Genomic DNA, 60,261 nt, shown 5'->3' with positions numbered 1-60,261 from the left:
TTGATTCTGTTTAAATTGCTTTATTTATAGCTTCTAAAATTGTTTTAAAATTGTTCAGAGCAAAAACAGCAATACCATTTTTGGTAGCAAATTATGCCGCAATGAATTGGAAAATAGCTCTTAAATTTGTGTATTTTATTTCAATTTGCTCTTACATGTCTTACTTTATGCTGTATTATTTTCATACCGTAAATTTTGGTGAGTGTTTTAACAAGTTATTCAGCAGTTGTTTTGCATTCACTTTTGCTGATGTGTACTTAGTAAATGATATGTGTGTTTACAGTTTAACTGTTTTTTTGCCATCGTTTATGCAAACACCATCATTAATGTACCTCTCCATACATGGTGGAAATAAATGTTAACGTATCGTGTTGTCGAAATAACATCCTCGGCTTGTGCATTCAACCATTCCTGCTCTAAAGTCTCTTTCGAGTGTGAGCGTAACGGTAGCGGTTGCTCCATTAAAAGTTGATCCCTCATTAGGGAGTACTACTTTGTCACCGATTGCAACTTTATTTATCGCCATCGAACAGGGACGGTTGTCTCAGTGGAACATTACCGTAAAATCCGTCACCCAAGATGCCATACGGCGCGGTGTCAAGCGAGAAATAGAAGAAGAGAAAGAAACATTGCCGAGTTGTAGCAAATCGAACGCTTGGCGGTGCTGCGTTTCGGGACGCGAATCATTTTCGTCAGAAGTGAGAAAAAATAACAACCTGGCAACGGGCACATAAATTAAATCGCTGTCACGATCGGTACGAAAAATAAGGATGATTGGTCACGATCGATGGATTGCGACAGTGTGAATGCGACCTGGCTCGATGCGTCTCGAAGATCGTCTCAACCACGCTAGTCGACGACGGGGCAACGCTTCGCGCCTGCGCCAAAGGAAAGGGCTCTCTGAAACCATCCCAACATTCCGACCGCGGGGAAAGTTCGCGGCATGGGGAAAGATAAAAAGCTAGTGAGCATCGCTCGACTTTTTTTTCATCCCCTGAGGTAAAGTTTAGTGCAACCAGGCTCGTGCTCTCCAAATCGAACGCATTGTGTAACTGCAGGTTCAGGCTATCGGTCGAAACGCAAATGCTTGGGCCCAAAGTGGCGCCATCGATTGTCGGGGCAAAGATGGCTTACATCATACTTTTCGCGACCAAATCTGGTCCGAAAGAGGCGGTCGATCGTGCTGGACGGACGAGGAATGCAGCCGCGGGGCGCAGAAAAATGAATCGATAATTAATTACTTTTGTTTGTTTTGCCTCCGATCGCTCCGAACCGAACGCAACCGAACAAATGGGTCCCTAATTTGAAGTGATCAGTCCGCGGGGTGCCCTGAACCTTTCGAAAGCTCAATATATCATCGCAAAACGATAAACGACCGGTTGAGATGGGTGAGACAAACTATTGCACCTTCTGCTGCTGGGACCGATTGCCGATTGAAGTTGAAAACCATGCCTCCAAGAAGAGCTAGAAAAATCCTCGTTTGGTGCCAACTAAGGGAACTCCAAGAACGTCAGCTGAAGAAACGTCTCTCACAGTAATGATTTAGCTTCACGACGTTTGTTGAAACGATTTCTTATGCCAATTTTTCGCCATTAGGTGGTAGGGTAAACAACACGATAGAAGCGTGGCTATAGCTCAATCGAACCAACCACAAATGAAATTATCAGCTGTCAGTGTTTCGCTGCAGACAAACAACCCTTCGTTTGGAGTGTAAATTGAGATTTCCACTTAAACATGTTAAATACGTGCTGTAGCTACAAAACATGCAACAGTACTTTTACAGTAAAACACTAGCGATAGAGTTATACTGGCGCACAGTGATTGTCACAAAAATAACACTGCGTTAGAAAATTAGGTGCAATTGCTTAGTAACCATCTCAGTCTTCGGACGAACACTGATGTGTTGGATATGACGGTATCTTTGGATCGTTGGAAGTGCTCGGTAGTTTAGCGTATCGGCATCGGTCGTATTCACACGACTGGATCAGTTCCAGTTCCTCTGGTATATCTTTAAACAAAGACATTGATGTCTACGTCATCATGGAAAATATATTGTTCGAGAAGTTCTAATTAAATTGCGTTTGTGTTAGGTTTCAAAGAGTTGTTAATATATCTATAAAATAAAATAAAGTAATAAAGCGTAGATTTATCTAGAACAGTGGCCAGTCACATCTAGGGGCATGGAAACTTTTATAATAGTAAACTTTTATAATAGTAAAGAAACTTTTATTTGATACTTGAAATTTAATTATTTTGTGAAACTTCAGAGTGTGTATTACATTCGAAGAATTCCACCAAATCAGTAAACGAGATATCCGAACGCAACGGATATAGAAAGATTCCAAGTTCTTGTTGTTCTCAAGGAAAATTTTAGACAATGTCTAGAATTTATTCGAATATTGTTATGAACTATCAAATGGTACAAATGCAACTTTGTTTATTTTACAAAACTTTGCACTTTACTTTGCAAACTTTACTAAACGATATCTTGACATTTGCGTTTCGCATGAGGGATTTTTACTCCTTATGGCGTTTTATAACGTTTTGACTTTAATGAAGCCATGAAAAAATCATTTGCTTTGTGTCTGCATAATTTCAATGAGTGTTCCAATAAAAGTTAGTAAAGAGGGCCAGTTAGTGAAGAATATCCAACTCGAATAGTGTTTATTACCATAAACTATAATCTTACAAATCAACAATCAATGGCTACAGAATCAATCCTTCAAACGCCATCCACCATTGGCCGGAATTGATTCATAACTCATAAATGACAGTGCCACCGATTTCCGTTGGAATTGCCTGTGCCTGTGCTTGCCATTTCGCATAACAACCCGTAAATTAAGCTCTTTCCCTCTTTTGCACTTCCATCGGGGAGGGTTGGTTGTATGATTGCACGATGGCAGCATATATTTTCGCCCATTCGCCCATTCGTTCCATTTAATCTTTTGCAACTCACAATCACAGCTCACCGATTGTCGTGGGGCAGTATTTAAACGTCTATGCTCAGTTTACCACAGCAAACGCCACCGAAATGGTAGTAGCACCGCCAAGCAATAGATCCGTATGCATACATTACGAATGGTCGGGCTAACATTCACCAATTTGCTAACCAAATAGTTTATACACTTCCCATTGAGAAATATGAGCCTGTGGCCCCCGATGGTAACCGGGACTGTGCATTGTGAAACCAGTGTGTCAACGTTTGATGGGGAAACGTCGCGACCGTTAAGATTGTCGTTGCGAGTTACGATCTGACATTTCACCCCACGATCGGATTGACTGTTCCGATTCGTGCCGAAGGACATACGGCTTTTAATAGGGTATATTTTCCTCCCTGTAATGAAAATCTCCTTCCTCGAGAGTCCATCGGTGAGCAGAAGGCATACACCGTTGGAACAGGCAATTATTGGATGAATATCGTGTGTTTAAGTTTAAGGACTATTGCCCGCACGGGCATCGGGCCATTCTCTCTAATTCCGCAGTTGCACCGGAATTAATATTTCCAACTGCTGCTCGAATTCCGTTGCGTCGTTCGACCCAAACCGAATCATAAATCATTATCATTCCCATGAAACATCCAACGTCCAGTGAGCTGTCAGCGCTAGTGAACCGCAATGCGAGCTGCGCCCCAACACTGTTTTGAAGGTTAAGTGTCCGTGTGTCCGTTTGCCCGCCGCCGTTAAGAGGAACGTATTTTTTTATGTATAAATTTGTTGTTAGGGCTCTCGATCGGTAAAGTGATTGCTGTCGATGGTACTGCGTATGCGGAAATATGACCAGCACGTTCTCTAGCCACGTACCGCTACATACCAATAAGAAGAACACGATCGTTACCTACGCGATTGGAAGTTGTAGTCGTTGCGAGACGTACCGTAAAGTTAAGTTCTAGGTAGTCCGAGGTAGACGTTCGCGCTTAAAACTTGAGCTTATGAGCCATAATGTGTATGTATTGGCAGTTTGTAGCCGTAGGCAGTAAATAGGCACTTGAAGATTTATTACGATAAAACATCAACAATATGTTAGGAAGTATTATACAAAACCCGTATCGCTCCACTAACCAAATTAATTTTTCGGCATTTAACTTTGATATATTCGTAAATGAAAATCGATACCAAGTTCATCATTCTTCAAACATTCTTTACATGTTTACAATGTACCTTCTAACTTGTAAACAGCAATGGAAGATGATTACCTTCTCATAACTCACATACGCCCTTTATCTTAAATTCCTCATCCACCCCACCTGCAAATGAAGGAAATAATTAGCAATTGCGAGTGCATCGAGCGTAAACGAGTGCATAGAAAACAAGTATTTAATCAAACGACATAATGTGTGATGTGTACCTCACCAGGCCAGCTTAGGGCGAGCATGCTTATGGAGGAGTACTGCTTGCCAAAGCATCCGCCACGCTGGAAAGGGAAATGTCAATTAAAACCCTATGTTCTGTTGCTACACCCGGTGGGCAAGAGTTGCGTTTGCCTTGCTTTGCACCGAGTATTAGGTTCATTCAGTGGCAATGGTAACCGTCCTATACCACTAACACACTTGCTATTCTCGATGATCGAGGAAGCAACTGGAATAGAACCCACATATGATGCCGGTCTGTGCACTTAGTGTTTTAAGTCCCTCGCCCTTCGGAGGGCTGTTCCGTACGAAGATCAGCGTAGGGATAATTATGAACCTGTACAGTGCCGTACACCGCCACAAGTACTCTGGCTCAATCTGTCCGACAGCGTTCAGCAGTATCATCGTGTCGAATCGATGTGTGATTTAATATTACGTGACTGTCCTTCGCTGATTGCTGTCGTTTAGCGGCAGCTACTGTAATGCCTCAACACTAGTCACCCTGCAGCTGGAACACGTATGTGTATTTGTTTGGTTGTACTATGCATTGATAATGTTGATGACGATCGTGGCCCAGTCGAAGGTTGCTGGCTGGAGTTCAAGGTTTAAAGCTGAAACAAATGATATCATAGTTCAGTTGAGACTTTGTTTTAATAACTATTACTGTTAAGACTGCAGGAAGAGGTAACTATCATGGGGACTATCATGATCATTTAATTAATGTCTTCAATTGGGAAGACTACGTGCTACATATCACTTTTTTATTACTCTCACAAACTACATTAGCAAGAAATTTGAGGATATTCATGAAAAGTTACTTTCAAACACATAGTTTATCCTCGAATGCGTGACACACTACAACTATGGTAATTTAATGCAGAACACCCGACATATGCACGGACCGCATGAGTTCATTCTGCTTGTAGTGGTCGGATGTTTCACACCAGCTCGGTGCGTTATTTCCTGCTATCACTTCAACATTCAACCACCGGTATGTGGTTATCCTCGACGAATGTCAACGGCGCCGGTAGAGTCACATTCTTCTTTACCAATCTTCCCCACCGACCAAACAAACCTACTGCGGATGCAATTTGTGTCCTTTGCATCCGTATAAGGAACCGATCGTTAAGCGAATGGCAAAAACCGGACACCCCTGCGCACCGCAAAAAAAAAACCCGCAAATGCAAAACCCGTCGATGTCGGTGCAATGTGTGACACATGGTGGTGAGTTGTTTTCGACGAACGCAACTTGACAGAATGACCCGATGCCGCCTCGAGACGCACGTGTAAATATTCATAAATCCGGTCAACGCAATGGTGACGCATACACATCAGGGACATGATTATAGCGGACGGTACGCATCACGTACTGTACTGGATCAGCAACCCAGAAAACGATATCCATCGCTCAAACCCGTATCCATGTTGCGCGAGGGTCAATGACAGCGAGGTTACTTTTATACGCTTCTTTACTGTGGTGGGCAATTAACCATACATTCGTAGCACTGTACTACAAACAAATGAAACTTATCCTCGAGCAACAGCTTGTGGATTCGATGAACTTTATAATCACCAAAAACACAAAGCAAAAACAACATCTCCATCAAATTCAAAACCCTGTCAGATGTTCTCATGTTGTTATTGTGCTTTTTTTGTATTGTTACACACATAACTTATTACCATACCGAACGCGCAAAAAATAGTAAGCAAGAACGCTTCATCAACCCATCCATCGCGCAACCTTCGTTCTGGTGCCGATAAGTTGTGGATGACCTTGATAATGTTTTCAAAGTTTATGCTTCCATCATCAGCAATATTCAAAAACTGACGTCTCATTGAATCGGCAACATATGGAGGAAACGGTTTCATTTAACAGTGAATATAAGCGATAGATCACGCATCTACGCTAAGGGCTGTTGACTCAGCATAATTCTCTTGTTTTGAAATTTGATGGAAGTGAATAAGGAGTCATCCAAGAAAATGTATGACTATTATGTTTAGCAAAATCAGTTTAAATAATCAGATAATTTCGTTTATTATTTGTGTTGTATTTCATAACAATGCAGCACATTCGTAAAGTTGAACATTAAATCATGTTTCATGAAACAACAATAAAGTAATCTTCTGGGTACTGAAGCTGATTATCTGAATACATCTTGTAATCTCCTTTATTTATACAGTAATTGCATTTTCATAAAATAATTCTGCTCAATAAAAACTTCTGTACTTCTTCTTCTAAAGATAAAGATAAATAAAGTGTTAAACGAACTTGTAGTGTTTTGGGTATTATTTTTTATAATCAACTAGAGTCTGTTGCGGACACTCCATCGGCATATTGGATTCTCCATACCTCATTTCTATAAGTCTCATGTCTGTATAGCTCATTTCGCGGACCTCGACTCTGGTCATTTCGATTTCGAAGCTAAGTCTGATTAAACAAGACAAGCTAAATCATAAATGATGTGTCATATTCGATACTACGGCTATAATGGAATGTCTACTGCTTATTCTAATAACTGATTGTTTAATCTAACTCGTATTCAATTAACATTGTATAAAAATGCTTCATGTTTCATGTCAAGCTTACTCATCTACAAATTTACACACTTCGATCGTGTGCAATCATTCAACTCCTCGAGTATCTCACGATCATCTGTTAAGAACAGTTTGGCATCCTCCAATGCCATTTTGGCTGCATAAATTACAAGATATTGTCTGTGAGAAGAAGTATTAATCTTGCTTTTGCAACACGGTTGGATGCAACCCATGTTCACACAACAAATTCGTTTTTTGGCGCTGTCCGGCGGATGCATGTCTGCGTGGTGAGTCGCTTCTTTGCCACGAACTCACGAAGAAACTAAATGTCTACAAATTGTACCGTATAAGCACGGGATTGATCGTAGCTGGACGCTCATTTTCCACCTGTCTAATGCTTCATCATCGAGCGACGATCGCGCTCGAGCTACTTCCAATGATACTAAGGGAAGGAAATGAAGGGGTAGAGCCGTTCGATTACCTTTGCCGCAACTGTTGAAACGTAACCTTTACTCGAAAGTTCAACATCATGCTATGAATTGGGTTGGAAAAGTTATGTACGTCCGGCATTCTCATTTTTTATTTTCTTTCTGTAAGGGTTAAAATGTACATGTCATGCGAAGGAACATGATTAATATCATCGTAACACATGATATTCATTATTTTACAAGATTATGAAACATGCCCTCTTTTCTCGCTCCGCATTCGTCCATTAATCTGACCAAGTGCAATCGAGATGCTCAAATGGAATGCACAGGCATATTTCGGGTGTCCGAAATATTAAACGATTTCCATTTGTATGAATTAACTAATTAACTGGACGGTGGCAGGATCACACGCCATGGTACAAACAACTATCAATCAGTAAACGTAACAACGTTGAAGGTGCCAATGTGCGATCAACGTTCAGTGCAGAGCCATGACATATGAGATGCACCTATTTTGAGCGACTGTCGAAGGAGAATCGAAATTACATGATTGAAATAATAATACGACCGTTTGAAATTTCTTGCCCAATCGTAAGCGGTGTAATGATCAGTAACATATTATTAAGTTATTAATTATGTTGCAATGCATCAAACGCGTTTGTTGCATATTTTTTACGTTGGTCCTCTCCATGTTATTGGTGAATGGTAAACATAGATATAAAAAGAATCATCTTCTACACTCTATTTGAAAAACAAAGAAGTAGATTATTTGTAATATTTTGTACAGGTATTGCAATAATTGTAATCTTATCATTGCAACGAATTTTCATCGTAGCATTCGGACATAAATGGCCTCGGAGCTGCTAAGCAGAGTTACCGGTCTTTAACGTAACTAAACACGATCAGACTTTGTGGCTAAATCTAACCTCATATAGATACGGCAATAGTATGCAACCTCCTCTTAGGTCGAGAATGCATCTGTCGCAACATAACATGGACGCATGTACACATAACAACAGTAATGAAACAGCATCCAGCACTTCTCGGTAGGAAACCTGTGTCGCTTTTCGGTTACGGAATAGTTTTGCAACCTACACACCTTCAAATTAACCCACCGGCAACATATGCGTCACAAACATTGTGCACTAGCACACACACTCACGGGACGGTGTGCAATTGTAACGGATTCAATTGTGTGTGCGGACTAGCCGGAATTTGGCCACAACCGGATGGTGAGGTGCATTTTCGAATGCAAATACTCTCGGTCTTTAATGTTGCGGTTCAAAGCATTCATGGTAATACAATTGTGGCGGCATGTTCGTGGGTGAAACTTTGCGGTTGAGAGCGAATCACGCATAAGGGATGATTGTTTAAAATTGAAAAAAACACTTTAGAAACTGATAAATATTAACTTAAGAGAATTTACAACTCAACTGATTGCGCTTTGAGGTGTTCAAAGTTGTTCATGTCGATGGCCTCTATAGATTGTTTTCAAAATCCATAGCTCAAAGCCAAATTCATCTAAAAGAACTATATGTACATCTTCCTACACGCTACTATACCGTATTTATGATGCGAAATAATCGTTTCTTACACTTGAACGGATCACGTGCATAAGCCAGTGCCTCATGCCTTATAGCTTTGAGCCGTGGGTGTTTACCGCTTTTCCTCCTCAGAATGTAAAAATGAATAATGATTGTTGGGAATCAATCCATACAGATGCAAATGGCTTGACTTCAGCCCGTTAGTGTTGAGAGACGTTAGATGAGATAAGTGAACATCTAATAAATGACTAGCATTTCGTCGCAGTGTTTCGTGCTGCTTCTCAATTATCGCGATTTCTTTGGTGTTGCCATTTACGGTAACGCTGCTTCTTTATTTAAAAAAAAATAATCATCAGTCTACCGGTATCCTTCTTCTGCAGTTGAAAAGAAAATAAAAATCAATTACGTCGCAATAAAAAATATTCAAATTTATTTATTTTATTGCTTCATGTTACCATTTACAGTGCGTTATATAATTATGCAAACAATAAAGGTAAATTTTGAAAAAAATACCACAATTTTTACATCTACTTTCACGATGAAACAAATCCCATGAATTTAATACTACATTCAATTATGATTGACTAATGATAAAAGAATGTTTGTAAATACATTGTGAAATAGTTTTTTTAATCGTTTTAAGACTCTGTCATTAAATTGCAAGTGATTTGTTAAAAGAACATATTAATTTCGATTTTTGGTATTCTAAATATCACAGCCTACAATTAGAAAACTAAATAGCTATAAAGCTTATATAAAGATATTTTAAAACATATTTCAATCTGAAATATTTCGTGTATATGTATATTGCAAACTGTTCCAATAAATCTCACTGAAATATCAATCCCTTTAAATTTTTGTTTTAATCAAATGGTCGTGAACTAATGGTATGCACTGTAATAACTTTTTTCCCTTAGATCAATGCATACAAAAATTTCATTTTTTCATACTTGTTCAAAATTGTTCAAATGTGGTCACATAACGCAACCCGTTAAGCAAAGATTGCTCCGTTCCAGGTCGGTCTTTGAACGACATTTTTGTCTTTTACTGGTAGGACCAAACAAAACCAAAATCCGCTTGACAGCCTCATTATTCAAAACGACCAATTATATTCGCCTCTGTTTAACTGTCCTCACATTGCCGGCCCAAGTTGGTCACGTGTATCTTTGCTGCTCGTTTTTATTCCAGGTGTGAAGCGTTCGGGCCACCGGTTGAGTAGTTCTTCCGGGTTATTGTTTCACGGCTGGTGTCATAATATGTTAGCACTAGGCTCCGTTATCTAACACGCCACCACGCGGCGGCTGTTACAATTGTGGCGGCGTTGTTGCTTTGTTTCTTGATTGCTGCGGTCGTGCTTATGCAGATTTTTAGTAAGCGTTCTCTGTTGTCATCTTCTCGTTCAACAGGTTTCCACCGACACGACATTCAAAATAGGACCTTTTGAACAATGAAGGGTTGGTTTGACGCGTTCCGCGATGACGGAGCGCCAACCCTGTACTCGTTCTCGAACCGGACCCCCGTCACTGGCGATGTCTCCATTGTGGCAGTTTGTGTACTGTTCGCCACCGTTTATTTGGCGTTTCTGGTCATATTTCCCGGTGTAAGGAAGCAGGTATGTAGATTGTGGTGCTTGCGAAACAGCATCTTTTTTTAGTTATAGATCGCTTTAAGTTTATAAAATTGTAGTTTAATTTATATAGACCACAAAACAAGCAATGGTACACTAACCCAAAATATAGCAAAACTTCCTAACAAAATCAATTAAAAGTGACAATAATGTAATGGACAAACTGTAGCATCTTTATTTTCTACAAAATAAGCATGTTTGATTTTAAGTGTCTTTGTGTTGAAAAATCTAATGCAGTCCATTTCGTCGTTGCTAAAATTCATAACAATATTTACACATTCAAATTTGCATATTACGGCTAAAGATGTACGTTGAGATGTAACATATTGCGTTGAAAAATTGAAAAGGAAAAAAAACCCAACAAAAAAACAACACAATTTCTCGCCTAAAGTTTCCATCGCAAAGCATCACCAACTGAAGCCAGTTGGCGATCCGCTCGATGGAACGTAGTACGTAGTTCAATATTTGAAGTTGTAAAGTAGCTTTTTAAACTTTAAAGTAAACATCTTGCAAGAAACGTGCACACCACAGCACCGCATGATCTTCTCAAGCCATACTTGGCTTTCGCACGCGTACTTCCTTCGCTTGCAGCGTGACTGAGAACTAATGCAATGGTCGACTTGGCACCAAATGTACGGTTGCACTAGCTCACCAGCGCGCACAACTTCATGGTGGTCCCAAAGTGCGCCCATTTTGGGATGATAATTTTATGCGTTTAATGAGACGCGGTTATAAATTCATGTCAAGAAATTATGACCACCCTTCCCAGTTGTGCCATCGATCGGGAGTTGCGTCGCCCATTCCATGACGAACCGTTGCGTTCATTTGGGATTACGAGGGGTGTCCGATCGATCTCGTCCGGCGGTTGCAGCAAATGCGTGAATTTCAGCACGTTGTGATCAAACCTCCCACAGTTCGGCTACCGACTGGTTTCGCACTGACCGACCGATTCGATCACGCTGCGATTCGTCTCCTGCCCAGTGATTTGCACCCTGACCGTACGGCAATTGATTGATGGCCGATAAATTGATGTTTGCAAACATTTGTTAACATAGAAAGCAGAAACAGATCATTTCGTAGGGTTGTTGTTTCATTTTAACTCATTCATACGCATACATTTTCTCTGTCTTTGTCTTCCCGTGGAAGGATTTTTTTTTCAAACGAGTGCAAAGGAGTGCAGGTTAAAGGCTTCATACTCTAAGGTTGCGCCAAATTGATCACTTTGGTTGATTTATTGCACGATTAGAAGCTGTAAACGAGAAACGTACGGGTTAAGTGATTTATTTGTACCGCCTGCATGATACATCGTGAGCCGTGCGTGTACGTGGGAAGGTAGTCTATAATTTGTTGCTTACAAAAATACCACTAATGTTTGTAATTAGTAACATGTGTAGTAGCAAGCGAACATTGTACTGAATAGCTTCTTCCGTCAATCACTGTTAGAAATATTGTTTTAACTGTTTATTGTTTTTTTTTTACAGAAATTCACAACATTCACCACCGTTACGTTAAGTCTGTTTGTTGGACTAGTCATATTAGGTATGTGTACAGAAAATTTACCAACTTCCATCCTACATACATCACACATCGATGCCTTCTTATCTAAAATATTGTTTAAAAATACATTGATTGCAACGAGAGAATACTCATGTTTTTGTCATTAGCAACTTGAAAAATTATTCTAGTTGTCTTTTCACTAGTCTATCTGCCATATCGTTTACTAAAACAAGATTATAGAAAATTGGATTAATGGTGGTAACAGTAACTTCATTAGCATCGAAGCCTTGCTATCGTGCTAATCTTAAATATTGGCTTTAAGCTCATTAACCATTATATTTCATTCTTACTTTTAACCTTTTATTCATTGAATTTCCGCTTTTTCTAGGGACTAGAGAATCAGATTCCGTTTGACGATACGCATTTTCATAGGTATTTCCAAAAGAAAAAGTTCAATAATTATTTGTAAAAAAATCAAAAACTCTTCCTGAAGATTCTGAAGATTTTCGTTACTTCCCAATACTTTGGAAAATAAATTTTAAAACCTTCGTAAAGATGCATGACGTTCGAAAGGTTTAGTAACTTGAATGTTGATGTAATTAATAAATCTAATGAGATTAAAAAACCTTAAGCTCGATAGTACTTTTTCAATTCCTATTCAATATATACGTGATGAGCTAGTAGTTACTATGAAATAAAGATACATAAATAAAAATATAGTCTCAAAATCAAGACTTCGATCATTAGAAACGAAAAAAAGCAGCATTGAATGCTTGAATGAATCATTACATATAATGCAAAATAGAAATGAATACAAATCAAAACCATTACCACCAAATTCGAGCCCCATATTGAAAGTAAACAAATCAAAATTCAAATTTATTCTATGGATACCACTAAGCAATATTGCTGGAATCATATTTTTCATTTTTGCACAATTGAAAACCATCAAAAGATTGTACGCTCCCACCTTGCGGAGCTTACAAACCACAAGCCACTTCACTGTTTCGTGCACAATCAGCTCATTAATTTGTGGTACGCTGAAAATGTTATGCGAACTTTACAATGGAACATCTTGTTTTGGTCCGATCATCGTGTTGCTAGTCATGGTTAAGCATTAAGCATAAAACGATCGTCACTTCCTCCGGAGCGATCCAGGTTGCTGCGAATAGCGCAAAACCTATACGTCACAACGGACAAAGATACCATCGCTGACCATGCTTAAAACCGTTTCCTCCACAAGCACTGTTCTATGCCCGGATGTGCGCTTTTTCGCTGGATGGTGTTACTAGAGCTCATCGTGACTTAGCTGGGATTTTCAGTATTTTTTTTATGCTTTACAGCTTAAATGAGTTGCCAGTTTTCGTTTTCGTGTATCCTTGCCAAAAGAAGCACTCAAAAGTTATAAACCACTGTTAATGAGCTCAAATAAAATCTCCTCCCAGGGGGGTGAAGGAAGCGACTGAATTGGGTTCGCAAAAATGTACGAACAAAGCAAAGAAAAAATGGCTCATCAGCAGTTTAGCAAGCTATAGCTTCTCTTACCCTCAGCAGTTTTTCGTATCGACGGACCGGAACAATCAGCTTACAATCGCCATCGCCGTTTGTGACCATTTCCACACGAAGGTCACAGCAGCACCTCCGTTCCGTTTTCGACCCGAAAGCACTAAAAACTAAACTAACTATGATCTTAATTCCTAATCTCTTCCTTGTGCGTTTGTTTGTTTCTTTGTACGCCGTGACCCGGACATACCTTTTCCTAACACCATCGATGGACAGTAAGTCGCCTTGGCTCCGGCTGGCATGTAGCCCAATCGACAATCGTTGCACCGTACCGTGCGTTTTCACGGGAGAAGCTGCCCGCCCGCATCGGAGCGCACATTGGGCTGATGCACATCAATATAACGCTTACGGCACTGCCCGTCGGCAACTGGACACCGCCGGATATTGATTTCAACGAGCGGTTCAGCTGGAACCAGGCGAACGACATGGGAAATTCGTACCGCGATGCACTACAGCGTGGACTGCCGTATCCGATTCTGACCGTGGCAGAGTACTTCAGCCTGGGCCAGGAAGGTTTCGCCTGGGGTGGCCAGTACCGTGCAGCAGGATACTATGCAAGCATACTACTATGGTACTGTGCCGTGTTCGCAACGAGAGCGTCTTAGCGTGACATTAAATTTGCACTGCTTCATTTTCTAGGGCATCGTTTGCCGCGTGGCTTCTGATGAATCTGCTGCTGGTCGCGGTACCCCGCTACGGTGCCTACACGATGACCCTGACCGGCGCACTGTTGATAGGGGCCAGCATCGGATACAGCTCCATGCTACCGAAGCGACCGCTGACGATCGTTATCGAGGGAGCACGAATCGATTTCCATCTGGGCTGGTGTTTTTATCTCGTACTCATCGCTGGTAAGTCGGCATTGGTCCCAACCGACCATGAGGATTCGTTTCACCAGATCTTCCATGTATATTTTCTCTATACAGGCGTGTTATGCTTCGCGATCGGTTTAGTCATTTCCATCATTGATCTTGTGTGGCCCCATCGCTTTTCTACCATCTTGGAGGTAAGATACGAAACTTTTTTCAAGCCCGTGCTTAACATTTCTTCCTTTAACTTTAGGTATACTATGACACACCGTACGATAGGCACGTAATTCTTGAAGAGTCTCATGACGTCAGATATCGCAAACGCAACAGCAAAGGACTAGAAGAACCACCAGGCCTTGGATCTCGTATCCTGAGGTAAACATATACATAGATGTAATCCTCCAAATTGGTAGTTTGGTACTAATCGTTTTATATTGTCTTCTTGTAGACGTCTGTCATCCAAAACTCGCGATCAACATACCGATAAGATGGGCATCGAAAATCGCGGATTCCAGCACGATGTTCCCAAGTCGCCGTGGCGTTATCCGTTCCGACGAGCCCAACAAACGCCTCCACAAGGCATCCAGCGTACGATTTCGCAGGACTCCACATCTAGTATCGCATCTGCCGCTGCCATGTCCCAGTCGCTCCACAAGGTGGCACTCTCGCGGATGCTACCGTAAGTATCACGAGATTATCGAAACAAACATGCTACGTTTATAATTTCTAATTTATTGCTTGGAACTTTGCAGGAAACCTCCACTGGAACGTACTCGTGAAATTTCCAACTGGTAGAACCAGATAATTGTACGCCATGTAGTGTCTTGATTAGTGGTCGCATCGTTGGAGTAGAGCATTCTCGTGCGTGATGATCTTTTTTGTGATATCTGTAAGAATTTATACAAATCTTCCGCATCTAGCAATGACGAGTCCCAAGTATTGAAACAATAACCTTTTTAAAACATATTTCTTTTTCCACTCTGTAACATGGCCAAACAGCCCTTAACATGTAAAAAAGAAGCAGGCACAAATGACTCGAGTCCATTTCGTAAGGGGTTCCATACATACATTTTTTTTTCATAGTGAAGCGGAAGAAAGCTGAGACAAATGATTTTGCTAATCATCATAAAATTGATAAGATGGAATGTGTAACCGAACACTTAGAAGCGGACAGAATGATAAGCAGATCAGTTTTAAGTTATTTATTGTTCCTGTAACAGTGTTAGTGATGTAACAGTTTCCAGAATGCGTAACAAACGCGTAACGAAGCGCTTATAGCGCTGATGTATTTTAATCATTGCATTGTAAGACCGGTTTGTAATAATTTAAGGAAGATTGTAAACTATAACTTGACGATAAATCTGTGACAGTAAAGAATGCGAATGGACAAATGGAATAAACATTCAGATTTGAACATAAGCCACATGTACTTGATTACTTTGTAAAATGATTGAGAAACTAGCCACTAAGAACAGTATATCTATCAAAAATCAAAATACCATCCAGATGAACAAAAATGCAATGAACTGGCAAGTACTGAAGACCATTTAGAATTCCGTACATATGATTTAGGAGATAAGCAGAATGAGCAGAATGATCCAGTTTTAATCTTTACGTGCACTAGTAACCATTAGTTATATCAGCTCATTAGTTTTATTAGTTCATTTTTATCAGATACTGCACCTTGCCAAGATATTTCTTCTGCTATACCAGTGATGGCGAAACTACGGATTCTTATCGGATGTACTCCTTGATTAGTTGTGTGAATAGCTTGCAATTCCAGTCTTCCCCTTATTGCATGATTTAGTTGGCCACAGATACCAGGAGTTTGCTCCAGCATCTGTCGGCAAATATCCATCACCATGGAGTATTGATCACCTCAGCATATTTGCCGGATACGAATACATCATAAAAAATGCATCTTTTAAAAGCTATTCATAGCAGCAAAAAGCAAATTAATTACTTCCTATCAGTATTACTTTATTACTTCTCCAGCGATAGATTGAGTTTGTATCGTAAACTTAGAACGGTTTTTAAATCATGTTGCATATACGATTTATTTTTTTTCGATTTGATAAAAATGTCCAGTCGATAATGCTTATTGTTGCCAATATTCAAGATATCAGCAAATGTGTAAATTACAAAAGAAATAATTCTTCATTTAGAGCATTTTTGTTATAAACGCCTCATGGCCACACAAACAAATATTTGAATAAACCTAAAGGCCTGTTGGCTGACCCAAAAAGGCCTATTATTGATTCGATTTTCGAAATAAAGCTCGTTCGAATTTCCACCGTGAAATTGTTACCTGTGCTGCTAATGTCATTTCGCTTCACCAAATGGTCGACCACTGTGCACCCAACAGCAAAACAAAAAGCTGCACAGTTTAAAAATCACAATTAGCTAACGCGGACCGTGTTGATTCTGGCGAATAAAGTTGTTAAATGTATCTCGTAGTGTGTAATGCGTGTAATGCCGTCCATCTGTCTCACTAGTTAGTACCGATGAAATTTCTTCCGTTATCATCGTTTTCCGGGCATGAAATCAGCTCACGCACTCAAAGAAAGAAGACAACGAAGAAGTTGGTTTGGTTTTGATTTGTGGTGTGTGCCGCGTCGTTCCTCCCTGTTTGCATAACATTGCTGCGTACGCACTAAGCGCACTGTTGTCCGGAGCGATTAATTTTCGCAGCTACTAGATTTATGCGATTTGTGTGCTCTGTTCGGTCCGAGTGTTCGAGTGTGTGATGTGTGGTGTTTGGTGGTAAAACCGCGTAGGAAAATGTGTGTTATGCTGTGAGGAGCAGTCATTCACCGCAAAGCGAGTTGGGCCGATCGTGCGCCACGATCGAGAAGAAAGTTGCGACGTTGTTACTTTGTCCGTGTGTTTGTTCGTTTGATAAATTTAGAGAAATCGATCGCCGTACCGCATTGTGTCTGTGGTTCTTTTTTTTGGCTCCAAAGTGGCACACGCTGGAAGTAAAAAAGGCTGCTCCAAAGTGCTTCCGTTTGCTTGCCCCCAGCGGTTCTGATGATCAAGCAGTTTGCAAAAGGGTAAAATGCTTCGCACTGAAGCGGAAAAAAGAAGCTTTAATGGAATGTGGTGCCTCTTTCTTTGACGTCCGAATGTGTCCCTTTTGCAATCGACCGTAAAGCTCATCGGGCAACGGTGAGACAGAAAAAAGCAACACTGCCATCCGCACAGGGCCACCAAGCAAAACTAGCTGTCTGCGTGTCACACTGCAAAAGTGGCGTTTTAGGGCATTGGAAAATTGTTTCCAGCGTCACCGTGGAGCCGTAGCGGTCGCGCTCAACTGCTGCCGATGTTGAAAGTGAAGCAAAAATGAAGTGTAAATGCAATACCGCCGCAATAGCTGTCGTGTCAAAAGTGGGCAAACCCATCATCGTAGTAGCACCGTCGTCGTCGTTGTCACCGTCGCCATCATCGTCGTCATCGGTGGTGTCAGCATCAATCCTGCACGCCGGTGTGGGCAGCTCGAGGCAAGCGCAAAGGTGCGTGCGGTAGCGATCATCCGCCGTGGTCCAATACCCCTTTGCAACACTGCACATGCACACAGCCAGCGGTCAGTGATTCCGTTAGTAGTGGTGTGTATGCGAGCGTATTCGATGCACTAGGCAGCACCCGTCGGTCGGTTTGCGTTCGAGCAGTGTGACTAGGTGTTTAATCAGCTACGCATTATGTTGATTCGTCAGGCCCAAAATTCACGGCGATAGTGGTGCGATAGTTACTGGTACGGGAAAACAAGCGATCACCTGGAGAAACACACCATCCATTGCAGTGAGTTGTAACTGTGGAAGTTTAAAGTAATTGCGCGTGCGCTCCGTCCTGTCAGCCGATTTCAATCCCGACAAGATCAGTCTCTGCGTCAACTGTCGTAGGAGTGCGAAAGAAAAAAAAGTTTACGACCCGATCACCAAGTCCAAGCTCAAGTGGGTGAGGGAATCCAGAATCTGAGCAAACGGCGATCAAACGATCGTACAGTGTGTGTGTGTGTGTGTGTGTGTGTGGGTGAGAGGAAAAGTTTAAAGAATTAATCCAAGTAACAGAAATCACCTGGAAGTGCGTGTATTACAACAACAGGCGTGTAATCTTTTAACAAAAATAAAAAAAAAGAAAGCACACAAAATGCCTTTCCGACTGAAGCTCAAGAAATCTCGCCATTACAATGTCATGTCCAAGAGCCTGTTCGTCATATCGGTCGATCATTTAGGTGAGTAACATTACAACGATAATTAACCAGTATAAAATGACCTCACCGGTGGAAGATAATAATAATTCTATCAAATCCACCCATTCAATAATAGTTTGGTTTAGTTTAAAAATTGGGTTCGGGTAACTATTGTTTCATAAACATCCGGTCCCCAGCGATCCAACCAACAAACCCGCACGATCGCGACGGTCCAGCGCTGGTCAAACATTCCTCTCTATCCACCTGTATATGTGTGTGGAGAGTGAAGAGAATCATTGAAACTAAAACTGCGATGCCACGCAAGGGGATGACATTCCACGACGCTGAATAACAAATAGACGTCACCGTATAATATTAGTGAACTTGGTTGACTGCGTCGCCTCTACGCTTCTGTAGCGCTTGTTTTGCCACCGCACCCCCATCGTCGTCATTGTCCAGTGATTTCGATGGGGAAAAGTCATGATTCGAATTGGGGGGGGTGAGGATGTAAGGAAGTAGGAGAAAAAAAAAACAATAAACAAACGACAGCAGACAAAGTACATAAAACCGTGTCTGTGCACCGGGTGTGTGCAAATCAACCTGCCAGAATTTTGTGCCCATTCAGGTGTCGTTAGCTATAGTTGCCGGTTGGTAATACGCATCTTCATCAGCACGCTCTCCAGTGTACGAATAATGCATATTAAATGTTCAATTTCGCTATCGCCGTTCTATGGATAGTCAACGTCGGAAAAAATAGGAAAAAATATGCCGTGGAGTAATAATTTATACGTAAAACAGGCTTAAAAATTAATTAGTTTAATGAAATCATTATGCAAGAGATGACACATTTTGACAACTTGATGCTTTTGGGAAACTTTACGTAAAGTTAATTAGAAGCTTGTAGAAAATTTACGATTCACTTCTTGCTGGATTGTGGTAAACCATATTAGAGCACATGATCTAGTAAAGCAAATGTGCTTAACTTAATTGTTATTCATATGACATTAGTAGGTTCAATGAACAGCAATCGTATGATCGTAATTAGCCTTAAATGCTTTAAGAATACAAATGTAAAATAACCCGTTCTTTGGTACTGTTTAATTTGTTTAAAATAATGTTTTAATGTTTATATCTCATACAACCACATATTTTCATAGATATCATGGAACCTTTTTCGATTGAATGATCACCTTAGTTTGGCTTAGTTTAAGTCGAACTTAGCTTGATTCATTTTAATTGTACAGCTAGCGTCTTTTTGCGTACACGATACCGCCTTTTGTAATCCACAATTTTGGGGTGGTAAGGTGGGGATGTTCTAATACCTGTAGATTTCGTTCCATCTACAATGGTTCCTCAACATACGATTGCTCTAAGATACGAGTTGCCGACCTCTATTACATCGTTTCGAGTCTCAGGACTTAGTTCTGACGAACATGTCAACTCCATCTTCTATTCAATTCAATAATTTGCTAAACGAATCAATTATATATATGCCCGAACAAAACCTCGGATAATCTCGGAAACCAGGGCTGCTGGGTCCGTTATAACAGAACCTGAACCTCCGCATGGAAGAATTGCGTTCGAAGGATTGCGATTCTAAATATCATTGGTAGGGAATATTATTATAAGGAACGCCAGAGATAAGGAACGCTTTAACAAGATCTTGGGAATGCTATGGAAAGAAGATTAAAGATTTGAGGAAATTTTAGATATCGTCGATAAAAATCGCAATGGCCTTTAACATACTTTTAAATCCAAGCGAAAGTATAGTATATATAATTTTTCAAACATCATTTGAGCATAGGTTGAGATATGATCAGCCCAGTTGAACCCGACGAGTTTAATGCGCTATACGATAGCGAGTTCAGCACAGGTTTATCACAATCAATTTTCGCTGGTAAGATTAAATAGATGAACTACTTTCCAATTAGCAAACTAGTTCTAAGAAATGCATGAGAAAATGCTGAGGTAACATTAACAGTTTTTCGCGCTGGTTGTGCGAAACCGTATGACTTTGATGTTATCTGGTGAATGTTGAATTAATACGAGTAATTTTACTCGTCATTAAATTACTTGACTCATGCTGCTCTATGTTTCACACGTTATACAATAGGTATAAGGATTTGGATTTGAAAGCAGTTGGTTTTAAAAAGTTATGTTACTCAGTTCCTAATGTTCCGGATTACTGTTGTTCCTTCGTAAAAGAGTCCACATCATATTGTTTATCGTAGAGTCAAATAAGACCTTCATGCCAGTGCCAGCATATCATGTACCATTCTCTTATCCCCGTAGGTATATTTCACAATAATCTCTGAGCTACAAAACATTGAGCGTAATTTAAATACGACATCCATGTACGTTGCACAGTGACAAGATTCGCTTGATTAACATCCTTAAATGAAACGACAAGTGGCAGACAAAGAATGCAAAATGATTACACCACCTTCTACGCCACCGTGGCGGCGCAAATGTGGTACGAAACATGAACAAATATTTACATCGCCCGGTATCTTAAAGAACTCGACCATCTATCTCAACCGCAACGTTGACATTCATCCACTGTTATCAAAGCATTCTCCTTCGCCATGGCTCGATTGTTGTATGTTTGATTGCACACATTTGATAACAGTACGCAATGCGCGAAGAAGCTTTCTGGAAGCTCAGCGTCACGCCAAATTGCGGGTTAGATGGGGATGAGCGATAACCGTTCTTACCCGTTGAGAAACTCAATTTAATCGTTTTTGCTTTGTTTACATGTCAATAAACTCTCTTCTGTGGGGTTTGTTTTTTAAACTACTTTCGGGTCTTTCATTCACTGAATGGGATACATTAAGGCGTGTCAGTTATTTATATTTTCGGTCGTGGACACATGACTCGCTAGACTGTATTAAAGAAAACTTCATATAATCTGTGACCATGGGTAGTTTAATTCAATTGTATCGATGCCAGTCCTATGGACAGAAAAGGCAAGCTTTCTTGGTGGCCACTTTCAGCATCAAGTGGACCAAGTCTCGTACACACACCCTCTGACAGCCCAATGCCAGTGACACCTACGCTTGGTAAAACAGGGCAAAAACAACTTCTTTCTTTGTGGCGCACATGATGGACACCGTACGCAACCCCCTTTCCAAAAGGTAGAGGCGGCAGATACCTTAAGTCGTACGTCTTCATCGTCTTTTCGTAGCTCGATATCGATGGTCTTGGGTGCGATGCGTCGCTGTAAATGGGGGAGGGTTGATAAGAAATGTAATACCTCACTGTAGGCTGGCCTCACCTAGCTAGGCCTCAGATTCAAGTACTTACAACGCATACTTTACGCCTACCTGATGGAATGATTGTGAGGAATGCGTGACGACAAACGCATTCAAAGAACTGAACTTACGATACCTCCGCACGATGACTAGCGTATGCAGTTTTTCATCGAGGTCTTCTGCTTGTATTGGCGAATGTGTACTACCACGTATGTGAGTCATAACGATTTCATAGGATTGTGAGAGAATTAAGGAATCTACCTGTCGGATAGGAGATAATCCAGCGATTGAAAAGTTTATAGGAATAAACAATTAATACTGTGATACTTTTTACTACTAATTTACAATAAAGTTTGCTAACAATTTATAATCATGTTCAAGAGATGAGTATTCTTGGAATCCTTGAAATTCTAAAAAAAATAAAATGAAAAAATTCACTTTTACTGCCACCATCTTGTATATCAAACAAAGCGTTGTAGCACGTTCGTTAGCACCTTTAAGGCTTCAGCTAACAGGGCATCATATACAACTATCAATTACAGTGAACTTTGGTCTGCTTTAAAAAAAACTATGTAGTTTGTTCTGATCCAATAAAAATATTTTTTCCAAATCACCGTAGAGTTTGTCTGCAATCTGTTAAGATTTAGTAAAATGTGAAACCAGTGACGTACAAATGAGAGTTATGTTTAGATAGTGAGCAACTGGATGGATTTTTCTGTCACTTCTTCGATTTGACATTAGAACTTGATGTAATCACAAGCTTTTGCTTTTCTGCCTGGATGGCTAGTGGATGATAAACTGTAAGTCTAGTAATGGCTGGAATCATACTCTAAGCCAGTTTTTTGTAAGTGTTTTGACGTTTCCAGGCATACCCGCTTACAGCTCGTCATACAAATGGCATGCAAAGTTAATCCTAGGAAAGAAGGATTAGATTGGTTTCCCACTGAAAGCAGCTAAGCCAAACTCGACAAATGTCAAAACAAAGAATTTTGCTAGCTGGTCTGAGCCAGGTTAGACCATGTTTACCGTGTGCAAAAAATGCGAACAATTTTTTTTAACGAAAACAACTGAAAACGTATTATTTTAATAATCAGACTTATATATTGCTTAAAATGAATTGAATTTAAAAGTAAATGTCTAAACTTTAATCGATTTATCTCAAATTGTAATTCCACTAAAATGATCCCTTGTGTCATTCTTTCTGTCAAAATGCTATGTCCTTTACGAATCTGTACGGAATGATACAGTCCGGTACCTGGATTATTTGGCAGATACAGGCTAAAAGCTTAAGCTTTCTAACTTAGAGTATGATCTGCCCCAATGATAGGTTGGTGGCTTAAAAATAATTATTCAAAATTTGTTAAATTCGCGTTGATAAATTTCGAACCAAGCCCCTTTCTAGAATATACCCTGTGGAAATTGTTAGTGGAAACAAAGTGGAAATAAGGTCGGTATGTAATATCACCTACTCAAAGTTGACCATATATGAATGAACATCTTACTATAAAAACAAAGATTTTACTAATCAAACCACGCTGTGGTACAAACCCTACTTCGGTTCATAAAGAATTCGTTAATTTGATGCTTGGCATGAAACTATTTATATTCTAAGATAAGACAAGACCTTGTGGTTAAAAGCACCCTCGCCGTTTTTTGGTTCGAATTCCCAACACTTATCAGTTCACCGTCTGAAAGCTGACGCCCGCAATCGGACGCTAGCCGTGATTGAGTACATAGGGCTTTGGTGTGGTGTGGAACGGTCCGTTCGCTTCGTGAATGTGCGTGATAACTGTTAGTTCGACTTTAGCAGACCACTGGAGAGATCGGCCGATCAGAAGCTTCCGCGTGGTGTTTGCCGAGTGTTTCCCTGTTGTTTCGTTGTTTCATCACCAACACCACTACAACCGCGCGCTACCCATCCCCGGTGGGTGGATGGCATTCTTTCGCTTCCCAGACGCGCGCGTATCTTATACGGGTAGCCCGTTGTTACCGGTTGGCGCCGATTGGCAAGTCAAGTGGCGTAGAGAGCAGCTTCAGTGTAGTTTCATTCCGTGGTTAGTAGCTGCGGTTTCGGTGCGTTACATCCGTCCCATCGGTGAATAATTCGCACGTGGAACGTGCTGTCGCATTACCGGACCCCGCGGAAAGGCTTTTATTCGCACCGGACTGCGTCGCCACACACCGTATATGCCGAGGATTTTAATGACCGCCTCCACCGTGTGGTATACTTGATGGCATTCGACGATGATGTCATTACGATTGAAGGAACGTTAATTCTATCGGCTGCCAACTGCCACATCCAGTGAACTTGATCGGTCCAATTTGCGTACTACGATCGTCGCTCAACGTGATCATCTCGGCGAATGTGTGTTTAGTGAGTGGGTAATTCGCGTTGGCAATAGTGTTTGCTCCTGTACCAGGGAACGGGGTCGTACGTAAAGCATTCTCAGCAGCATTCATCAGCGACGGTACCGGGAAACCCCGAACCACACAGCATGCTCCAGTTAGTCGTTACCATTTTAAGTAAGTGTGTTAGGCCACTAAAGCCAAAATTGAAGTAGTGCGAAGAGATCTTTCATGCTCGCTGCCCTTGAGATGTGAAGCTCCGTTAAGCGCCTCTGTCAGAAAAGTTTCTATATTTTAGTGGCTGTTTGCCCGCAGAATTCCTGTCGACCTGACGGGTGAACTACAGGCGTACAATAAGAACAGATTGTATTTACCTCAAATATTGTACATTGCTTGTTTACAGCTGCTTTGCTGCATATCAAGTAGGGCGAGGAGGATAACAAATAAGATACCGTCGTCTACGATGTTGGCGGACGGAGCACACCTTTGCCGCGGGAGATTATTCAAATTTACAACCCCCGTACGGTTTTAGGAATGTGATTGTGTGTTGTGCGTCAGGAATGGAATGCGATGATAAGAGAACATTGGCCGCAGTCGCTAATTTGTCATAGACCAGCCGCGTTTAGTGGAAAACATTTTTTATGGGTTAAATATGCGATAAGTACAATGCGCTAGTGAGGCAGGAAGCGCCCTAGAAAAATTAATGGAGCTTTTTGAAAAGAGCCGATCTACCACACAATGCCCAATGCTCGCTTACCCGCGGGTTGATGTTTAGTAAATGCGCCGTGAAAAATGGCGTTTCTGGTGGAAAATGTGCTTTCCGATAAGCTCTCGCTGTCCGGGGTGTGTGCCGTGTTCCGAAAAGGGGGCTAATTTGTGTGCCGGTTTAGCATCGGTAAATAAAACCGAACGGTACGTGCAGCGGTACGGTCTGAAGTAGCACGTGGAGATGTGGCCAACTGGTCGAAAAACAACCCCCAAACACGTACCATAAGCGCTTCGGGTGTCCCGGAAACTTCGGATCCGAAATTGGTAGAACTTGCCCGTCAGACAGGAAGTGACGATGGTGTAGCTCGTGCTAGGTCGAATTCTCTTCCGTCGATAAGGGAACGTTGTTTTCGATATCACATTCCACATTGGCCAACAGTACACTGGGGGTTTACTGGTGTCTGGATAAGCCCAACCTCCCCCTTATTACGTTCTACCCATCAAACACACGTACTAGGGCCTGTTAAACTTGCTTAATGGCTTAATTGTTGGTATTGTGGCCCATCAGCCGCAACCGATCATCGTGTCGGCAAGGTTGCCCTTGAACGGGAGAGGAGACTAAACACTGTGACTGTCGTGCAAGGGGCTGTTTTTGTTGCTTGTTGTGAGTCAGCAAAGTTGTCATTACTAACCTGTTGATGAATTTGCGGTATGTTTGATGAAGGAATCTCCGTGCTGTTATGTATTGTTTACCTTTTTGGTAGTCATTTCTGTGCGGCAGCCACCCAACGTGCACTGCCGCATTGCGATACAGGCGAGTTTAAGCTGAACAATGACACTTTTGTGTAGCTGGTTGTTTTTTTTTTATATTTAAAAGGATGCTTCAACAAAGAAGTTAAAAAGAAGTCAAGAAGTCGACAAAGTTAAACAATCTAAAATGCCATGAGTTTTTGAATGAGATATCGATCTCTTTCATGATTTACTGTCACAAAATGAATGATTGGTTCATGATAGCGGCAGGAATACCCGATCATGAATCTTTTTTATCCACTCTGGGCGTTAGCAATAGTCTTTCTGCTTTTTTTATATTTGTGCCCCTTCTACCTCTGGACATCAACTCGCAGGAATACAAGATGGATGGTGACAGTACGACATTGCAATAGGTGTTGAATTAATAAAACGCAGAGTACTTGTAGATTTCTGTGTTAATCGTTGTTTATTTATTACTGGACAGATATTTTTTATAAATATCGCCTTAATTACAAAGTAATTACTTACTTTTCTGGCGCTAATACCAATTCACGATTATGTTCTGCTACAGGAGGTCTCTAAACCGCTTACGGTTGAGACCCATCGTCTGCCAATTATGAATCCCCCCAAATTCAGTCCAGCTCAATTTGGGCCTAACAAATAGCCTCCATTTACGTGGACGACCTGAAAAGACCTCACGGGTTGGATCGTCCAGTAACTGAAACCTGGCGAGTCTCATTCGCTGTACGATAGTGTGAGCCTTGCACAGCTCGTAGAGCTCATCTTTGTAGTCCATTGACATTTCACACATACAAGGCCAAAAGCTTTTTTGAGGAATTTCCTCTTGATCGCAGTTTTCTACTTATTTCACGTGCCACAGATGTTGTTGAGTCCTGAAATTATAAAAGATCTATATAGTTCAAATATCGATCGGCACGACAGGTGTTTTGAATAGAGAAGTTTACTCAGACTATAGAAATACTTATTGAAAGTCAGCATCTTAGCGCAACATGAATGCTGATGTAGGTGTTGTCCTTTTAAGCAGGATAGGTGAAGCTTTGGAATAAAGTACGATCGCTATATGTACAGAACCTCAGCCAAATTCAGGATTGTTGCTAACTGTAGGAATTAGTAATGGGTAAAATCTGATTTTGACGGAATATACCGTAGTATACTACGGATGAACTTCAAACAGTTACAGACGGAGAAGGTAATTCATACATGAATCGACGGAGGTATTGCGACTCCAATCTACTTAATCCCCTATTCAGAATATTGCGGAGTATCGGACAGCAACATGTACATAGTTCATTCGATTCGAGACCGAATGTCCAAAAATCCATAGCCCCGAATACAACTCTGGATGGTTTTTGGAGTCTAATCCAATTTTTCGGCGTCAGAAAAAAAATCAGAAAAAAAATCTAAAGTGAACAAAAAAAGAGGTAAATAACTCTAGATATTAAAGACTCAACAATTTCCAAGGGTTTATTTTATTCAAAAGGCCGTCGTTCGTATGCCCGGCCTAGCCATCCGTATTCTTAATTTTCCAAGATTTTTTTTTTCTAATTTAATTGTAGCAGATAAAAATGTTAGAAGTAAAAAATATCGTAGATCTATTAAATAAATTCCTCAGAATTCCTCAGGAAAGTAGCAGTCAGGCGAAACGGGTGAATTCAAACAGGTGAAAATAAAGTCGTGTTTGCAGCACAACGAATGTTTATATGTTTTTGCTCCAAAACAATTATAATTGCATTTTAAACCAGATTTCAATTGTAAATAACTGCTTTTTTTATGCTTGCATTTTATTTCTTATAGTTTATTCAACTATGTTATCCTGTTTCCATTCTTTCAGACTCATCTACTAAGATTGACTGTACGCTAAGCTCGGAAAGCACTGGTCAGGAATGTCTGGAAAACGTGTGCCAAAGAATATCGATCCAACAACCGGAGTTCTTTGGTCTCCGTTATGTGGTCAAAGGCACGACCGATGAGATGCGATGGGTGGACCTGGAGCGTCCGCTGAGTCGCCAGCTGGAAAAATATTCGGCCAACTCGAAGATTCTACACCTGCGCGTAATGTACTACGTCCTATCGGGTGTCAGCTTGATACAGGACGAGGGTACGAGGAATTACTACTTCCTGCAGCTGAAGCACGATGTTGTGGAGGGTCGCATCAACTGTGATCCTCGGCAGGCGGTAATACTGGCAAACTACAGTCGTCAGGCGGAGTATGGCAACCATCAGGATCGGCACACGGTGGAGTACCTGAAAACGTTACTATCCTTTCCACATGAGATGGTCCATGCAAATCTGCTGGAAGCACTTACCGAACAGGTGATCCAGCAAGCACATGAACTTCACAACGTAACGCAGGGTGACGCAGAAAGTTTGTACATATCCGCCTGTCAGCAGCTCGATGGTTACGGTCAGGAAACGTTCACGGCGAAAAACGAAAGCGGGCTGGAGGTAATGTTGGGAATCTCAGTGTCGGGCATCATAGTTGCAAGTGACACAAACAAATTTTACCCATGGCGTGATATTACGAACGTGGTGAACCACAAACGTGCGTTCAACATTGAGTGCACTGTGCCACGGGAAAGCGCTGGCTTTACCGTAGCAGACGTTGCTACTGGTCGTTACATCTGGAAGCTGTGTGCGTTGCAGCATCGGTTCTTCGTGACGTACGAGCAGAACCAGACGCAGGCGAGCCAGATGAACTTGAATCTGTTCCAAAACATGGGTGACAATTTGAACGACAGTCGGGATGATTTGTTAAGCGAACAGCAGTACATGCACACGCAGCAACAGCAACACCAGCCAAGTCCATCACCGGGAGGATCTCAGCCTCCGTACCAGGGTTCGATGGGGACGACCAGTTGGCCGAGCACACACGAGCTGGCATCGCACTCGTCGAGCATGTGGAACAATGCGACCCATCAGCAGCATGCAATGGTAGACACGCAGCCCGGAGGCGGAGGCGGTGGTGGCCACTTATCCTCTAGCAACGTCACCATTGCGACCGGCGTGGGCGGAAGCATCAATAATCTCAACAACCTCAATCCGGTAAATATGATGCAATCGTCGCGTTCCTCCGGGCTCGATATTAATCTCAACTCGACCTCCAATAATGCGGTACCGTTGGAGTACTCGAACCAAATGGGTTCCAGCTGGGGTTTGAATCCGGTCGGTTCGAATGCGTCACTCATAAACCGTGCCCAAAGTTCGTCTTGTTTAGATTTAAGCAACAACAATCTAACACCCGATCGGGATCGGTTAAAAGCACTCCTTCCGACATATCGACCAGCGCCGGACTATGAGACGGCTATACAGCAAAAGTACCGTTCCAGCAGCAACGATGTGCGGCTGGTGAACGGGAATTTACTGCATCTGTCCGCTTCGCAGATGCTCGCAGCACAGGAGCAACAGCATCAGCAGCAGGTCGCACCTTCAGGACATCATCTCGAGTACGGAGTTACGGGTAGCCAGCCGGATGTGTCCTACTACGGCCAGCATTTGCAGCAACAGCAGCAACAGTCGGCCACTCAACAAGTACACCAGCAACCATATCCGGACGTAACGCACCATACAACGACTCACATAATCGGCCCACACTACTCGGATGCGTCCGATTATGGTTTGACGCATCGATTCAAAATGATGCGCCTTGTAAAACCACCTCCGCCATATCCCGCCAATCGACTCAGTTCGACTTCAACGCCCGATTTGGCATCTCATCGTGCTCTGCTCGGTCTGCGCAGTGCTCAAGTGTCCGGTTCTAGTCCCGATCTAGTATCAACTCGCCCATTGATGAATCACCACCATCATGCGGCGCACCTTCAGCACCATCAGCTGCAAATTGCGCATCTATCGCAGAGCGGCGGCCAAGTGTGCTATCCTGGATTGGCAACGGCTGGCAATCCACACGCCCAGTTGCACCATTCGCAAACAATGCTGCCACACGGAACGTATGAAAATTTAAACTTTATGGAGAATCTAACATCGACTAAAGCAGGTCTAATATCGGCTGCGAATCAAGGTGCACCCGGCAATGTGTACTATTACGTTCCCGGAGGTATGGAACACATTTTGCTTACAAGTGGAAGTACACCCGGTGGTGATAGTAGTAATCCGCCCTACCACACTACCGCGAACGGTCATATCGGATTGGCCCCGAAAACGCACCTCAACCGATCATCTCAACATATCAATGGATCGATCGAACCGATCTATGAAAACGTCCCACTACCCTGGAAAGATGACAACGATGCACTGGGAGAGGGAAGAAACCGAACGGCAAGCGTTCAGTCTGCTCCAGGAACGCAGCATCAGCCGACGATGCGACCGATGCCTCCTACGCCACCGCAACCACAAACGCCAACTAGTACCAGTGCACCGGCGAGTGCTCTGGATGGTGCCATGTTGAACATTCAGTCTCAGGCCCAACAACCACAGCAACAGCTCCAGCACAAACCATCCAAGCAGCAGCAGCATCAGCAGCAAACACTGGAACAGCAGCCAACGGGACGCCAGCAACTGTTACATCAGCGGGTTTCTGAAGGATCAATCACTGCAATGGGTCCACCGGCACCATCATTAGCTGATGTGCCAAAGCACCAAACCAATAATCATTCCGGAAGTATCGACGCCCAGCTGAACAGTTCTACCACTACAACAACAACGACGACGGTATTGAGTGGTGCTACTACCGCAACCGCGGTCAAGGAACCTACTGCTATTAACCGATCACATTCATCGAACAATATGCTTGATGCTTCACAACTCTCCAGCTACACATTGAATGAAACTGTCCAGAGCGGTAGCGTTCGAAATGGACATAATGATTCCGGCATCAGTTCGATTACGGGATCGACCAATCTCGGTGGTAGCGGTGGTAGTACAACTAGTCGCAACACTACTCATAACAATAGTTCGGCCAACACCTCCACCGCCACGACATCGTCCGTGAAAGAAACGAAGCGGAAGCGCATTTGGGAAATTCTCGGCGGTCGATCGAAAAACTCCACCGACAAGCAGAAAAGTGCCACCCTCGGTCGGGAAAAGGATCGGAAAAAGAAAGGCTCCGTGGATCCGAGCGTAGACGGCAGTGGAAGCGGAGGAAGTGCTAACTCATCCATGAACGAGGGAGCGAACGGAGGACAGCTGCGCCATCGTTGGTCAACGGGATTACCAAGATTACAGCCACTGCCGGCAAATATCAGCAAAGAGAAATTGGTAGGTTTGACAACGGAATTGTGAAGCTGGCAGAGTTAATAACGTTTAAATCATTCCTCTTTTTCTAGTGCTCGTTACTGGAATCGAAACTGGCCGATCCTCAGCTGTACTGTGAATTTGAGCGCATTCCTAAGCGTAGTGAAAGCGCCATCTATAACTGTGCCTTAGCGGATGATAATAAAAACAAGAACTTCGATCCGTCCTTTCTACCGTACGATAACAATCGGGTGCGTTTAACTCCGACACGGGATAACCGTATGGGTTACGTGAATGCTTCTCACATAACAGTAAGTGTGCGACATGGATTTCTTTATGGAATGAAAATAATTCATATCAATAACTAATATTAACATTCTGTACTCTAATCCAGAGCACTGTTGGTAACAAGCAAAGGTTCTATATAGTCGCCGAAAGCCCCAACGACACACTGACGACAAACATATTCTGGCAATGCGTCTGGGAGGCAGACGTCTATTTATTGGTGCAACTATCCAAAGAGCTTAGCTATATCCCACAAACAAGTGAACGGTGTTTGGAGTACGGGCAGGTAAGTAGTATTGCCATTGTCGCTTACTAACTTAGTAAACAAGGAAATATGTTAAAAGAATCGTTATTTCGGGATCCGTTTACAGTATCAAGTATGGCGCGAATTTTCCCAAGAAACAGATCGCTGCACAACAAGCAAGTTGCGCGTGTACCACACACAAAGTCGTCGTTACCGGTCGGTTTGGCATTTGTCGTATACGGAGTGGGCCGACCAGAATTGTCCGGGTGATGTTGGACATTTTTTGGGTATGAAAACCTTTTTTGTTGTACAACCTTATGAAAGCCGGTTATACTCAAACGTGTGTTTAATTTCAGGATTTTTGGAAGAATTGAACTCCGTTCGGTTGGCGTCAATTGCGGAGGTTCCACCATCGCACAATACCAATCCACCGGTGTTGATACACTGTAATGAAGGTGGTGGTCGCACGGGTGTGACTTTAGTAGCTGACTTGTTGCTGTACACACTGGATCATAATCAGGTACGTTAATTTCGTCGATGATGAAATTTATAAATTCACGAAAAAACACAAAAATGTAGTACTAAAATGTTTGTTTCTTCGTCTGTTTCGTTCAAATACCAGGACATTGACATACCGCGATTGATCGGCCAAATACGACAGCAGCGAGACAGTATCATACCATCATTAGCGCAATACAAGTTCATACACGCACTGCTAATACACTACTTAAAGCAAAACCGACTGATCTAAGGCTAATGATGAAGAAACATACACTGCAAAGGTGCTATGCAAAATGGTTGCAAGTTTTGGTTATTTTTCGACTGTTTCTTATCAGATCACTGTTTGACGAATACAAGGCAAAAATGAACGAGCGATATGATCAAAGCACTAAACTAGTAGGTAACAAAAGTGCCTCATCAAAACACGCCAAATCTAACCGGTACAGCATCGGCCGATACCCATAGCTACCAATGATTGCGCTTGTTCGCTTGATGTATTAAATGTGTTTATTAGGAAGCACAAACTAAGTGTTCAGCTTTTACCAGCTGCAGGCGACAGGCAATAGGCAATAAATCGGATAATCTATGATCATTGTGAAAGCTAGTATTAATTTAGACGAAAATGATGTATTATTTGATCTTTTTAATTCTTTTAAATACTTGATCCTACGGTAATGCGTGAAAAGATAAACTGTTTTAGCTAGCTAGTTTTAACTACATACAAACGCAACTACTTTTGTACCATGTAAGTCATATCATGCGAATGGTTGATAGACCAGCGTTAGTGTGGTAAATCAATTACAATCACCAGTATAGGGAGCTACTTTCGCGTCAATAATATAGATATGTGCTAAATTTTGTAAGACTTTTTGTAACTATCGTTTTGTTGTGGATCGGAGGGGCCAATGAGGGCGCAGAAAGCTAACTTTTAAATGTGCAAATGATTAACAGGATAACGAAAAAGTATTTCTTTCGCTGTAGACATGTAGGTGATTATTTATGTGTACATGTGACCACTAGTGGCTGTATTTTTAATATCTGTAGGAAATTTAAACAACGTGTAAGGTAATAAAATTTAAGACACCATGCATACATTTGTACTTCTCGCCCACAGTATCATGTTCTTGATTTTATTTTTGGCATTTGAAAGAACATTTTAATTTAAATTTTGTGTTGCCCAAAAAATAACCTCTCTTTAACAACAGAACACGATGAGTGGAAACATATTATACAGTTACCATGTCGGAAAGGATGGTATTCAAGAATATCTGATAAATGTTATTTCAACTCAAACGATTCAAACCAACAAAATATCACCTTTTTTTTAATCAACTAATTGCAAATTCTATTCAACGTTTGCAACTCATTGCAAACGTCAATTAAAAATCATTCACTTACAAATCGATAGCCTTGAAATTTTCAGCGAAATTTGTCAACGTCAGCAATTCGGGACCCGTTGGTTTTGGTAAGGGGCAAATGCTTTGAGAAAAACCTCCAAACAAAAACAAGTCAGATATATAGTCCGGCCGTTCTTCCGAGAAATAAAAAAAAACCCCCTGTAAAATGTAAATTATTGGATTTAATTACGCTTGAATGTATACGCTATACCTTCAAAAGAAAACATTACGCATCCAGTATATGAGCTAATTTTCCGTTTTAAAAGTCCCAAAAACAACTGTTCTCAGTGAATGTCTAATCTTTAATTGATCTGAGTTGTTCAAATGTTAGCTTTTGGTTTCATTCCTATACATTTCCTTTCTTACTTTACCGCATTTCCACTAGCTCCATACCAATGTAGGAACAACTGATGCAAGAATCCATGGAATCAGATACACTAGACTAAGTTCGCTAAATTTTCTTTGCTATTCTAGGACAGGCTTCTGCTCAAACCTGCTATAACATATCTAATGTAACTATTCCAACACTAATGGAACTGAAGTTAATAACTTAATGACTTGAAGTTAATGACTTCAAGTTATACATATTGAACAAATATGCCCTTTCAAACGTTTATTTACGCTACAACCTCAAAACACAGGAAAAAAACAAATAAACACGATTTTGAAATTGCCTGGTCATGATCGATATGATTTCACGGCAAGGAATTAAAATTTGGAGCATGAAACCGCTCTATCTTACTATCGAGGCATAAGGTGGGATTTTAATACCAAGAGGTTATAATTAACAACCTCCATTCATACTAGAATATAGATTTCATCCCACACATCAACGACTGTTGTAAACCCGCAAAGTTTAAATTACAATACTTGAATAAGGCTTTGTATTCATGTTTCGCTTGAGTCGTTAGTTAACACAAATCCTTCCTTCTATTGCGCCATGTTTGTTAAGCAGCTGTTTACTAAACCAACGTTTACATTTGTTTTGCACGTATAAAGCTGTATCAACACCGGGTGATTCTATGATGCACGATCCACATTTTCCCATATAAAAACGATACGAATGAAAAGCAAAGATCATCAGTTGGATTTGATTTTTCATCGTGTCAGTGAACACACAATGAAGTCTTTGCTCCTATTAGCTAGCGTGCTTTGTCTTGCGCTGATCGTGTCCGCTCGGCCGACCGAGGAGACTCCCGATCAAGAATCATCAACCGAACTAAGCGAAGGTAAGATGGGAACGGTGGCAATCGAGACCGTGTTGCCTATGGTGATCTTTATTATTTGCTACTCCAGACACTTCATCGGACGATACACAGGAAGAAGAGGCATTAGAAACCGATACTGAATCAGGTGCAGATGCTAGTGAAACGGAAGGTGATGACACCGGCGAATCGGAATCCTCTCCAGAAGAGAAACATTCTGATGGTACCGCAAGTGATGGTGACGAAGGAACTGAGGACACCGAGGAAGGAGATGCCGAAGGACATGACGACGGTAGTGAAGAAGGAGCTGCTGATGATGCTGGCGAACAAGGCGAAGCAGAAGGTATCCATCTTTTTGCGTTTATTTAAACTGCTTGAATGACCACTTGGTTCCATCGCTTGTTGCAGGTGGGGAAGAATCGCCCAGAAATACTTATAATCAGGTGCACAAGCTGCTGAAAAATATCATGAAGGTTAGCATGAAGGACAAATACTTGAAGTCCTTCGTGTTGGCTCGCCTTCAGGAACGCTTGATGAATCCAACAATTGATCTGGTCAGCTCGATTGAGAAGTATTCTAAGGTAAGCAGTGCAAATCGTTGATCGTTTGGTAGTGTGTACTAGAGATGAGAAGTTTAATTCTTTTTAAGGATTTAAATCCGAGTTAAAGAGTTAGAATGAAGATTTAACTCTTAAATTCACTCTTTAAGATTTCAATCATTTAAAAAAGCGACGTGGGGGTTGAGGTAAATCTTGATTATTTTGAATGCTTTAATTCTTTGTGAATGAGTTAAACCAGAAAGAGTTATAAATCCACTTATTGGAGTTTTGAATTAACTCGCTTCCAAAACAAAATTTAAATCATTTATTCATTCTGAATCGTTGTGCACATCGCTAGTGTGTACCCTTCATTAACCAACACTTTCTACCGCTCGTTTAGATTAAGGAATGCTTCAGCGCTCTGGCAAATGATGTAAGTGCACTGGTGAAGGGGTCGGAAAAATCTTACGAAGAGTGCACCAAGGACAAGGTCAATCCCAGCTGCGGCACTGAAGGCACACGAGAACTTGATGATGGCCTTATCGAACGAGAGCAGGAACTAACGGATTGTATCGTTGAAAAGCGCGACGCCGAATGAACCATTCGACGTTAACAAATGCCTTTTCCGATCGTGAGAGAGAATGTGACTTATGCAAATAGATAAACAGACTAAAAATCTCAATATCATTCTGTTGCTGTTCGATTGTTTGAGTTGCACAAATGGAATGCAGCGTCCAAAATTGTATCCCTTTTACAATTGTTTCATACACAAATCAAATCTAAATAAACCACTTCAATATTGATAACAGTATTTTATTTTCATTCCTAAAGCAATGCAAAAGCGCATGTCCTTCGTACGTTCTTTTTTCACTTTCGAGTTTTTTTCATTTTTTTTTCTTTTTACTAGTATTCCTGACGTTATGGGCCTTCGAATATTGTTGATAAAGCGTGCCAACTAAGAAATAATATGTATATATATACACGCTTGTATATATCTTTTTATGCAAAAGTTTATAACTTCACATTCGATCGATAACAGACGATTTACCGTGTTCGCATTAGATCTTTTGTTTTGTCTCCTTATAGCAACATAAATCGTACTGTAGTCGAACTATACCATCAAGGGAAAGTGTGGGGGAGAGGGGGGAGTCTAGGTACCATACAAAAAACCAACTTACGGGCATAGTCAAACATTCTTGAAGACCGCATCCCAGACTGCAATTCACTATGTAAGATCATTTACGTGATTAGCTCTTCCGCCCGAATCTAAGGGGATGAATTATATTTCCACACACACATATATGCTTCCCATCGGTAGAACACTTTGCATTGTAAGCATGCGCGCTGGCTTCGAGAGGTGACCTTACTTTGTGATCGCACATTATTGGACCTGATCGACATTCGTTCCTTAGTTCTCATCAGCTGCCAACTTTTCTCCGCCCATGATCGCTTTGATGTCGTCTGCGTCCAATGTTTCGTACTTAAGTAGCGCTTCAGCTAAAGCCTTATGCTCCTTGGCGTGTTGCTTCAGTATCGCTTTTGCGCGTTCGTAGCTGTCGTTCAGCAGTTTCTTTATCTCGTTATCAACGCTTTCGATCGTAGACGGTGAGAGGACCTCGTTCTGTCCGAAACCTTTCGGACCTTCAATTGTACGTAAACCTACCCTCTCCGACATACCCCACTCCTTAACCATGTGCGCCGCAATGGAAGTGGCTTGTTTCAGGTCACTGCTGGCTCCTGTGTAAAGGATCCAACAAAGTTCGTACATCTCTCGTTCACTAAAGTATTCAATGTCAATCTTGCTTACCGGATGTAATTTTATCTGCACCGAAAATCAATTCCTCCGCAGCCCGACCACCCATCATAGTATCCATCATGGCCAGTAGCTGTTGTTTAGTTACATGGTAGCGTTCTTTTTCCGGTATGTAAGCCGTATGTCCGAGGGATGGACCCCGCGGCATTATTGTTACCTTGTGAAGCGGATGTGATTCCTGAGAACGACACACGAATGCAAAGGAATGTTAAAGTTCATCCACTGGAATTATGAACCGTACCGACTTACCTTTGTGTAGTAAGCGACAATGGCATGTCCACCTTCATGGTAGGCAGTAATTTTGTTCGCTTCCTCATCCGGCAAACGTGACTTTCGTTCCGGTCCCATAAGTACCTTGTCGCGTGCATTTTCCAAATGTTTCATTGATACTGTTTCCGCTCCATCGATAGCCGCACTATCAGGTTGGTGAAAGCCCGTTAAAAGGATATTTATTATACCTACAGTTAGTTCTTACCGTAGAGCTGCCTGGTTGACCATATTCTCAATGTCGGCTCCCGTGAATCCGGTCGTCCCCCGTGCAAGCTGATCGATGTTGATTTCACGGCTAAGAATTTTGCTCAAATAGTACGTGAGAATTTCCTTCCGACCGGTGAAATCAGGCGTCGGCACGACCACCTCCACATCAAATCGACCCGGACGCAACAGCGCCTGATCGAGATCGTCGCGTCGATTCGTTGCACCCATCACGATCACACCTTCGTTCTGCTGAAATCCATCCATTTCCGATAACAGTTGATTGATCGTCTGGTTCGCATATGGATGCAACACCGAGTTGGTACGTTTCGCACCGACGGAATCGATTTCATCGATGAATATTACGCACGGTGCACGTTCCTTGGCGGCTTCTGCAAAAATCCGACACGACACGTTGAAGCACAACAAAATGCAAGATTAAAATAAATATGCTGATTGTACTACTTTCGCTACTTACTGAAAAGATCCCGAACTCGGCGAGCTCCCTGTCCTACCAATACCTCATCAAACTCCGGTCCAGCAGCGTGGAAGAATGGCACACCTGCCTCACCGGCAACGGCACGGGCAAGCAGAGTCTTACCCGTTCCGGGTGGTCCGACCAACAGTACACCCTTGGGCAGCTTACCTCCAAGGTTGCTAAACTTGCCAGGGTTTTTAAGGAACTCAACCACCTCTTTCAGCTCCTGCTTTGCCTCATCGCAACCCTTAACATCATCGAACGTTACGGTAATGTCCTCCGGATCAACCTCCACCTGATTGCCAATTTGTATTCTACTAAAGAAATCAAACGTCACACGCAGGGTCAGTCGATTTGACGATGATCCTAAGTTACGCCGATACATACCTAAACACGGATCCATTTGGCGACGCAAACATGCTAATGAAAATGCCGATAAACACGACAATAATCAGCAGCTGCTGAAAGAACTTCAAATACTTCATCGCCTTGCTAGAGCGGTTTTGTTGATCCGGATGAGACGCAGTGAGGTAGCCTTCAGCGAAAGCAATCTTCAATCGTTGTCGCTGCTCATCCGAGAGCATCGGATCATCGGCCAGCAGCTTGTTCAGTGGTTCGCCATGTGCCGTAGGAGTGATCGTTTGTGCCGAGTAGGCTACCGGATCGTACTTGTGCGAGATTGGTGGTGGCGGATTTCCTACAACGCAATAAAAACACGATCATTGAAAGTTAAAATTGTGACGGAAAGTGTAAATCTCTCACCCAACGCATCCTTCATTCTGGTGTACAAGGCCGGATTGCGCTTCAGTTCGGCGTTTATGGAACGAACCGTTTTAAAGCCACGCTGCTGGGCAAAGTTCCAGCTCGTATGCTGTGACAGAAGGCTTCGGACAATTTTCTGCACGGATTCTCCACTGAAGCTAATATGTTCGGTGATTGCATCATGCTTCCCTTTTTTCACTTTAGGTGTTACGTTTAAACTCCAGGGCGTGTTTTCCTTTATACTGCCCAATAGTTCCACCTGACTGAAGTGCTTCAGTAGATTTCGCTGTAGTCGCCGTGGTAACTTCAACCGGAACAACTCCTCCGACGGCACTTTCGCTGCCGTAGCTGTCGCTGCAGCTGGCTCCACTGACCTTCGGAACGCATCGGTATAAAATTGGACGAGTGACTTCTTCAAACGTGGGACAAAGTCCTGCTGCGATAGCTGAGATATTGCTTCCCTGCCCTGCTGCTGTTGTTGCTGTCTATGCAGCTTCTTGGAGACAATTGTACTACTTCGTGGCGTAATTTGAGAAAGGTGGAACAGTATTTGCTACGGAAGACAAAAGATGAAAATCAACCACTATCAAAACGCGATTCAGATCACGAATGCTGACGTGCATCTTGCGCGGATTTGCGTAATTCCGAACGCAAGGAATAGAGGAGAGCCTACACCTGCACACCTTACCCGCGTACTTCCGTGCTGATGTGTGTTTACTGTAAACATGCTAGCACAACGTTGTGTTATCAAAATGGATGCTGCCCGCTGAATCTGTCTTCACAGCACGTCTAGCGAATTAATACCAACGCCCGGGAATGGTGCAAAGCGTCTGCTACTAATAGTACCAAAGATGCTGCACTGGAACGTTGATATTTAGCAACTTTTTTACGCAATAATATGGAACACGATAGCCGCTGCTGCCAATAGGACTTTTTATGCTGTTGTATAATTTGACATTTCTACTACGTTCGATAAACGTCATTGGTGCAGTCCCTTTGGAAACGGCATCGGTGAAATTGTGCAATATGGAAACCCAACTAGTAGTTTTGATGTAAATTCTAAGTTCAAAAAAAAAAAAATAATATCCAGATAGCTTCAACTCTCTGAATTACTGGTGTAGTAAGATTTGTTTTGCAAATGCAGTCTTCTCAATCCGTCAATCTACCAGGATTTTTGAAATTTTATTATTTATGTGTTTACTCGCACTAAATTGAAAGTCTACTTGCAGTACATAAAACCGAGTTCGACACGTGTAGTTGATTTACTCTATGCTATGCGCCAATGCTCTATGCATACAAGTTATACGGCCCGTGTGAAGTCGGCCTAATGAACCTTCTTGACATCAATTCCGACCAGAACCGCTTTGAGTCCCTTACGGATAACACCAATTTTGTAGATGTGGCATAGCTAGTACATCGCTAGTAGGAAGTAAGATAGTTACTCAAATACAGTAGAACGTCGATTATACGAGGCCTGATTAACCGGTGGGCGGATTACCCGTTACTTTAAAAAGACTATCTTCGCTAGTAGAATAGTTTTGGCTTTTTCAAACGTTTAGGCGTTTGGCCAACCACTATGAAATTTGTAAATAATGGGTTCCGAATTTGCCCACCTAGTCTCAATATCAACTCACCGTTCGTCACCAAATCGCTGAAAACGACGGAAAGACGATTGAAGATTTTCTCATCATGAAGCGACAATGTAATTCAAATTTGTTACTTGGGTAATCTGTATCGAGCACCTTTTGGCCTATTGTCAAGCTGACATGCATTCATGACAGCACAGCAAAATATGGAACAGGGAAAAAACAGTGGAAAAAACTTTGCAAACGAATCGAAAGAATGATGTGTACACATACGACTCACCATCAGCGCAGGGCGCATTGAAAAATACCCTTGTTCTGTGCTGGAGGCCGTGTTGGGACCGAAGTTTTCGTGTGTGAGCCGGGAGGGCTGTTTCAATTTGAGCTGTTTACATATTGTGCGCGACCACCCAGCCGACGGTCATACTGTGAAGAGCAGGAGTTGCTGCATTGCAACGTATGCACAAGTTTTCGGTGCATTCTGAGTCGGTCATTGGAAAAGATTTGCCGATAAAGCACACCTTTCGTGCGTACGTGTGTGTTTGACAAATTGCCCCTTGAGCAATTTATCTGTGAAAGAGTGTTTCGGATGTCTAATGGAAGGCATACGTCCCGCAGTAAACATGTACAAAGATTTTTCGCTGTAGTTCTACGTGGCCTGTTGAAGAATTTATGAATGAAACACTATGTGGTTTCGAGAGTGTGTGTGTTTGTATGACTAGTGTGTGAATACGTAGCTGAAGATGCTGCCATGTGATGAAGGTTAACCTACACTGTACCATGGTTGGATAATAATAATCGTCGCAATAATAATCCCCCCAAAGTGCTGCCCCCCAACGAGTAGTAAGTAGAGAGAGAGATAGAGCGAGCGAATATTGGCGGATAGTAAAGCAAAAGTGTTGGAAAATCATCCTTACGTAAGGTGGTAAGTCAATAGTGCAAGGAAAAGTGCAATATTGGAACGCAACCAATATCTTCAACCGAAGTTACACCCGGGGCTATACACTCGTTTTTCGACGACGTTTCGCCACGGCTATAAGGTGGTAGCAGAGGCGATTGGTTGGTGGACGCGGCACCCAATTCACACGCATCAGAATGTCGTTCGTCAGTGGTACCACGGATACCGAGGCGGCACAAAAGTTTCTCGAAGTGCTGCAGAACGATTTTCGTAATCTATCGCTCGAGACGAAGAAAAAGTTTCCACAGATCAAAGAGGTAGGTACGCGTAGGCTTTTTTGTTGTTGTGTGTCTATAAGAAGATATGGCTTTCAAGTATGCATATTACACATTACCTCCCCTCACGTAAACGCTGGCCAACAAATAAACCACGACAATAAAAGAAGACGTGCCACAAAAAGCAATATCCTTTCCATCAAGGCAATCTCATCGGTGGCGGAAATGTGAGAAATGGTATAGGCATGTTTTATAGTCAGTCGAATGTCTACACACACCATTTATCAGCTTCCTCCATGCGCCGCCTGGCGATTGCGTCCGAAATCGACGGTTATTTTTTCCCTAGCTATTATTAATCATCGAAACTCGACACTTGAGTAAACTGATAAAATGATAGCGCGCGTACCGCCGGCCTCGGTTTGTGTGGGTTGCTGGTGGCTTTTTCTTTTCTTTGCCGTCAATTTATCCGGATCAACGATTATGAGTGTGGAGGCATGTTTAACAATGTTAACAATTGTTTTTACTGTATGGAGCTAAAATTATGTAATATCTTGAATCTGTTCTAAAACTAAAGGACTTGCGGCTTGTCTAGATCTTATCTTTATGATGTAGTAACCGGAAACTCCGCCCTTACTACCGGTCCAGATTTGATTGAGATTTGATGCGCGAGCGATGAGATAATACAACAACATTGCATGCTAAGTGATTACATACCTTTAGGCGTTTTTACTTCTCAGACCCCAAGAGAATTTAGTAGAATTATGCCACATTTGGTTCTATAACAAATCGTGTTTATCATTTTATTTTTTAATCCTTGCATAGAGGGTAGATTTATCGTTTGATAGAAAACCCAAAACGTTGATACTTAATTACAATGGCAAAGCACGGCTCTTTGGAGTGTGGTATGCTATTAGATTGAAAACATATTATTCGAACTTAAGTAATTTCTAGAAAAGTACAATTAACCCCGGAGATAGGCGGTACTTTTTACACGCAAATAGGGCCAGGCCGTATTGCTTATAACTAAAGGTAACTTAATCTAAGATACAAGTCACATTCGCTTGAAGACATTTCCTTCTCCAAACATTGAAAGGTCACCTTAATCCTGGTGTACTCTGCCAGGAGATCGGCGGTTATGAAGCACAAAAGTCAAGCGTAACAGTGAAAATAGTAAACGCAGTAAACTTGTTCTATTCTTTTAATGTTTTCCGTCAAAATTTCCGCTTTATAACTTTCAATTATCACGCTGCGCCCAGCAGCAGAACTATAGCAGTTCGCTTGGGGACTGTCTCTTTATGCCACTGTCCTAACGCCATTTGATGCACTGACATCTACAATCATTTGTGCAAATTTACTTTCACCTCGATGGGCGATATCGCTGTGTCTTTTTCTAACTCTTTTTCTCTTTATTGCCATGGCAACGAAGATACTAACGATGATGATGACGTCCACAGTTCATTTATTGATGATGGCGATTGCCATCGATAGGAGCGATCTGTTGGTGTTACTTGAAGCTCTTATTTTTCTTCAACAAAGTTGCTGTGGTGATTGTTCACGGATTATTTCACTACCAATGGTTTTAACTAAACGTTCACCATGCTCCCTAACGAATGCTGGACCATTTGTGGCAAAATGGAAACCTTCAACGAATTATTTAACAACACACTGCAGAACAATACAAAGCCAGCCGGGTGCGGTAAAAGCGAAGGGATATGTACAGGATTACAAATGAAGTGACCGCGGAGTTTATCCGTTTTTTCCGTTACAGTTCATCCATGGTAAATGGCGTGTGCTGGCTAATTAAAATGATTACTTCTGTTAAAATATTTACCATTGCGCCCATTTTGTGGTGGTGGTGGTGTTTTCCTCTCTGCAATGTCCCTTTTCCTGCGAGGGTGTGTATTCTGCTGGTCAGCAATATCTCGCTTTCTATTCCGGATGTATGCTGGCCAAGCCCATAAAACGGAGCCGAGAAAGAGATGAAACGCGCAACAAGGGATTTCAAAATAATAGGTACATTGTTGAGCATTATAAATTAGATTTACCCCAAAAACGAGCATCCTTTTCCAGCTTTTCCCTTTGCACCTGACTGTCACCTTCCCAGCGAGCATACTGCCGACCGAAGACTTCCTTTTTTAACAGTTTAGCAAATTAGTCCACCTTCGAACGGGCGTAGTTGTCGGTTGCTATTTACTGCAGATAATGGGAAATGCGCAGTCGTTTCCTCCATTGAACTGGTTACTGTTACAGAACGACCCAAAACCGGTACTTACCGGGCGAGGTATTGTAGCGAACGGATTAAATCCTAGTCGGCCTGAAGTCCAAAGTCCTTCAAGTAGTGCCCACTACTACTGCACAAGGTAATCTAATTCAATATTTATTCGACATAGCAGCAGTTCAGCATCATGGAATGTTTTCTAGCCGGCCTAATGCCGTGGGTAGTCCTCTGAGTTTCCAGAGGCATCACAAATTGGTTGTTGAAAAATGCTCCCAACAGTAAAAGGATTTCAGGGACGTGAATGATGAATCAAAAATTTTAAATTGGTAGGCGTGCTTTCCATCTCCAAAAACGATGGCGCACTTCTTAAGGCCACTCTAAACTCTGCCTCTCAAAAGTGGGCCTCTCTTTCAATGTTGGAACTCGGGAAACGAGCTTCTCGTTAGTGTAAAATTCCAGCACGACTCAATGTAGAACTCTTCAACGACACATAAAATCAGCAATTAATTGATCGGAATGGTCCAGAAGTAGCTTGCGGAGTGCTCTGTATGTAAACTTTGAAAGAGGTTGAACATTTCTGGCTAATAATATGGAACTCTGCTCAAAAGCGACGAGCCACCGTTGGCTACCGACCAGCATTTGATACAATTTGATTACAATTAATTATTCAAACATTGTTGAAAATTGTGCCATGCACCCGAAAACTGGTCGTCGCCGTGCAGAAAACTTTCCCATTTTGCCTTGCCTTGTTATCAATGAAATTTGCTTAAATGGTGGCGTGTTGCAGTTTGAATGAAAAGAGACACGCTTTAACTATTGCTATTACAAAAATAAAAAAAGAAGACGAAAACAACATACCAAAAATTCTCCTCTAAGTGGCGTTACTGAATAGAGCCATTGAAAGTTTAAACTCCCATTCCGAGATGCACAAGAAAGCTTTCCCATTAGCTTTGGATGCACATTTGTAGTGTGGTCGAGTAAAGTTGGTTTGTTCGGGTTTTCTTTTTATTGTGGGAAACTTCCGTGTCAAGGAGGAAACCTTCCGCCATTCTAAACTGTACAGTGAGATTCAAAATGAAAGAATCACCTCAAATAAATCCTAATTTATTTATTTAAATAGTTTTATTGTTGGGGCGGCCCAGTGGAGTATTGGTAGTGACGCCGGTTTTCACACGATAGGACCGGTCCAAAATCCAATCAGGAGCAAACCTCCGTACGCAGTACTGATTCTGCAGCTACGTGATAAAACAAGTCTAGTAAGCCAGAAATGGCAGACATGACCTACTAGCTCTTTACATCAAGAAGAATATAAAAAATTAATTCCATTTTAGTCCTTCCTTAGTCCCTTATCCTTAAGCATTATAAACCAGTATTGCTGATTATTTTTATTAAAGAAATACGTGTTGTATGTAATATGTTAAATCCAACACACTTTCATATAAACAAAAGATAGGGCTAGAATCTGTTGAAAAATGACACATTTGTTTCTGGCCGAGGACACCCGGGATTAGGTGATCTTTCACTGTTTGGAGAAGGAAATGTTTTCAAACGAATGTGAATTATTTTTTATTAGATTAAGCTACCTTTAGTTATAAGCAATACGGCTTGGCCGTTCTTGTTGAATAAAAAAAAAACAGATTGGTTTGAAGAAAATATCTGATTAGTAAAACTAAACTAGGATTAGGCTGAAAATACATGCATTGGTTAATACAAGTTACATTGGTTTTAAGTTGCATTTAAAAATGTTTTTTTTTTCCCATGCTATAAAATGTGTTTTTGTTTCAAATTTGAAGATTAGTAACAGTTTGTAATTTTTTTTTTAATTTTTCCTTCAATTTTCATGCCATTTGAGAGTAACATTTTGTTTTGAACTTCTTAAACTTTCAATAGAAATTTATAATTATCCTCAATTTTAACCTGTAAATCGAAGCTTATGTAAGCCTAATAATTATTTTATTATTGTTAATCATTTAGTTTTATATCTTAGTTTTACATTTTTAATCATAAATAACGACTAGGCCATATGGCTTTAATCTGTTTAACTATTCGCAGTAGTTTAGAGACATTTCCTTCTCCGAACAGTGAAAGGGCATTTGGTCTTGGGTGGGTTTAATTTTATAATTAACATTCATTAAATAATGATTAAATAATTAAAAATATTTAAACAGTACACGAATAAAAACATCCAGTTTAGATATTACGCTCTGCTTAGCCATTAGGTCAGAATTACCTGTGATACAGTTTTATCCTACGTATGATTTTTTTGTCGTTCTTACGCTAATCCGACTTGAGATGTTTAGCTTTTATGTAAGTATTGTATTTTTCAAGGAAAAACCTTATGTCCAATATTGATTTGTTTTAACGATATCGATAAGAAATTTTACTAATTTGTACAAAACATGGCGTCTAAAAACAAATTGTTCGCTCTCCTTTTAAAATTATTCATCACAATCTTTAATTTTAAGTAATACATTTCGCATACAATTGTTAGTCACTGTACATTCGAGGAGCACATTGGATGGCGAAACTTCACGTATAGTCGTTTATTTCGTTGGGCATTACACAACACCGAGCCCGTCCCACGGAAATAAGTATCCTTTAATTCTTGAAAGCTTTAACGAAACATAAAACCATTCTACTGAATCGTCTGCTCAACGTGTATTGAGCTGCACGGGTGACAGAAAATGTTTATAAACCGCAGTATAAATAGATTTTATGCGTCTCGCCAGCATCGGACATCGATGGGAAACCACAAACGTCAAGCCAAACGAACCGTCTTGGCTTTTATTTAATCAGATCTGATGCTTCACTGCCAGTATTATTATTTCGTTTGCGGCAAATCTTTCTCGCCCATCTCTTGCCCTATACTTTGCGGTAGTCTTTTATCCAAAGGGCAGCAAAAGCCGAAAATCCTTCCCATGTTCCTTTGCCCGATAGACCTGCTTTTTATTTTGAGAGGAAACAATGCACAGTCTCTAGGAAGAAAGCTGTCCTGTGTGCTTTGACATCCGGCTTACTGGATGTGGTGTGGACTGCTTGAAGATCATGTTTTGGGGATGGTTCAGAGGTGACCATTCTTTCGGTGAAAAGGACATACTTTTATATATATATATATCATACAGACGCTTCATCTATCCCCTCTTGAGTGAGAAGAAACTGTTGCCACAGACCATTTCGTCTGCTCCACAGCTGCTCAGGATTTGTCACGAAATGTTTGCCACTAAACCGGCATCGCCTTTCTAACTTCGCCAACATCCAGATTGAAATGGTATAGCACTGTGGGTGGAGAAAAATGGCAAACACTTTCTCAGTCGGCCTAGCAACAATCTTCCATGGTTTTATTTCGTCCTGTTTGTCAGTCGTTTGTTGGTTAGAAGTGTTGATTTTGAGGTTTTATTCTTACTCCACCCGGTCTTGAGGTTCATTTTATCCGAAAAGGATTTTGTGGCTGAGCTGATTTACATGGTTTAGCTTTTTATGATTAGCCTGGCAGAATACCATTTGCGAAGGTTATGCATGATATATGAAATGCATGTGTAAGCTGCCCGACCCATATCTATTAATCTGTTAATTAAAGTTTTTTTTTCCCTTCCGCATAATACTCTCTTATTAGACGTTGTTAAATCATGCAAATGTTAATTAAAATTTGCGTATGAAGTACGGAGCATACAGGCGAAGAAATGGCTCATTAGCACGTTCTTGTCCATTAAATATTTCATTCATTACAAAAATGTGTCCCCGTGTGCTGGAAACTGGTCATGTCAAATACAACAAACATTGTCGCTCGCTAGTAGTAAATTAAAAAGAATGCGATTTGAATCGTTTTCGGGAGTGTCAAACATAATCCGGAAGGGTTCAATGAAACGAGGTCTATACAGAAACTGGGAGTCATCAGTTGTACTGGAAGAAGTTGTGGACATTAAAGCCCAACTATGGATACCTGAATGGGGTAGCTGCTTTTGAATAGGTACCGTCAGATGAATTAGTTTAACAAGAAGTATTTATTTATTTATTTATGTCCAGCTAGCGCTCTATAAAAGCTTATGTTGTTCAGTTGTGTTTATTGTAGAAAGGGAGTATTTAGGAAGAGTTTTTTTTTTTAATTAAGAATAACGTACACAATATTGAATATCAAATAAATCATTTTCTTTTCTTGTACTTACCTCACCATAACCGCTAAACTGCTCACAGTCGAGAGACGTCGTCTGTCGATTCATTATTACGGCCTTTCTGGCGGACGCATCCATGATCAATCTCTCCAGCTCAATTTGGGTCTACCTCGCCTCCTCTGTCCTTGTGGACGACCTAAAAAGACTTTACAGACTGGGTCGTCCGGTGTCATTCTCATGACGTTACCAGCCTACTGGAGCCTCATAGAGCTCGTCATTGTAGCGGTTCCTTCATTGTCCTTCCGCACATATGAGGCCAAAGATCCTTCTGAGCATCTTCCTCTCGAACTACTAAGAGGTTTCGTCAGTTTTGAATAAAATCCATGTCTTAGAGGCGTATGTGAGTACTGGAACTATATAGGCTCTATATAGTCCCTGCTTCGTTCGTCGCGACAGATGTTTTGAGTAGGGAAGTTTCCTTAGACTGTAGAATGACTTGCCAGCACACTGGCGCGTATCTCAATATCAATGTTGACTGATTTTTAGTCCAAAATAGGTGAAATTTTAGACGTCTTTGAAAGTCAGCTCACCTATTTGTATGTCACCCCTGCGTAAGTTAGGTTTTGTTAGCAGAGCCGCTGGTAGTGCCATCGAGCCTCATTAATCTTCAACTAGAGATCTTCCGCCGCCTTCTCAATCCTTTGGTGAGCATCCGCTTCGTAGGAGAGCCGTAAACCAATGATGTTCCCATTCCAAATCCTAATTAAAATTACACGGAATTTTAACGATAGAATTTCATATTTGGTGTTTTGTTTTCATAGAAAGTTGGGTTTAAATCGGCTTTAAACTTTAATTAACCTTCATTGTACGATTATTATTAATCGTTAACCACCAGGATCATGGAGCTAATAATTCACTCTCCGCGTTTACATATTTAATCCTGTTTTTCACCTGTCGTCTTTTCTATCATACTCTCCCACAGAAAATAATACCGATTGAATTACTTCCGAGTTCCCGTGCCCGATAGTTGGATCGTGTTGATTTGTTAATTGTCCCCAATTGCCCAAAAACCGCACATATGCGGTCAACGTTACATCCACCGATAATTCCCACCTATCGCCAATCTACATTTTGTACCAACCGAGGGCTTTTATCCGGTTTCTGTTGATTCGTCTTCAATAGATGGCGTATTTTCCAAATGTTCCGATACTTCATTGCGACCGTGATGGGATTTTACATCCGCTGTAATATCGGTGTATGCGCCCAGTCGAGAAATTTCCCTACTGGAGGAAAATCTATTCATTAGTTTTCCATTGAATCGACCGGCTGAATCCACATAACAGTACAGTCAGTTGAGATGTAGTGCTTCGAGCAGCATCTACCCATCCATTTTACAGCCACTACTTTGGCTTTGTACTGCTTATTTAGTAATAGCATGCGGTCCCGCAGAGGTGTGAGCGTTTAATTAGATAGCACCCATGTTTGAGCTAATTCCTGGTGTTACCCATCACTAACCACCCCCTGTTGATTCCCATCGGTGGGAATACACTGGCCCAACGTACGGATGTTCGTTATAAGCTGCTTTAGCAAACCGCACAAAATGTGTGTGCTGTTACCGGTAGCAGAGCCGTTATCCTTTAGGATGTACCACAGCGTAGGGGTGGGTTGGAACGTGCCTTGCTGGTGTATCGTGGATCATGATGGCCCTTTATTATTACGAAACGATTATGATATCAGACCACACAACACACAGCATCGACACATTTTTCCACGTAAGAAACCCTTTTGCCGAAAGGATTAAAGTGTTTTTATTTTCAAATTTATTTCCAAAACAATAGCCTATACCTAATAGCAATTACCTTAGAAATTAAACAAAGTTTTGTCTAAATAATCACAGGCAGAAACAGGCCGAAAATACGTTTGTGTAGCGAACTTTAAAATAAAAGTTCAAATCTTTGGTCAATTATTTTGAATACTATATTCGTAAGTGTTATAGGAAATATTAACTTCCAGCATAAGTAAATCGCAAACCTCAAGGATGTAATGTGTGTTTTTTGAACGTAGATGTAGAATGTTTCATTATGTTTTATTACATTCTAACGCAATGGATTGATACATTTGTTCTTTATGGGCATTCTTGTATTGTGCGCGCGTTACATTAAAGAGTGGTAAAGCTTGTGGTCTTCCATCGGACAGAATTTCTCATGGGGTATTTTTAATTACAGCAAGTTCCCGCAACATGGCTGGTAGCTTAGTATGGTACAGCTAGCGTTCCGGGTGGAAATTTGTGCTTTTAACGACGTAGATTACAGCAGGTAATGCAACGAGATGTTGAAATGGTGTACGGACATTGTTCGCGATGCTATGCTACCAGCGAGCCATTATGCCTGTGTTGCCATCAACCTGGAAGCAATAAATTAGGGTGCACGTCAAACGCGACTCGTACGATTGTTGCAGCACCGTTGCTTCGACATTAAGTCCTGATACACCACATTGTTTATCACCGATTCACAGGTGCACGATAATGGTTTGAGGGAAAAATCATAATCATCACGCATATCGTTTCCGCCCTTTGCCGGTTGAGCATGTGGTGTGTGTGTGTGGATTCTGACAATAAAGGTCCTTATGTTCCGAGACAATCGATTACATGCGCCGTAGCTACATACGCGTTCAGCGTGCTACATGGTAGAATACGACCGAAAGAGTTCTTCCGCCCTGTTTATATGGGCGTGTGTGTTTGAATGGTCTTGCAGCAAGAAATAAAATTTGCGATGCTTTGTTTTGATAATTTCGACCGGAAAACGTGTGGCATTTGTATACGTCTTTCGGATGGATGCTCCGGAGCGGTGGGACGTGGGACGTGGTGAGCCTTTGTGGTGTGATGGTGACGGGTGAAGCAATTAAGTGCTGCCATCTGCACCACCCGTCATTCGGAGGGAAACGATCCGGAAAAGGAGTCTAATGAGTTGTGCTTAAGATTACTGATATGAAATTGGCGACAGCACGATGCCTGCCTTCTCTTGAGTCACGCCAACCCAACCGAGATGCTGATACGTGATCATGCATTAAGCGGAAGGTGAATTAATCACATAGAGCTGGCCCCGGGGCTGGATTTCTTTCGCTCCAAATAATCCTTCCAACCCTAAGGATTGATGTAAATCCCCACCAGGGGATAACCGTTTCCTTGGGGTAAGAAAATCGTAAAAAACTTATCCGTAAGGGATAAAGTTGATGTGGGCTTTATATGGGAACCAGGAAAGGTTTTACCATTCTTCGTGATGCTTTGTTAATAATTTGTTCTCATTTCAAAAGTTTCGCAGGGTAAACGTGATCTTTCAGCAAATGTGATACGGAAAGCTAGTCTGTTAAAGTTTCTCATAGTATGTACAGCAAATTGGATTGTTAGAACCACCCACAAATATCTCTGCAGTTGGACGCATAAGCCTGAAGGTAGTAAATAAATGATTTATTAGTCAATTGTATCCTGCAGTTTGCAGTAAATGTCTCCACGATACTTTCCGTATCATTTGAAACAAACCAACTGTGAAGGGAAGGGAGGGCATACATTTCAATAAAAGTAGTTCTCTCGGGTCTTCCCCAACAAGGAAATGAAAGGATCTGTTTTAGTGTCGCCTACACCTGGAATTCTTTTGTCATCCTAGGCACATCGTCAGTGAGTAATTGCCATACCACCCTTCCGGATTGAGCAAACAACAGCAGAATCGATTGCATCATTTCGAATTTGTCACTCGTTTTGCATAATGTTTCCTACATCCTCACAGTGGAACTACTATTTTTGGTTTCTGTTTTGGGCGTTAGAAATTGCCATAAAAATATCATTTGTCATCTGCATCTGTTCTGGTCTGGAACTGGACTGGCATACTTCCGTGTAATTTTGCAATACTAAATGACTTTGACAATGGATGAGTTTTATAGTTTAGTTTATATATGTTTTATTGCCGGGTACAACAATCTCAAGAGGTCTATGCCTGCCATTTCTGGTTTTCGTTGACTTTATTTACCCCTTGGCTGGATAGACAGTCCTGCGTACGGGAGATTGGTCCGGATAGGATATTGGTCCGGTCCTGTCGTGTAAAGAGCGGCGCCGCAACCAATACACCACCAGGGGAACTATACGTACAACAATATATACAACTTTAATTCGTGATCTCGGTGCTCTTTTAGACTTCAGAATATTTCTTCAAACCGTGAACGTGTTATGTTACGTGTCACAAAAGACTCTAAAGATCTGTCAAGTATTAAAGCTCTGTATTGCACAATCGCCAGTCCTAGTATAGAATATGCAAAAATCTTGTAGATTGCTTCACAGGAATACAAAATTGATAGGACAGGATCGAATTAACGCAACGTAAGCTTACATAAGCTTCTTTGTGGCTCAATTGACGCTCCGTCTATTCTAGGAAACTTAAGGATTGTATGGCCTCCAGCTCATTTTAATGCAAAGTTTAGATGTAGATGCTAATCCTCGGATCAAAATAATTAATGTTTGCATTCCATTAGGGAACAATATCGCACTCGTTTTAAGTTTAGACAACCGACCTTAGTTTCGTTTGGTGATTTTAAAATGAAACGTTATTTATTGCCTTGTAAAGACAGTACAACCGTATTACTTCTCTGTGTATTGTTAATTCTGATTTTTTTTAAAGGAATTTGTTTAATACGCTAATGATAGCTAAATAACGTTGACAAAAAAAAATATTGAAGGTAATAAGTTAGTATTTGTTAAGGTTTTTTTATCGGCCTTGGTGATCAACTGTGTGTCCATGCTGGCTTGGAAGCTATTGAATTTGTTTCTCTGTTTATAATTTAAAAATATGTAAACCGCTTCTAAGTGCCATTTGGGAGGATTGGCTATCTTTCCTGGGACGTTATCTTGAATCACTCGAAAAGTTTTTTTTTACCAGATCCTGCAGTCGTTTCTTCTGGGAGATTGTTTTCTGACCAGGTTTCAACAAACCCTTTCACATAGTAAAATTCATCTTAAAATGGTACTTCTTCAATGTTTGGTAGATAGCTTCAATCTACAAGGGGAAACTTGAAGATCACTTTCCCTTCGATTTTCATCGACCGCTCCTGCCATACTTTACGATGACGTCTGAGGGCCAGCTCTGGACTTCTGTTTGCCACTCTGGTCTTGATCAAGATGGAATAGAATATTTGAGATAATATATCATCTATATTTGAGTGACTTGAAGTACCTCGCTATGTAAACTATCTTTTTTTAATGCATTCGTTAGTATATCATTTGTATTTATCTTAAATCTTTTATTCAACTTTCATATAAGAAGCCTATCGTAGTAACGCTTTATAACACACTGAACAGACCTAACAAAAAATTGGTCAAAACTCGTCTATATCGATTCTGGTCCAGCAATCACCACGCAATCGGCTAAAAGCAAAGACTTTCATGACCGAAAAAGGTTCTACAGTCAGTTAAATGACTTCATCTTGAAAGTGGAAAAATAATTTGTATATTATGTTAAGTGAAATAATGAAATAGTAATAAGTAGGTGATTAATTGAACATTATCCAACGTACATGAATTTAATAACAAACAAACAAAAATATTACGAAGGATCTACGTGTAAACAGATATAACAATTCAAAAAGGAAATAATTCTAAACCCATATCACCTGTTCGCTTATTCCGTTTAGCTCCCTACAAACCACTATTGTAACTGAACTATGCTTTGCACTATTGTTCTACTACATCATGTTCTGCTCAACCATTGTATTCTACAGCCATTCTACACATTGCTCGACTAACGGTCGAGCAGTTGAATGCGTTTTAATTGACTACCTTTGTTACGTATGAAACACTGAAAAACAACAATAAAGATACAGTTGTTATAACTGTACCTTCACAAAATTCCAACCATCGTGCATCGTGCGGAACAGGATGGAAAGATTTTTGCACCCTCCAAGCAGAGAACCGAGGCACTGAGTCGAAATCTCTGTAAATGCAGCGAACCAGCGCATAGAGACGCATCAGCAGCGAAACACAATCCCATCTCCTCATCGTTTGTCATCGGATTGTACTTTTGTTTCTGTTAACGGTAGGGTTTCTATGCCGGTGCCGGTGTTGCTAAACTGTCTATAGTGCGGCGAAGAAAAAAAAAACATCCCCACCGATGCCACATTATGGTACCGATCTGTGTGCAGCTTAGTTATCCAACAATTCAGTCTGCTCGGTACTTTACCTTTACCCATATTCCGTTTTGTGCTGTGACAGACTCTCATCCGTTCATCGTGCGGTTTTACGCAGACAGGAAATTCATGTTCTATGCTAATTAAGCGGCCTGGTGGTGCTAGTGCTAATCTTTTGCTATTGTTGCAACCACCATCCGACACTGATGGTGTGTGATTTTTGTCACTTGTTTTCCGGATTTTTCTTGACGGGGTTTCACCCCATTTCTTTAGGTTTGCACCGTCAATGTGACGAAATTTTGTTTGACTCTGTTTAGTCTCTTTTTCTGATTTTCCCTTTTCTCTATCCATTTCTTTCCATGTTGCCGTGCGACGCTTTTCATACCAGTCCTGCGAGGAAGCGATCCTGAAATTGAAATCGGCAGGTGCAAATCCACAAACACCTGTCTACTATGTGGTCAACCAGATTCTTTACCCACTGGTACAGGGATGCGAGTCGAAGGATTTGAAAATAATCAAATTTTGCCTCGGCATGATGCAGCGGCTCATCACACAACAGGTGGTGGATCAGAAGGGTGCGCGCTACATCACCGACACCCTCTGGATGCTGATGGAGAACGGTACGGAAGAGGTGAAGGTACTGCAGAGTGTCACGCTACTGCTCACCACAAACACGGTCGTGCACGGGGAGACGCTAGCAAAAACGCTGGTTCTATGCTTTCGGCTACACTTCACGAAAGACTCGACCACGATCAATACGGCCGGTGCGACCGTCCGGCAGCTAGTTTCGCTTGTGTTTGAGCGCGTTGTCGCCGAGGAAGCGGAAGCGGACGCTAATCAGGACGAACGGCGTGAGGTGAATCTGGAGGAGTTGAAACTAGCGACGGGGGTCGCACCGAAAGGTTTGCTACCGTGCGCGGCCGATGCATTTTTACTGTTCCAGGATCTGGTACAGCTAGTCAACGCTGACCAACCCTACTGGCTGCTCGGCATGACGGAGATGACCCGCACATTCGGACTGGAATTGCTCGAGTCCGTTCTCACGCAGTATACATCGGTGTTTTACAGGAATCCCGAATTTAGCTTTCTGCTGAAAGAGCGCGTCTGTGCGCTGGTGATAAAACTCTTTTCGCCCAACATAAAATATCGCACCATCGCCCCGCAGGCCGGTGTAGGCGGTGCAGGAGTACAACCGGGCGGTGGTGCACCACACGACAAACCGTACTTCCCCATCAGTATGCGGCTGTTGCGTGTGGTTTCGATACTGATCCAAAAGTATCACAGTCTGCTGGTGACGGAGTGTGAAATCTTCCTATCGCTCATCGTAAAGTTCCTGGACCCGGACAAGCCGGCATGGCAGAGATCACTCGCGCTGGAAGTGCTGCACAAGATGACCATTCAGCCGGAACTGCTCATCTCATTCTGTCGGTGTTACGATCTCAAGGATCACGCGACGAACATCTTCCAGGACATTATCAATTCGCTCGGGACATACGTGCAGAGTTTGTTCATCAATCCGCAACTGCTCAGCGCGTCGCTTGGAACCAGCGGTGTCGGAGGAGGTAGTGGTGGTGGTGGGAGTGGAGGTGGTGGAAGTGGTAGTGGTATCGGAGGAACCTCTGGACAGCAGTCGCAGCTGATGGGCGGTATGCCCGTAGGGCCGGGAATCTCTCCTCAGCCCGGTTTCATTTTTCGCGGTGTGTTCCTCCCGCTCGTGGTCACATTTCCGAGCGGGCAATCAAAGTCTACCTTTCTGGAGATGCTGGACAAGATGGAACCACCGCCCATCCCGGATGGGTATGGGATATCGGTGGCGTACGCCTGCCTGCTCGACATTGTACGCTCGATTTCGCTCTCGATACAGGGTCCATCCCAGCTTGGTGAGGAAACTCCGGCACCCTATCTGCAGCGGGTCAGCGAAGCGGACAAGGCACTGCACATTCAGCTGATACACTCAAGCTGGCTGGGATTACTGACGGCGCTGGGTCCACTGATTGATGCCGCGACGGATGAATCCTCCACAGAGAGCGTGCTGAAGGCAATCCAAAACTTTGCGGCGTTGTGCGGTCTGCTGGAACTGCACACGCCTCGGGATGCCTTCATTACGGCGCTTTGCCGTGCCTCCCTGCCACCGCATTACGCGTTGTCGGTGCTGAACGTGAACTATCAGGGTAACGCGTTCAAATCCCACATGCGCCTGGGAAGCCAGGACATGACGGCGGCGGGCATTGGCTATCACGGAGGTACCTACGCGGACATCGATCAGCAGCAGCAGCAACGGCACCCAGTGGTGGCCGTTGGTACGCCGCTCCCAACGTCCTCACTTCCCGTCGGTGCCCACCAGGGACCGGTGTTGTTGACCGCTAAAAATCTGCAGTGCATGCGCTCGGTACTGCATCTGGCCCACTGTCACGGTAGCATACTGGGCAGCTCGTGGCACATTGTGCTCACCACCTTGCAGCATTTAGCTTGGATCCTGGGGCTGAAGCCCTCGACCGGTGGAAGTCTGCAGGCCGTTCAGAAGCCTCCGACCGATGCGAACTCCATCACCCAAGTCATGACCGACCTGCCGGTTCTGTCGACGATGCTGAGTCAGTTGTTCGAATCCAGTCAGTATTTGGACGACGTGGCACTGCACCATCTCATTGACGCACTGTGCAAGTTGTCGCACGAAGCGATGGAACTGGCGTACAATAACCGCGAGCCGTCACTTTTCGCAGTGGCAAAGCTGCTGGAGACGGGCCTCGTCAATCTGTCCCGTATCGAGGTGCTGTGGCGCCCACTAACAAACCACCTGCTGGAAATCTGTCACCATCCGCACATTCGTATGCGAGAGTGGGGCGTAGAAGCGATTACGTATCTGGTTAAGGCCGCCCTGCAGTACAAATACGAAAGACCCTTGAAGGAGAATCTTAAGCTGCAAACGTTACTGCTGGGACCGCTGTCGGAACTGTCGTCGGTCCCGCACGGTGACGTACGGCAACGTCAGCTGGACTGTGTGTTGCTCGTTCTGAATGGGGCGGGTGAAACATTATCGCATGGTTGGCCGCTAGTGCTCGGTATTATCGGTGCCGTCAGCGATCATCACGGTGAAACGTTGATCCGTATCGCTTTCCAGTGTTTGCAGTTAGTTGTTACAGATTTTCTACCCGTCATGCCGTGGCGTTGTCTCCCGTTGTGCGTCAACACAGCGGCAAAGTTTGGTTCACAAACTCAGGAGCTGAACATTTCACTGACCGCCGTTGGGTTGATGGTAAGAACATGAACCCGCATCATCGCTGCACTTTGGATACATCGCCATTTCCTTTTTTAACCCACTCACCAGTGGAATATTTCAGATTACTTCAATCAAAATCAGGAGAAACTGTCGCAAACCGTTTGCGACGATATGTCGGTGCTACCGGACTTCCCGGGTACGTTAAACATGCCCCACTTCGACCGCTTGTGGATGTGTTTGTACGCCCGGCTGGGTGATCTGTGCGTGGATCCGCGTCCAGCCGTAAGGAAATCGGCGGGCCAAACTCTTTTTTCGACCATTTCGGCACATGGCGCTCTGCTGAATCCACCGACCTGGCAGGCCGTCCTGTGGCAGGTGCTGTTTCCGCTGCTGGATAAGGTGCGGGCTCTGTCCAGCTGTGCCAGCAACGAGAAGGTCGACACCAGTGGAAACATTCTTATTCATCATTCGCGTAACACGGCCCAAAAGCAATGGGCCGAAACTCAGGTCCTCACACTGTCCGGTGTGTCGAGGGTAAGTTGCACACGGTAGAACGAGCTGCAAAAGAATTGGTGTGTATTTTTACGGTTTTTTGTCTTCTCTACAATGCAGGTATTCAACACAAAGCGTGCACTGCTGCAGATGTTGGGTGATTTTCCCCGCGCTTGGGCACTGCTGTTGGAATTTATTGAAAACTCTGCGCTCAGTAAAAGCAACGAAGTGTCACTAGCGGCGCTAAAATCGTTCCAAGAAATCCTCTATAACCGTCCCGCAGTACCTGCTGCAGGTGGAGCGACATCCGGTTCGACGGGTGGTGGTGCCGGAGATGAAGCTGGTGCGGTACGAACGTCATCCGCATCCGCTGAAGCGGACATTTGGAACGTTGCGTGGCGTGTTTGGTTAAATATTGGTGCCGAAAGTACTAAACCTCCATCTCTCGGTGACCTCTCCGAGAAGGGTGCCGGTGTAGGTGGTAATAACGGCAGTGGCACTGAAGATCTATATATCCCAAGCCAAGCCTTCTTGACCGCCCTGGTACACATCTTTCCTGCACTGTTTCAGCACATACGAGCGCGTTTCAATAGTAAAGATCTGACGCAACTCTGTGCAGTGTTGATGAACGCTGTGGCCGTTCCAGTACACAGCGATTCCACGCCTTACATTATGTCCACTATATCGGATTCGTTGTTGACACCCTTGCACGACGGAGTGCTCGACTGCATGGAGTTGCTTCAGAAGGAAGCCATCCACGGTGGTGGCGGTGGGAGCGGAATAAAAAATATGATATCGGCCATTTTTAAGCAATTGTTAAGTTTCAGTAAATTTGCCTGTGCTCCACCGAGCTTTGACCGCGTTGAAACACGGTAAGATAATATGCTGCTGCTTAGTAGGTTAATGTGCCAACAACTAATGTGTGTGTGTATCTTGTCCTTGTGTAGACCTCTAAAAACGTCGAGAAGTGGGAGCGGTGGCACGGGCACAAACACTGGAAACAGTAACACCGGCGGTCTCATTCACCCCGTATCATCCACAACCAATGCGAACGGTGTCGAATGGGTCAGCATGAATTACATTCCGTTCGGTGAGAAAGCACTCACCGTTGCAGTAAAGCTTTACCAACAGACAGCCAACGATGTGGCGGTGATTGAGGGACAAATACTGCACGAAATTATCAAAGCGCTCCATCTGCCACTGTCGCTGAAATATAAGTGCATGTCCTCGAGCACATGGAAGTTGGCTATTTCGAGCCTAATCAGTGTGCTGCATACCGGGTTACCAGTGGCACGGAAACACCCGAAACAGTTCGCCTCTATGTGGAAAGACTTGGCGGATACATTGGATCAGTTTTTGTTTACAAAAAGGTAAGCTGAGTATTGCTTAGCAGCTATACTTAGTAAATAGTATTGATATATTACATAAATAAGTACAAATAAATATAATTTGCAATCGTTGATTACATTGCAGCATTTGCATCGTCGAGGATCGCGGGCTCGATGAACTTATCTTGGATGAAACAATCGATTGTCAGGTGATTGAGCTGATACGCGATGAAATTCTCCCATACAGCCAAGAGATTCCGCAACAGTTCATCTTGGACGCGGTGGTAATCTTGAACAAGGGTTCTATCCATTCGGCAACAACCGGCAGCACACCGTTTGCCGGGTGTGAAACAGAGCTTAAACTACGCGAAGAGTTTGCAAAGACGTGCTTTGAGACGTTGCTTCAGTTTTCGCTGCTGGAAGATCGTGTCGGTACAGTGGCTGCCGGTGCAGTCGACGAAAAGGATACTAATCAGGTGAACAATAACTCCACCATATGCGACGGCCAGGGCAGTAAAACGTCCGAGGGAGGTATCGCGGGACAGTTAGCAATAACGGCATTGCTGCACCGGTTTGAGGAAGTTCTTAGAAAGTTCAACGAAGACGAACGGTTGAGTGGTAAATTTCCCTTACCGAGGTATGGCTACACATGTTAATCCATTATACGACCGTACAATAACTCACTCTTTTACCCGCTGCTTGAAGGTATCGTTTATCGGAAATTTCGTTCGTGTTAAAAGCCGTCGCTACTCTTGTGATATCCATGAAAAAAGCGCCCCCAGCTAAAGGTACGTCTCAGTTTGTAGATGTAATTCATTTCTTCTGTAGTTTAGGTTTACTAACATTTTCATTTTCATTACACACTCCAGTTGGTACAACCGCCTGGGAGCAACTGATAAGTCTATATCCCTATCTGGTCGATTGTACAACTACCAGCTCAGCCGAGGTATCCCGTTCCCTGCGTGAGGCGTTGCTGCAATACTGTGATTTGCTGCGACCACCCTCGTGCGTGTCCACCGGTGCTGCAGATGCAAATGGTCACACTGGATCAGGACATAGCAACGCCCTGACGACGACCAATAACAATGAGATTGTGAACACAAACGGTATCAGCCACTGTTAGCTGATGACCCACACCTCGTCCAGTTTCTTCTTCCTCGTGTGGTACGATTCGGGTTTATTGATGAAGTTGCTGGTCTAGGTCTAGGTTTGCAGTTTTCTTTGCAAAACGGTCAAACACCGACCGATCATGGGAGGACACAACATTAGCAGTGAAAATTAATTACTTTTATCCGACATCTGATCGCCATACACTACGAAGAAATTGTCCAAACAAATGGAAACACATTCGGTTTTTGTCCCCCCGTCGTATGAGGAATGAATTGTAGAGCGTAGTAAACTTTATGCAAAGAAGGAATGTAATATGTTTCAAAGAAGCACAGCGCAGTAGAGGGTGATATCGATGCACTTATTCA

The 60,261-nt window shown here is 42.4% G+C and overlaps 5 protein-coding genes across 5 annotated transcripts; 4 read left to right on the top strand and 1 right to left on the bottom strand.

Annotated features, from left to right (window-relative positions):
- The first annotated feature begins 10,299 nt into the window (after positions 1–10,299).
- Positions 10,300–15,143, top strand: LOC128711651 (dual oxidase maturation factor 1). The gene is made up of 8 exons (XM_053806534.1): positions 10,300–10,464; positions 11,961–12,018; positions 13,756–14,110; positions 14,179–14,390; positions 14,466–14,545; positions 14,602–14,723; positions 14,797–15,027; positions 15,101–15,143. Exons 1-8 carry the CDS (start codon positions 10,300–10,302, stop codon positions 15,141–15,143), a joined length of 1,266 nt encoding a protein of 421 aa, XP_053662509.1.
- A 3,351-nt stretch (positions 15,144–18,494) lies between these two features.
- On the top strand, positions 18,495–32,080 carry LOC128711553 (tyrosine-protein phosphatase non-receptor type 14). The gene is made up of 7 exons (XM_053806434.1): positions 18,495–18,579; positions 27,445–30,824; positions 30,893–31,111; positions 31,195–31,371; positions 31,457–31,616; positions 31,686–31,849; positions 31,952–32,080. The coding sequence occupies exons 1-7, from the start codon at positions 18,495–18,497 to the stop codon at positions 32,078–32,080; spliced, it is 4,314 nt and encodes a 1,437-aa protein (XP_053662409.1).
- Positions 32,081–34,347: 2,267 nt separating this feature from the next.
- Positions 34,348–35,569, top strand: LOC128711686 (30 kDa salivary gland allergen Aed a 3-like). The gene is made up of 4 exons (XM_053806569.1): positions 34,348–34,456; positions 34,524–34,775; positions 34,841–35,013; positions 35,372–35,569. Exons 1-4 carry the CDS (start codon positions 34,348–34,350, stop codon positions 35,567–35,569), a joined length of 732 nt encoding a protein of 243 aa, XP_053662544.1.
- An 810-nt stretch (positions 35,570–36,379) lies between these two features.
- On the bottom strand, positions 36,380–39,225 carry LOC128716101 (ATP-dependent zinc metalloprotease YME1L). Its single transcript, XM_053811022.1, has 8 exons — positions 39,187–39,225; positions 38,499–39,051; positions 38,124–38,433; positions 37,737–38,053; positions 37,260–37,650; positions 37,034–37,199; positions 36,779–36,962; positions 36,380–36,708 (listed from the first exon to the last, which is right to left on the bottom strand). Exons 1-8 carry the CDS (start codon positions 39,223–39,225, stop codon positions 36,380–36,382), a joined length of 2,289 nt encoding a protein of 762 aa, XP_053666997.1.
- Positions 39,226–41,176: 1,951 nt separating this feature from the next.
- Positions 41,177–59,909, top strand: LOC128712188 (protein MON2 homolog). Its single transcript, XM_053807083.1, has 8 exons — positions 41,177–41,296; positions 54,138–57,002; positions 57,075–57,500; positions 57,579–58,330; positions 58,406–58,828; positions 58,932–59,423; positions 59,492–59,574; positions 59,656–59,909. Exons 1-8 carry the CDS (start codon positions 41,177–41,179, stop codon positions 59,907–59,909), a joined length of 5,415 nt encoding a protein of 1,804 aa, XP_053663058.1.
- The last annotated feature ends 352 nt before the right edge of the window (positions 59,910–60,261 follow it).

This window comes from Anopheles marshallii, chromosome 3, assembly GCF_943734725.1.
Source record: "Anopheles marshallii chromosome 3, idAnoMarsDA_429_01, whole genome shotgun sequence".
Lineage (NCBI taxonomy): Eukaryota > Metazoa > Arthropoda > Insecta > Diptera > Culicidae > Anopheles > Anopheles marshallii.
The sequence above is the reverse complement of the archived record's forward strand: the minus strand, read 5'-3'. Positions and strand labels throughout refer to the sequence as shown.

Coding starts and splice junctions, on each gene's coding strand:
- LOC128711686 (XM_053806569.1), top strand. CDS start 34,348: ATGAAGTCTTTGCTCCTATTAGCTAGCGTGCTTTGTCTTGCGCTGATC. Junction 34,457..34,523: donor ATCAACCGAACTAAGCGAAG/GTAAGATGGGAA, acceptor TTGCTACTCCAG/ACACTTCATCGGACGATACA. Junction 35,014..35,371: donor CGATTGAGAAGTATTCTAAG/GTAAGCAGTGCA, acceptor CCGCTCGTTTAG/ATTAAGGAATGCTTCAGCGC.
- LOC128711651 (XM_053806534.1), top strand. CDS start 10,300: ATGAAGGGTTGGTTTGACGCGTTCCGCGATGACGGAGCGCCAACCCTG. Junction 14,391..14,465: donor TTATCTCGTACTCATCGCTG/GTAAGTCGGCAT, acceptor TTCTCTATACAG/GCGTGTTATGCTTCGCGATC. Junction 14,724..14,796: donor CTTGGATCTCGTATCCTGAG/GTAAACATATAC, acceptor GTCTTCTTGTAG/ACGTCTGTCATCCAAAACTC.
- LOC128716101 (XM_053811022.1), bottom strand. CDS start 39,225: ATGTTTACAGTAAACACACATCAGCACGGAAGTACGCGG. Junction 39,052..39,186: donor ATCAGCACGGAAGTACGCGG/GTAAGGTGTGCA, acceptor TGTCTTCCGTAG/CAAATACTGTTCCACCTTTC. Junction 36,709..36,778: donor TGCAGATAAAATTACATCCG/GTAAGCAAGATT, acceptor TCCTTTACACAG/GAGCCAGCAGTGACCTGAAA.
- LOC128711553 (XM_053806434.1), top strand. CDS start 18,495: ATGCCTTTCCGACTGAAGCTCAAGAAATCTCGCCATTACAATGTCATG. Junction 18,580..27,444: donor CATATCGGTCGATCATTTAG/GTGAGTAACATT, acceptor CCATTCTTTCAG/ACTCATCTACTAAGATTGAC. Junction 31,617..31,685: donor TGATGTTGGACATTTTTTGG/GTATGAAAACCT, acceptor GTTTAATTTCAG/GATTTTTGGAAGAATTGAAC.
- LOC128712188 (XM_053807083.1), top strand. CDS start 41,177: ATGTCGTTCGTCAGTGGTACCACGGATACCGAGGCGGCACAAAAGTTT. Junction 57,003..57,074: donor TGACCGCCGTTGGGTTGATG/GTAAGAACATGA, acceptor CCCACTCACCAG/TGGAATATTTCAGATTACTT. Junction 59,575..59,655: donor AAAAGCGCCCCCAGCTAAAG/GTACGTCTCAGT, acceptor TACACACTCCAG/TTGGTACAACCGCCTGGGAG.